The sequence below is a fragment of the Primulina eburnea genome, chromosome 1 (assembly GCF_022965805.1).
Source record: "Primulina eburnea isolate SZY01 chromosome 1, ASM2296580v1, whole genome shotgun sequence".
NCBI lineage: Eukaryota > Viridiplantae > Streptophyta > Magnoliopsida > Lamiales > Gesneriaceae > Primulina > Primulina eburnea.
This window is the reverse complement of record NC_133101.1, coordinates 8,736,189-8,808,277: the sequence shown is the minus strand read 5'-3', so window position 1 is coordinate 8,808,277 and position 72,089 is coordinate 8,736,189. Positions and strand designations below refer to the sequence as shown.

Sequence of the window (72,089 nt, the reverse complement as noted above, 5' to 3'; positions counted from 1 at the left end):
ATTATTAAATGAATAGATGAAAAACAAACAAAAAATAAACATATATTTATGATAATGATTTTCCTGAAAAAGTGAGTGAAAGAGTAATAAATAATAATTAGTCAATAGATTAATAATAATTAACTAATTACATAAATGGAAGAAAAAGTGTCGTTAGAGTACAATTTTAGTGAGGATAATAGAGGAAATTCATAATTCAATCTGTATATTTATATAGCTATAGATTAAATGAATAGATGAAAAACAAACAAAAAATAAACATGTATTTATGATAATGATTTTCTTGAAAAAGTGAGTGAAAGAGTAATAAATAATAATTAGTCAATGGATTAATAATAATTAACTAATTACATAAATGGAAGACAAAGTATCATTAGAGTACAATTTTAGTGAGGATAATAGCGGAAATTCACAATTCAATCTATATATTTATATAGATAATATAGATTATTTAAATTTATAACATTATGATAGTGATATTTTGTGAATTTGATGTCAATGTAAATATTAAAATAAATAATTTTAAATTTAAAATAAAAATATAATAATTATTATTATTAAATGAATAGATGAAAAACAAACAAAAAATAAACATATATTTATGATAATGATTTTCCTGAAAAAGTGAGTGAAAGAGTAATAAATAATAATTAGTCAATGAATTAATAATAATTAACTAATTACATAAATGGAAGACAAAGTGTCGTTAGAGTACAATTTTAGTGAGGATAATAGAGGAAATTCATAATTCAATCTGTATATTTATATAGCTATAGATTAAATGAATAGATGAAAAACAAACAAAAAATAAACATGTATTTATGATAATGATTTTCTTGAAAAAGTGATTGAAAGAGTAATAAATAATAATTAGTCAATGAATTAATAATAATTAACTAATTACATAAATGGAAGACAAAGTGTCTTTAGAGTACAATTTTAGTGAGGAAAATAGAGGAAATTCACAATTCAATATGTATATTTATATTGATATAGATTATATCTATTTACCTATAAAAGTGTGCATCACTAATTTGTTTTCCAATTGTGAATTATATACCTATAATTAAAAGTGTGGATGATAGAAAAGTTTTTCAATTGTGAACGGACATAATTCCCTTCACATATTCAATTATTAAAATTATTAGTTATATACTTATATCTATTTACATATAAAAGTGTGCATCACTCATTTGTTTTCCAATTGTGAAAAGATACAAATGTCTTCTTTATTAACATGAATTCAAAAAATCATATAAGGATATATATAAATATATATATAAATTGTAGGAAATGCTAATAAATTATCATTACAACATACATTGGTTGTAGTTGTGGGGACCCGAACGCTAATCATGTTCTTAATCGTTATTGGGACTAAATCAATTATAATAATCAGGGTCTAATTTTTTTTTAAAAATGCGGAAGGTAATGGAATCAAATTCCTATACATATCAGTATAAAAGTATAAATCTGATAAAATATACAATCATACATACTCAGGTTCAACAACTACTATCAAGTGTTTAAACCCTATCTCTAGTCCAAGTCCGGTATCACCACTCTAATCTCGATCTGTCTTCATCTCTGTGACCCTGTACCTGTCCCACCTGTTGTCATGCACACATACAAACAAGACAACAGCCGGATAACTCCGGTGAGATATAAATATCCTAGTATAAACAATGTAGTAAATGCAATCATATAAAACATATACCAAAGCATAAACAAACATCAAACATGTATCTAATCTGATTACATGAATCAATGACTCGTGATCTATTCTTATCTTATATCAAATCTAGGGATCCCAATCTAATTTAGACTTTGGTATGCTTATCGAGTGTCTGAGATAGACGTCGATCTACATCTAAGGCTCTTCGATACACCGTAAGTCTAGAGTCTTATCGGTTCTGAGAAAGACTCGGCGGTTCTGCCCTAGCTAGACTGATCTGCCCTAGACTCGGACTCTGACTCTGTTCTAAGTCAACACATTAACATATCAATCTGATAATCTGCAAATATCAATGCAATAAAATAAAGTATGTGATTTAGGGAAACTCAAGTCAAACCTAACTCGAGTTGTGCAATCCCGAATCAACATTTATTTATACCTTTCTTGCTGTCGATCTGATACAATCAAAGTCTTGATTCAAAGTCTGTCACTGTTCAATCTGGCAATGACAATACCAATATTCTGTATCAATATTCTAATCCAATCACAACATCTCTGTTTTATCAAATTCTGACAGTATAACAGTACAATCTTGCGATACTGATAATACTATATCAGTCTATATCAATTCCAAACGTTTACAATCAACCACCATACAGATCTGATATCACATCTCAGTCAATTTCATTCTGAAAATCATAACAATTCCATCTTCAGTCCGTTTCTTAATCTGACTTCGATTCTATACTGTCTAACATGCCAAGAACAACATATATGACGTGTATTCAATTCCAACAACATCATAATTTCAAAGCATGTCAAAACGTAGTAAAACTTACGTCCAGTTGTAGCCTGCGTTGATAGGAACACAGTATCGAAGTCAGATTTAAATTTGGACGGACGGATTGAAATATAAAGGCGTAAGGATTTCCGGAGGAAATTCTCGAGCTTCTTTCTTTTTGATTTCTAGATTTCCGGAGGAAATTCTCGAGCTTCTTTCTTTTTGATTTCTACTGAATTCTGATGAAATGCAACTTATATACATCCCATTGCATGTACGGCGACGTGGCATATTTTTTTTACATTTCGGTCGGCGCTCGAGCGGTGCTAAACTACCGCTCGAGCGCGGCAGTCTCTGTCCAAGAAATTTTAAGTCGCACCCTTGGCGCTCGGGCGGTCAAAAACTACCGCCCGAGCGCCAACTCTTCTGCCCGCAACGTAACTTTGATGAACACTAGCGCTCGGGCGGTCAAAAACTACCGCTCGGGCGCCAGACTCTCTTTTCCCAAGTTATGCCATTCGTATACTTGGCTCAATCTTGTCTCGTAATAGCCCTTTAATAATCACATCAATTCAATTTCAATAATCTTCGCTTAACGTGATATAAAATCTAGGGCATTACATTTCTCCCCCCCCCTAAGATACGATTTTGTCCTCGAAATCACAGGCATTTCATTCGTATCACTAAGAAGTATATACAAAACTGTATAAGAAATTTACATCATCGAAATAACTCTGGGAACTCTTGTCTCATATCTGATTCTGTTTCCCAGGTTGCTTCTTCTACACCATGACGAGTCCATTGCACTTTCACAAGTGGAATCATTTTCGTTCTGAGCTGTTTTTCTTTGCGATCAATAATCTGAATCGGTTTTTCAACATAGCTCAGAGATTCATCAAGCTCGGCCTCGTCTGGTTGTATAGCATGTGAAGCATCAGGAAGGTATTTCCTTAGTAACGATACATGAAAGACATCATGTATCCCAGATAATGAAGGTGGTAAAGCGAGTCGATAGGCACGATCTCCTATCTTCTCGAGAATCTCATAAGGCCCGATGTATCGTGGAGACAGTTTCCCTTTCTTGCCAAATCTGACAACTCCTCTGAAAGGTGAAATCTTTAAGAAAACTCGGTCTCCTGCCTCAAATACCAACGGTCTACGTCGAACATTGGCATATTTGTCATGTCTGTCTTGCGCTGCCTTCATCCTCTTTCGAATGAGCTTCACTTTTTCTGTCATATCTCTGATCATATCAGGTCCAATCTCAGGCACTTCAGAGATATCATCCCAATAGAGAGGGGATCTGCACTTCTTTCCGTACAACGCTTCAAATGGTGCCATCTCAATACTCGTCTGATAGCTGTTGTTGTACGAAAACTCACAAAGAGGCAATGTATCTTGCCAATTAGTGCCAAAATCTAGCACTACTGCTCTCAGCATATCTTCCAGTGTCTGGATAGTCCGCTCTAACTGTCCGTCGGTCTGTGGATGATATGCGGTACTCAGGTGTAACTTCGTACCGAGAGCCTGCTGTAAACTCTGCCAGAAATGCGAAGTAAATCGAGGATCACGATCTGATACAATCGACTTCGGCACTCCATGCAATCTGACCACTTCTCTGACATAGATCTCTGCCATCTGGTCAAATCTGTACGTCATCTTGTACGGAATAAAACATGCGGATTTGGTCAATCTCTCAATCACGACCCAAATCGCATCATAACCTTTGGAGGAACGCGGCAACTGCGTCACGAAATCCATAGAAATATGATCCCATTTCCATTCAGGAATGGACAAACTCTGTAATAACCCTCCTGGTTTCTTTCTTTCTGCTTTCACCTGCTGGCAATTCAGACATTTGGAAACAAATTCGGCGATGTCAGTCTTCATTTGTTTCCACCAGAACTGTCTTTTCAAATCGTTATACATCTTTCTGCCACCAGGATGAATACTGAATCGACTGTTGTGCGCTTCTGACAATATCTGTCGTCTCAAATCTGAAACATTCGGCACAACCAGACGATTATTCACATACAAGACGTTATCACGTACTTGATACTCCGATCGATGTCCTGCTCTAACCATCGATATTGATTTCTGTACATTCTGATCAACTTTCTGAGCTGCCTTAATTCTCATAATCAGCTCTGGTTCTATTTACACCGTATAAAGTCTCAACGGTTTATAATCTGTTTCAAATTTTAATCCAGACAAACAGCGGTCTTCTATCAAATTTGAAACACCAATCGTCGATAAGGATAAAGAACATACCTTTCGACTCATTGCATCAGCTGCTGCATTAGACTTTCCTGGATAGTATTTGATTTCACAATCAAAATCTTTAAGCAAATCAAGCCATCTTCGTTGCCTCATATTCAATTCAGATTGTGAAAATAGATATTTCAAACTCTTATGATCAGAATATATCTCAAACTTTTCACCATAAAGATAATGTCGTCATATCTTTAATGCAAAGACAATGGCTGCCAATTCTAGGTCATGAATTGGATAGCGAGTCTCATGTGGTTTAAGCTGTCTTGAGGCATAAGCGATAACATGCCCTCGTTGCATTAGCACACATCCCAACCCTCTGTGAGAAGCGTCGCAATAAACCACAAAATCACCAGTACCGGATGGAATAGTTAACACCGGTGCACTGGTCAACCTCTTCTTGAACTCCAGAAAACTGGTCTCACATTCTTCAGACCAAATAAATGGAGCATTCTTCTGAGTCAGCTGAGTAATTGGTTTAGCTATACTCGAGAAATATTTAATGAAACGACGGTAATATCCTGCTAAACCCATGAAACTGCGAATTTCAGGTACTGATGTCGGTCTTGGCCAAGAAATCACGGCTTCCACTTTACTGGGATCAACTGATATACCATCTCCAGATATAATATGACCCAGAAATACTACTTGTCTTAGCCAAAACTCACATTTCGACAGTTTAGCATATAATTTCTCAGCTCTTAGAATTCGCAACACAGTTCTTAAATGCTCAGCATGCTCACTCATATTCTTTGAATAAATCAAAATATAATCGATGAAAATAATCACAAAATCATCGAGATATTTCTGGAAGATACGGTTCATCAATCCCATGAATACAGTTGGAGCATTCGTCAGACCAAACGGCATGACAATAAATTCATAGTGTCCATACCTGGTTCTGAATGCCGTCTTTGAGATATCAGAATCTCTGACTCTCAACTGATGATATCCCGATCTCAAATCGATCTTGGAATATACTGAAAAACCCTGCAACTGATCGAATAAATCATCAATACGAGGCAAAGGATATTTATTCTTTATCGTTGCCTTGTTCAGTTGCCGATAGTCGATGCAGAGTCTCATCGAACCATCTTTCTTTCTTACAAACAATACTGGAGCACCCCAAGGAGAAACACTCGGTCTGATGTACCCCTTGGCCAGTAAATCTTCCAACTGATCCTTCAATTCTTTCAATTCAACTGGTGCCATTCTGTACGGAGCTCTAGAAATTGGTATTGTACCTGGCATCAGTTCAATGCTGAAGTCTATCTCTCTAACTGGAGGTAATCCCGGGATCTCATCTGGGAAGACGTCAGCAAACTCACGTACCACTGGCAGATCTGCCAATGCTGGACTCGACTTCAGTAAATCTACTGAATATACAAGGAATCCTTCTGCTCCTTTCTGTAACAATCGAGTCATAGATAGTACGGATACTAAAGGAATTCTCGATCTAGAACCCTTACCGTAAAATTTCCACTCTTCAGCCATATCTGGTCTGAATCTCACTATCTTGTGGAAACAATCAACTGTAGCTCTGTACTTGGTCAGCATATCAATACCGATAATACAATCAAAATCGGACAACCCAAGTACGATGCAATCTAACTCAATCTCATGCCCGTCATACTGTAGTACACAACGCTTAACAGAATTTACAGATATCAAACCTATCCCCAAAGGCGAAGATACCGACACTACAGTAGCTAAAGACTCTACAGGCAATGCATGACTCAATGCAAATCGTTCAGAAATAAATGTGTGTGAAGCACCGGTATCAATCAGTACATAAGCAGAGTAACCACATAAAGAACAGTTACCTGCAACAACGTCATCTGGTGCTTCCTGGGCCTGCTCCTCTGTCAAAGCGAAGACTCTGGCCTGCTGTCTAGGAGGCTGACCAACTGTCTGGCTTCCTCCTGGCCTCTGCTGTGACTGAGCTGGCGCTGGCTAGAATGTATGAACAGCAGCTGATCGTCTCTCAGTCTGTGCTGCTGATCCCGATGACTCGGCCCCCTGAGTTCTCTGCGAACCTCTCTGTGGACACACTTTAGCAAAGTGTCCCGGCTGTTTACAGAAATTTCAACTACCAGTCACTCCCTGGCATTGCTCAGTAGCATGTCTTCCTCTGCAAGTCTTGCAATAAACTCCAGTGTAACTCTGGCTTAGTCTGGAACCACCGGAGCTGGAAGAACTACTGCCAGATTTCTTGAATTGTTTTCCCCTGGCTTTCAAAAATTCTTTCTTTCCTCCACTACTGCTGCCACCCTCGAATCTGGGAGGTGGTTGCTGTGGTCTCGGTGCTGGGACACAAATGAAGCCCCTTTCTGCCTCATCAGGCCGGCTTCTGCTCCCTTAGCTCTGTTCAGGGCATCAGTAAAATTATTCGGTCGCCCTGTGTTCACCAATGTGAAAACGTCGGGGTTTAGGCCATTGATGAACTGGTCAGCAGTAGCTTCTTCGCTGTCAGCCACATGTGGAGCAAATTTCAGCAAGGAGGAGAACTTTGACACGTACTCCTCTATATTCATCTGTCCTTGCTTTAGATTGGCAAACTCTGCCCCCTTATCCTTCCGGTACGACACTGGAAAGAATCGTTGATAAAATTCAGTTCTAAATATATTCCAGGTAATATTCGTACCTCTATGCTCCATGGCTCTCTTCCTCGTAATCCACCAGTCCTTGGCAACGTCGCGTAACTGGTGTCCAACTAATTTCACCCTCTTCTCATCTGTATACTCCAAGGATTCGAACAGCATCTCAATATCATCAAGCCAACTCTCACACTCTACAGCGTTCTCTGTGCCTTTCAAAGTCGGCGGATGAAAAGACTGAAACATCTTCAGTAAGGTTTCCATTGGAGTCGGTGTTACATTCATTGTAGGATTAAATGTACTTCCCTGTTCTGGTACTCGTCTCGGAGGCATATCTAATAATCAAATAGATTAGTAACAAGTACAACAATTCTGTTGCAATCCTCCTCTGATCATCTTACTGCTGATCTAGAATCAGTACTGATCTAATCTCAATAAAACACATTACTATATCAAATCAGATAAACAAGTAACATGTAATAAAGCAGTAAGACATGCTAGCATTCAAAAGCAGGAAAGAAAACCACAATCTACCCCGCTCACTAGCCTCTTCTATCTCAATCTAAAGGATCTATCGCTCTGATACCACCTGTTGTGGGGACCCGAACGCTAATCATGTTCTTAATCGTTATTGGGACTAAATCAATTATAATAATCAGGGTCTAATTTTTTTTTGAAAAATGCGGAAGGTAATGGAATCAAACTCCTATACATATCAGTATAAAAGTATAAATCTGATAAAATATACAATCATACATACTCAGGTTCAACAACTACTATCAAGTGTTTAAACCCTATCTCTAGTCCAAGTCCGGTATCACCACTCTAATCTCGATCTGTCTTCATCTCTGTGACCCTGTACCTGTCCCACCTGTTGTCATGCACACATACAAACAAGACAACAGCCGGATAACTCCGGTGAGATATAAATATCCCAGTATAAACAATGTAGTAAATGCAATCATATAAAACATATACCAAAGCATAAACAAACATCAAACATGTATCTAATCTGATTACATGAATCAATGACTCGTGATCTATTCTTATCTTATCTCAAATCTAGGGATCCCAATCTAATTTAGGCTTTGGTATGCTGTATCGAGTGTCTGAGATAGACGTCGATCTACATCTAAGGCTCTTCGATACACCGTAAGTCTAGAGTCTTATCGGTTCTGAGAAAGACTCGGCGGTTCTGCCCTAGCTAGGCTGATCTGCCCTAGACTCGGACTCTGACTCTGTTCTAAGTCAACACATTAACATATCAATTTGATAATCTGCAAATATCAATGCAATAAAATAAGGTATGTGATTTAGGGAAACTCAAGTCAAACCTAACTCGAGTTGTGCAATCCCTAATCAACATTTATTTATACCTTTCTTGCTGTCGATCTGATACAATCAAAGTCTTGATTCAAAGTCTGTCACTGTTCAATCTGGCAATGACAATACCAATATTCTGTATCAATATTCTAATCCAATCACAACATCTCTGTTTTATCAAATTCTGACAGTATAACAGTACAATCTTGCGATACTGATAATACTATATCAGTCTATATCAATTCCAAACGTTTACAATCAACCACCATACAGATCTGATATCACATCTCAGTCAATTTCATTCTGAAAATCATAACAATTCCATCTTCAGTCTGTTTCTTAATCTGACTTCGATTCTATACTGTCTAACATGCCAAGAACAACATATATGACGTGTATTCAATTTCAACAACATCATAATTTCAAAGCATGTCAAAACGTAGTAAAACTTACGTCCAGTTGTAGCCTGCGTTGATAGGAACACAGTACCGAAGTCGAGCTTCTTTCTTTTTGATTTCTATTGAATTCTGATGAAATGCACCTTATATACATCCCATTGCATGTACGGCGACGTGGCATATTTTTCTTACATTTCGGTCGGCGCTCGAGCGGTGCTAAACTACCGCTCGAGCGCGGTAGTCTCTGTCCAAGAAATTTTAAGTCGCACCCTTGGCGCTCGGGCGGTCAAAAACTACCGCCCGGGCGCCAACTCTTCTGCCCGCAACGTAACTTTGATGAACACTGGCGCTCGGGCGGTCAAAAACTACCGCTCGGGCGCCAGACTCTCTGTCCCCAAGTTATGCCATTCGTATACTTGGCTCAATCTTGTCTCGTAATAGCCCTTTAATAATCACATCAATTCAATTTCAATAATCTTCGCTTAACGTGATATAAAATCTAGGGCATTACAGTAGTAATTTATACCATTTCAATAATAAAATGTAACTTTCCAATTGTCGAAAGATAAAAAAGACATCTTCATCAATACAAATCATAGATTCAATAAAGATATATATATGTAAATTTCTAATTGTTGTAGTGTAAAAATAAATTTTATTTATTTATCCCACATAATATATAATTAATTAGTAGCCTAATTATTCCGCATAATATATAATTAATAGTCTAACAAATGCTAATGAATTATCACTACAATATACATTGATTGTAATAATTTATATCACTTCAAAAATAAAATGTAACGCCTATATTAATTTTCTCAAATATTTCATATTTATACTAACTTTCAATATTTATCCTTTTAATTTTCTTTCTACATGTTATTTTATGATTTTAATGCAATTTTGTAATTATATTTTAGTGTAGTTTATGATTAAATAATAAATCATAGTATCACAAGAAGATATGAGAAAAAAATAATTATATATGCAATAATACAATAACATGATAAATATATAACAATATAATAATATGAAGTTTTAAATTAATATATTTTATGATTTTTTAACTGAGAATTGAAAGTAAAGAATTTAATAAATTATTTAGTATAATTTATATCAATAATCATGAATTGTAATATACTAATAATTTCATAAAATATGAATCTGATAGAACAATTAAGAAAGTCAGCTATAATAAGAAATTTAAATATTTTAGTAGCAAATTTTTTAAAAAAATTTATATATCAGACAAGTCTTTTAGTGGAATCCTTCATACAGAGGAAGAAAAGGGTATGAATGTTTTTCTCCGAACATCCATAAAATTCTCGTGTCTTTACTTTTCACAAGTTTTTACATTTCAAACTATATCTTGTTGTTTAGATTGCCAACCGGTTGAAAATATCATTAGAAATATTGAATCGTCTTTCATACTTTTCACGTGGTTCATATTCTAACCGTTTAAGAAAATCTTTCAACCGCATAAAAACGATTGAAGACAAATCTTAAAAGCAAATATTTTTAAAAAGTTTATTCACCACGTCTAAATTCTTTCCTGATCCCAACAATATACAATCAGTAAACGCATACAAATACATAATATATATATATATATATATATATATATATATATATATATATATATATATATATATATATATATATATATATATATATATATATATAATTTTAATTGATAGTTTAATGAAAAATATAAATTATATACTTTTTAAAATATTTTTCATTAACTAATGTATATGAAAATTAATTTATCTATGATATATGATTCTAAAGAAAAAGGTAAAAAAATTTTGTACCGCATAACATATATTTAATAGTCTAACAAATTCTAATGAATTATCACTACAATATATATTGATTGTAATAATTTATATCACTTCAAAAATAAAATGTAACGCCTATATTAATTTTCTCAAATATTCATATTTATACTAACTTTAAATATTTTATCCTTTTAATTTTCTTTCTACATGTTATTTTATGATTTTAATGAAAATTTGTAATTATATTTTAGTGTAGTTTCTGATTAAATAATAAATCATAGTATCACAAGAAGATATGAGAAAAAAATAATTATATATGCAATAATACAATAACATGATAAATATATAACAATATAATAATATGAAGTTTTAGATTAATATATTTTATGATTTTTTAACTGAGAATTGAAAGTAAAGAATTTAATAAATTATTTAGTATAATTTATATCAATAATCATGAATGTTAATATACTAATAATTTCATAAAATATGAATCTGATAGAACAATTAAGAAAGTCAGCTATAATAAGAAATTTAAATATTTTAGTAGCAAATTTTTTAAAAAAATTTATATATCAGACAAGTCTTTTAGTGGAATCCTTCATACAGAGGAAGAAAAGGGTATGAATGTTTTTCTCCGAACATCCATAAAATTCTCGTGTCTTTACTTTTCACAAGTTTTTACATTTCAAACTATATCTTGTTGTTTAGATTGCCAACCGGTTGAAAATATCATTAGAAATATTGAATCGTCTTTCATACTTTTCACGTGGTTCATATTCTAACCGTTTAAGAAAATCTTTCAACCGCATAAAAACGATTGAAGAAAAATCTTAAAAGCAAATATTTTTTAAAAAGTTTATTCACCACGTCTAAATTCTTTCCTGATCCCAACAATATACAATCAGTAAACACATACAAATACATAATATATATATATATATATATATTTTTAAAAAGTTTATTCACCACGTCTAAATTCTTTCCTGATCCCAACAATATACAATCAGTAAACACATACAAATACATAATATATATATATATATATATATATATATATATATATATATATATATAATTTTAATTGATAGTTTAATGAAAAATATAAATTATATACTTTTAAAATATTTTTCATTAACTAATGTATATGAAAATTAATTTATCTATGATATATGATTCTAAAGAAAAAGGTAAAAAAATTTTGTACCGCATAACATATAATTAATAGTCTAACAAATTCTAATGAATTATCACTACAATATATATTGATTGTAATAATTTATATCACTTCAAAAATAAAATGTAACGCCTATATTAATTTTCTCACATATTCATATTTATATTAACTTTAAATATTTTATCCTTTTAATTTTCTTTCTACATGTTATTTTATGATTTTAATGAAAATTTGTAATTATATTTTAGTGTAGTTTCTGATTAAATAATAAATCATAGTATCACAAGAAGATATAAGAAAAAAAATAATTATATATCCAATAATACAATATAATAACATGATAAATATATAATAATATAATAATATGAAGTTTAAAATTAATATATTTTATGATTTTTTAACTGAGAATTGAAAGTAAAAAATTTAATAAATTATTTAGTATAATTTATATCAATAATCATGAATGTTAATATACTAATAATTTCATAAAATATGAATCTGATAGAACAATTAAGAAAGTTAGCTATAATAAGAAATTTAAATATTTTAGTAGCAATTTTTTTAAAAAAAATTTATATATCAGACAAGTCTTTTAGTGGAATCCTTCGTACAGAGGAAGAAAGGGGTATAAATGTTTTTCTCCGAACATCCATAAAATTCTCGTGTCTTTACTTTTCACAAGTTTTTACATTTCAAACTATATCTTGTTGTTTAGATTGCCAACCGGTTGAAAATATCATTAGAAATATTGAATCGTCTTCCACACTTTTCACGTGGTTCATATTCTAACCGTTTAAGAAAATCTTTCAACCGGCTAAAAACGATTGAAGACAAATCTTAAAAGCAAATATTTTTTAAAGAGTTTGTTGAGGATCGAAGTTGAGTTTAGAGGAGGGTGAATAAACTCTACTCGTTTTTCGTTCTGATGAGGTACTAAAATCCTGTTAAGGATAGTAGTTGATCTTGTGTGAATACTTTCACCTGATTACAATAAAACGTGCGGAAACAATCTGATGAAGTAGTTGAAAAACAATAAAACAGTAGGCAGCAGTTGTTTATGGAAGTTCGAAGATAAACTCTTCTACGTCTCCCCTTCTTCTGTTTCCAGAAGGTATAACTAAAAGACTTTGGATATTACAGTACAACACTTGTACACACCCACTTCAGAAGGACTTACACCTCAGCCTACTGAAACTCTTAGTTTCTCAACTCACAAAAATGCGAAACACAAAGTTCTGAAAAGATTCTTTTCAGATTACAGACTCTTCTGATAAATTATAAGTGCAGTAAAGATCGTGAAATGTGTAAGAATTAGTAGCACAAGATGATCTACAAAAGATCAGATATAAGCTATGAAGCGTGTGCTACTTTTCTTTGTGTTGAACTTTTAAAATGCTCAAGGAATACTGATATTCGTCTGATAAGAGAGTAGCTTTGTTCCTTGAAAATGATATTATGCGAAGCGTCGTGTCGAACAAGGATTTAATCCAAGTATATATATAATCGACTGAGTTCAACGTTCACAATCAGAGAAGTCTTCAGATAACTGATACAATCAGCTTTATTACCGAAACAAGTTCCTGCAGAAGAGCTATAAAACAATCAGTCTTGTTTTATACTTAATTGGGTAATATGCATTAAATGACTCCGTATAGTATTTAATGCTGCAATGAATACTAGTACTAGGAACTCTTTAACGGTAACAATTAAGATAGCAACGTTAGAAAACGTTCTCTACTGGTTTTGTATTGTTATCCCTTTTTTACTGATTTAGTTTTACTAGAACAGCAGCTACTGATAAGTTAGTTCTGGTCTGCTGGTCTACTGGTTTTAGTTATCATCGCCACAATAAAATTCATGTCTAACAATTTCCCCCTTTGTGGTGATGTCAAAACCTAAACTGTAGAAAGTTGTTAAGTAAAACAGATAATCATTTAAACAAACGGATAATGTTAATAATGCATTAAAGTAAACAAATCAATCGGTTCCAATGTCCCTGTAAATGATTTCTTCATTTTGAGGTTTTTGATCTCTTCTGTTAGAAGGTTCAGCCTCATCTTTTGTTTGCCTAACTCCTGCTTGATCTCCTCTATCTCCTCTATCTTCCCCCTTTTTGGCATCAGCGGCCACCACATGGGTAAAGAGATCATTCAGTCTGCCGGAAATATTTTGAATGCCATCAGTTAGCATCTCCAGATACGGGGTCTGAGAAGAGATGCGATTATCTAAGGCAGTGATAGATTGATTTTGAGAGTCAATCTTGGCATCCAAAAGTTCCACAGAAGTAGACAGTGATCGAAAGATATCATCATGCTCAGTGATTCGAGTGAGTATATCATTTTGATCAAGCATGATGGCGTTGTGAGTTCTTGATATAGCTGATCTGAAAACGGAGGCTTCAGCATACATCTTGTCCGAGGTCTCCTTAGTGAGATAGATGTATTTCCCCATTCGCTCTCGGAAAGATTTAGCACCACTGAATTCCGCAAGGTTTTCACAAGACATACGTTTCACTAACTCAGAGATGTTGTTGAGGTCGGTTTGTAGACACTGAATCTGATGTTCGAGGTTGAATGCATATGATTTCGGGGAAGGGGTTCGTTCAAGAATGCGTTGTTTGATCTCAGAAAGACGAGAATTCGTCGCAGTCAAAACAGGGAGAGAGACAGTCAACGCAGTAGAAACAGGAGGAGCATCCATCAATGCAGTAGAAGGAGCAGGGTCTGCTGTGCTTTCTGCTGGAATTGCAGAAACAGTAGGCTCAACAGCAACCAGAGGAAGAGTAATATCTTCAGTAGGAATGGCCAAGTCAGAGGCCAAAGCTTCTTCCATTGGTACAGTAACAGCCTGTGAAACTGAAGATGCTGCAATAGAAGGTGCAGAAGGCTGTTCCAGAAGAACGTTCATTTCTGCTTGATGTGCAGCAGAAAACAACTCTAAATTCCGCAGTAAAGAAGTAGCATCTGGTTCTGCTAATTGTTGCCCTGGGGTAGGAGAACCAGAAGGGGGCAAGGAAATTGCCAGTGCTGCTTCCAAAGTGGTAGAGACAGTAGGGACAATCGATTCAATGACTTCGTCAACTGAAGCCAGTTCATGCACGAACAATAGTGATGAGGACTGAATGGGCCTAGTCGGAGATGCAGGAGTACTAAGAACAGCAGCCTTTGGGGAGGCTGTAGTCCTTTCCTCAACTGTCTGATTCTGCTGAAAGATCGGGACAAGGCCAACATGATAAACAGTAGGCTCTCCAAAGCCTTGTTCTTGAGCAAGAAGTTGCTCACTCATCTGCTTTAATCTGTCAGATAGAATCATAATAACATTTTGATCCTGAACAGCAGTAGGAACGGCAGGATCAAAATTCGATTGAAGAACTTTCAGAACTGATTCTAATTTCTGACATTTCAGCTGATCGAGGATGAAGTTCCTTCTGCGCAAGGCCTCGATGACATTCTCTGTTTCTGCCAGCTGAAAAATTCTCTTTTCCGCATTCATCATTTTGCCATAAGCCCCTTTTGTTTTGAAATAAGCAAAGGAATGAAACAAACGGACAATATGCCATTCATCAAAGAAACTCATGTCATCGTTTGCAGAGGTCTCAATCTCGGCTAGATGAAGATCAACGCCGGTGGTGACAGTGGTCTTGTGACAAAAAACAGGTGGTTTTTCCACCATTTTCCCTTTGTATTTGTCAGAAGATGGAATAGGCGCAATAGGTCGGAAAGCAGAAGACCCGCTTGCTGGTTCCCGAATAACGATTCCAGATGTTGGCTTAAAAGCAGCAGCAGTAGAGGGTGCTGAAACAGACGCAGTAGCGTGTGCAGTCGAAGAAGCAGTGGATCGAGCAGAAGGAACCGCTTCTGGAAAGACCTGACGAATAGGTACTTTCTCAATTTCAGACAGTGCTGCTGTCTTTTTAATCTTAAGAATGGTGCACGGTTTCTTCTTGGCTGGGGTTGGCACTTCTGGTTCAACAGCAGCAGCAGACTCTTCTAATGCAATAAGAGAGTGCTGGTGGATTGATGATGCTGAAATCCTCTCTGATGCCCTGTAAGGCATCTAAAAATTACATTAGTGCTGGCAAGACCTAAGCTTGCTAGATTCTTTCTATGCCTTTCTCTTCGAAGAAGACCATCTTTTTCCTGTTGAAGTACTTTGCAAGCAAATATCAGAGAGCTCCTAGAAGACAAACGCTACATGTAACGCTACTGGTTAAATAGCAAAGAAGATCTACTGTTTTTACTTTTGCATCGTGTAATGTACTGAAATGATTTCTAATAAAATTCCAGTTTTGCTTATCTGACTTTTCTCTTCTGCTTTTCTGCAAATATCTTACTGTTAGTTCAATGCGATAACAAGCAAGTAATAATAGAAGTTTAACTAAGATATCAGAAAATAGTCAAGTTAAATCTATTAAATCAAGAGAATTACGAAAGTAAGAAAACTTATTTTCTGGTAAGGGTTTCGTGAAGATATCTGCTGTTTGTTGATCAGTAGAAACATATTCCAGACGAATGTTCTTCTTCTGCACATGATCTCTAATAAAGTGATGTCTGATGTCTATGTGCTTCGTTCTGGAATGAAGTACTGGATTTTGTGTGATTGCAATTGCACTGGTATTGTCACAGAATATAGGTGATTCGGAGGCTTGAATCCCATAGTCTCTTAACTGTTGTTGAATCCACAGTATCTGAGAGCAGCAGCTTCCAGCAGCCAGATATTCTGCTTCTGCAGTAGATGTGGCTATGGAAGTCTGTTTCTTGCTAAACCAGGATATCAACCTATCACCAAGAAATTGACAAAAACCACTTGTGCTTTTTCGGTCTAGTTTTCAACCTGCATAATCAGCATCTGAATATCCAATAAGATTTAACGATGAATCATTGGGATACCATAAGCCGACGTTTTGAGTTCCTTTCAAGTACTTCAAAATACGTTTAGCAGCAATATAATGAGATTGTTTGGGGTTAGATTGAAATCTAGCACAAATGCAAACAGCAAACATGATATCTGGTCTACTGGCAGTTAAATATAATAAAGAACCAATAAGACCTCGATACTGAGTTATCTCTACTGGAATACCACTTTCATCTTTATCAAGCTTAATATATGAGCTCATTGGAGTAGAAGCAGCAGAGCATGCTTCCATTCCAAACTTTTTCAGAAGCTCCTTGGTGTACTTGGCTTGATTGATAAAGATTCCAGTCTCTGATTGCTTAATCTGTAATCCTAGGAAAAATGTTAATTCTCCCATCATACTCATTTCAAATTTATCCTGCATCAATTTTTCAAACTTTGCACATAATTTGGGGTTAGTTGACCCAAAAATAATATCATCAACATAGATCTGTACTAAAAGAATGTGCTTATCTTTGACTAAAGTAAATAAAGTTTTATCTACTGCTCCGATGGTAAAATCACGATCAATGAGAAATTGTGATAGAGTGTCATACCAAGCTCTAGGTGCCTGTTTTAGACCATATAAAGCTTTGTGTAATTTAAATACATGATGCGGAGAGAAATGATCGATAAAACCTGGAGGTTGTTCGACGTATACTTCTTCTTGTAAAAGACCATTTAGAAAAGCACTTTTCACATCCATTTGATATACTTTGAAATTCTTGAAAGCAGCAAAGGCTAAGAATATTCTGATTGCTTCGAGCCTTGCTACTGGTGCATAAGTCTCATCAAAGTCTATGCCTTCTTCTTGTCTGAAGCCTTGAGCTACCAATCTAGCTTTATTTCTCACCACTGTGCCTTCTTCATTGAGTTTGTTTCTGAATACCCACCGAGTTCGAATGACAGCTTGATGAGATGGTCTAGGTACTAGAAACCAAACTTCATTATGTTTGAATTGATTCAGCTCTTCTTGCATGGCTTCAATCCAACTAGGATCCAGAAGAGCTTCTTCAATCTTCTTTGGTTCGTCCTGAGATATAAAAGCAGCATACATGTATTCATTAAGCATTTGCCTTCTGGTTCTCAACAGCACTGCTGGATTACCAATAACCAATTATGGAGGATGAGATTTTCTCCAGATAAACGGATTTGAATGGGCATCTTCCTGATTTGTTATGTTAAGATTGTCTTCTACAGAACCAGTAGTAGGTTCTTGAACATCTTCTGCTGGTATTAGTAGATCCAAAGTCTGTACTTCTGGTTCCACTATTGGAATGTCTGGTTCTGGATTTTGAAGATCCTTGGTATTTGCTTCTACATCATCTTCACTTTCAATTTCCAAGTGAATCCTGTCTAACTTGTTACTTAAATCAGATATGTTAGAAATTTCAGCACTGCTGTCTTCATCGAAGACAACATGAATCGATTCTTCACATTAAGAGTTCTATTGTTGAAGATTCTAAAAGCTCTGCTTACAGCAGAGTAACCAAGAAATATTCCAGCATCTGATTTTGATTCAAATGCCGTCAAATGATTTTTGCCATTATTTAGTACAAAACATTTGCAACCAAACACATGAAAATAAGATACATTGGGCTTCTTCCCTTTCCATATTTCATACGGAGTCTGGTTGTGTCTTTTGTTGACCATAGATCTGTTTTGCGTGTAACAAGCAGTATTGATAGCTTCAGCCCAGAAGCGCTGAGAAATGTCTGCATCTGCTAGCATTGTTCTAGCTGCTTCTTTAAGAGTTCTATTTCTCTCTCAGCTACTCCGTTTTGTTGAGGAGTTCTGGCAGCTCAATATTCATAATGAATCCCCTGCTCATTCAAATATAACTCAAGATACTTGTTAGTGAATTCAGTGCCCCGATCACTTCTGATTTTAATGATGGTAGTAGATTTTTCATTTTGAATCCTTTTCAGAAGCTTGATCAAGAGACTACTGGTTTGATCTTTTCCTGCGAGAAAGATTACCCAAGTGAATCTAGAAAAATCATCAATAACATCAAGAATATATTTCATTCCCCCTAAGCTCATGATGGGGATATGACCAAATAGATCCATATGCAGTAGTTCCAGACATCTTGAAGTTGATTTGCTATCTTTGGTCTTGAAACTGGATCTTATCTGTTTCTCAAGCTGACAAGCAGAACAAACATGATTTTTAACGAAATTAATGTCAGGTAATCCATCAACTATATTCTGCTTCTTGAGATAATTGATTGACTTGAAATTCAGATGATTCAGTTTCTTGTGTCATAGCCAGTGTTTATTGCTAAGAGAAGCAACTAAGCATGTAGGAGTATTGACATGATTTGAGTTCCAAGAGACTCTGTAAGTATTGCCTTCTCTCTTTTCTGTTAACACAGTAGTTTCAGCAGAATCTCTAACTATACATGAATGCTTTTGAAAAGCCACAGAATACCCATTATCACATAGTTGACTAATACTGATAAGATTGTAACAAAGATTGTCAACTAATAACACATCATTGATAGTTATATTACCATGGATAATCTTACCCTTACCCATGGTTTTACCTTTTGAGTTGTCTCCAAAAGTTATCTTTGGTCCAGTACAGCTCACTATCTCAGAAAGTAGGTTTCTTTGTCCAATCATGTATTTGGAACATCCACTGTCCAGATACCATGTAGAGTTACTGATTTCTGCTTCCTTCTGTTGTTCCTGCAAACACAAATTTTAGTAACTGGTACCCAAATCTATTTGGGTCCAAGCCTTATCAGTCCTTTGGGAACCCACATTTGTACAATTCTTGGTGACTTTGTACTTCGGGTATCCAAAGATGTGTGTGCAACAGAAGGTCTGTTATTTCTAACAGTATGCATACCAAAATGTTGTTCTTCCCTTCTGTTTCTGTTTTCCAGTCTGTATCTCTTCTGAACAGGTTTAGAGTTGTAGTACTGGTAGTTTTTAACCTTGATAGGATGTTGTCTTCCAGAGTTGAATTCTTTTCTGAATCTAGAACTCTGGTCAACATTTTCCTTAGGTTTAATGTAACCCAGACCATAGTACATTCTTCTGTTCGTCAGATTTACATTCCTTTCAACTGAAGCAGTAGGTACTTCTGGTTCCTGTACCACACTGGATTTCACAAAGTGGATGTATTTCCCTTTGCACATATCCAGTGTTGCCTTAGTATTTGTTTCAGAAGTGCCTTCATTATTACAAAAACCGAGACCACTCCTATCTCCTGACTGTTTTTGTAATTCTTGCATCTTTTCCAATGAAACAGAAGACTTGTTCCAAGCATTTACCAGTAGCGACAACTTCTGGTTTTCAGAAAGCACCTTCTGGTAATCTGCTTTGGCTCTTTCATTCTCAGTTATTAATTTACTCATCTTAACTTGTAAATCATTGCAGATGTCTACTTGCAAGCAAGTTAACTTACTGTTCTGATTCTTTAAGTTCTGATTTTCAATCTTAACTTCTTCAAACGATTGAGAAAGTCTGGAATACTCTTTTACCATTTCATGCAGTGCATCAATCAAGTCATTTCGTGTAAATTCATTAGAGTCAAAATCAAATACCTCTCCAGATGTCGAGGTTGAGTCATTGTCTGCCATTAGACATTTGACTTCTTCTGCATCACTGTCACTGGAATGACTTTCTGAGTCAGATGACTCAGAACTAGAGTCCGCCCACTTAGATTTGCTTTCTTCGGCAATCATCGCTTTTGTAGTAGCCCGAATTCCAAATTGGGTAATTAACGGAGTAATGGTGATTAAGAAGGTTTAAGGTGTAATTTTGACCGAGTCATGATCGGACGGACCGAAGATGGTTCGGAAGCACCGAAGAGTTCGTAAGGTCCGAAGTGAGTTCGGTGGATCCGATAATTAGGTGTCAAGAGTTGATCGACACGTGGGAGTTCGGACGTTCCGAAGTGTAGGTTCGGTGGATCCGATCATGAGGTGTCAAGAGCAGCTGGACACGTACATGTTCGGACGGTCCGAAGTGTATGATCGGAGGATCCGATCATGAGCTGTCAAGAGCCAATGGACACGTAGCGTTCGGACGTTCCGAAGTGTTGTTCGGAGGATCCGAACATGGCCTATAAATAGTGCTCGGATTTCTCATTTTTGACTTGCCAATTTCTTGAGTTTTCTCTCATTTTGGAGAGTTTGGAAGGTTTCTAGGGTTAGTTGTTGGTCGAGCGATAGCCAAGAGCTGCCAGGAGTAGTAGCGTAGCGGCGCCTGAGTTTCAAGGCAATCGACATCAAAGGGCTGTCGACGGACGAAGGTAAACCCTAAACCTTTGGTAGTACTAGGGAGTACTGGTTTTGCTAGTTGAGCATGGTAGTATTGATTGGGTGCTTTTGATGCGTAGGCTTGTGCTAGACCTGATTAGCGGTGTTGCGTAAGGCTAGGCTTGCTGTGATAGAGGTACGAAAGTACTATCCGAGATATCCTGGTTGAGTATACATTCATATATGTGTTGCATGATTATTTGCTGCATTGATATATGTCATATGATGCATGCTATTATGTCACGTTTATTACTGCACGTTGCATTTCATGTTGAGCCGTATCTTCTTCGAGATAGCCTTTACTGTTGAGCTGTATCTCTTTCGAGATAAGCTATATCTTGGGGCCGCTCAGCCCTGTCTTGTGGACGCATGGACACCGAGAGTACACAGTGGCCGACGGGTCGGGAGGGCTTCGGTGGTCCGGGACATTTTAGGTCCACGTCTGTCTTGTAGTGGATGCAGTGACCCAGAGGTGTACCGCGCGGCACTATCCACTTGGCGCCTCTAGACTGAGCATTGTTGAGATCCTTTTGTGACTCCTGTTTCTTGACTACCCCGGTATCATGATCATAGCATGTGCATTTCATATAGGTCTGTATACTCATACTTTTGTACTGGGCGTTCTTATCGCTCACGTCCTCGGTTTTGTTTATTCTTGGACACCCCATTCCCACGGGGCAGGCCTCAGGTTGGACAGCTCAGGAGGAGCAGGAGGAGGACGTTGAGTAGCTGGTTGGTTTAGTTATCGGTATTGTTTTGATTTCGATATGGTGTATTGGATATTTTATTTTTGAGTTATTCTAGACTTCGATTGGGTTGTATAATCGGTATTGTTGTTGACTTTTCCGCTGTTATCTCTGATTATTGTTAATTAGGTTAATTGCATGCTTAGTTCTTGACTAGTAGGTGATTCTGGAACGGGTCACTACAGCTTTTCGATCTCTTCTGGACTTTTTGTCATTCCTCTTGTGATCCTTTCTCTTTTGGTCATCCTTCTTTGGTTTAGGACAATCAGCAATGAAGTGACCTATCTTTCCACAGTTGAAGCATCCCATATCACCAGATGGTGAATCTTTCTTGAAATTGCGATTGGGACCCTGATAGGTTCGATGGTTCTTCTTCATGAACCTGGAGAATTTCTTTACAAATAATGACATAGCATCACTACTGATTTGTTCAGCAGTCTTCTCCATTGTATTGTCAATGATCACAGCAGGTAATGCCTGAGGTACAACTGCAGCAGCAGTAGAAGAGGTAGAGGCAGTAGCAGTAAAAGCAGTAGCAGTAGCAGCAAGAGCCTTGGTGGGTAGGCTTGAAGGCTCTTCTCCACTTCTCACTTCCAATTCGAACTCGTAGGCCTTCAGATCTGCAAATAAGTCGTGCAGTTCCAACTTGTTCAAGTCTTTTGATACTTTCATAGCCATTGTTTTAACATCCCATTCTCTGGGTAAGGCTCTCATCACCTTGAGGGCTATTTCTCTGTTGCTATGCTCTTTACCCAGAGCAGCTAGCTCATTGACCAAGCTACTGAATCTTTCATCAAACTCATTTAGAGTTTCACCTGCTCTCATTTTCAGATTTTCAAACTTCTGCATTGCTACAGACAGTTTATTTTCTTTCGTTTGCTCATTTCCTTCACATATCTGGATGAGCTTTTCCCAAATATCCTTTGCAGTAGAACACATTTTAATCTTGCTGAAGGTGTTCTTGTCGAGAGTTTTATATAATATATCCTTCGCCACATTATCAAGATTGGCCTTTTTCTTATCTTCACTGGTCCATTCACTTCTTGATTTTTCGACCATATGTGGTGCACCGTCAGCAACAGCTGTATTAGGCTTTAAGATTTTCAGTGGACCATCTGTGATGACATACCACATGTCATCATCTTGTGCTGCAAGATGAGCTTGCATTCTTATCTTCCAGTCGTCAAAATCTTCCTTAGAGAACATAGGGATCTTGCTGAAGTGTGCCATTTGTTGTAGTTTTTCACAAACAAGAATAACCTGCTCTGATACCAATTGTTGAGGATCGAAGTTGAGTTTAGAGGGGGGGTGAATAAACTCTACTCGTTTTTCGTTCTGATGAGGTACTAAAATCCTGTTAAGGATAGTAGTTGATCTTGTGTGAATACTTTCACCTGATTACAATAAAACGTGCGGAAACAATCTGATGAAGTAGTTGAAAAACAATACAACAGTAGACAGCAGTTGTTTATGGAAGTTCGAAGATAAACTCTTCTACGTCTCCCCTTCTTCTGTTTCCAGAAGGTATAACTAAAAGACTTTGGATATTACAGTACAACACTTGTACACACCCACTTCAGAAGGACTTACACCTCAGCCTACTGAAACTCTTAGTTTCTCAACTCACAAAAATGCGAAACACAAAGTTCTGAAAAGACTCTTTTCAGATTACAGACTCTTCTGATAAATTATAAGTGCAGTAAAGATCGTGAAAAGTGTAAGAATTAGTAGCACAAGATGATCTACAAAAGATCAGATATAAGCTATGAAGCGTGTGCTACTTTTCTTTTTGTTGAACTTTTAAAATGCTCAAGGAATACTGATATTCGTCTGATAAGAGAGTAGCTTTGTTCCTTGAAAATGATATTATGCGAAGTGTCGTGTCGAACAAGGATTTAATCCAAGTATATATAATCGACTGAGTTCAACGTTCACAATCAGAGAAGTCTTCAGATAACTGATACAATCAGCTTTATTACCGAAACAAGTTCCTGCAGAAAAGATATAAAACAATCAGTCTTGTTTTATACTTAATTGGGTAATATGCATTAAATGACTCCGTATAGTATTTAATGCTGCAATCAATACTAGTACTAGGAACTCTTTAATAGTAACAATTAAGATAGCAACGTTAGAAAACGTTCTCTACTGGTTTTGTATTGTTATCCCTTTTCTACTGGTTTAGTTTTACTAGAACAGCAGCTACTGATAAGTTAGTTCTGGTCTGCTGGTCTACTGGTTTTAGTTATCATCGCCACAATAAAATTCATGTCTAACAGAGTTTATTCACCACGTCTAAATTCTTTCCTGATCCCAACAATATACAATCAGTAAACACATACAAATACATAATATATATATATATATATATATATATATATATATATATATATATATATAATTGTAATTGATGGTTTAATGAAAAATATAAATTATATACTTTTTAAAATATTATTTATTAACTAATGTACATGAAAATTAATTTATCTATGATATATAATTCTAAAGAAAAAGATAAAAAAGTTCTGTAAAAGGTTAAATAATATTTACATTGAATATTATAGATTATATTTTATCATCAATAATATTATTTCATTAGTTTTGATAATATTTTGATGAGTTAGTCACAAATATTTTAAATTGATAATTATTTGTCCTTAATGTGCTCCACTTATATAAATTATTATTTATGCATTTATAAAATCCATAATTTGATTGATTTTTATGTTATTATACCTTATACGTGGGGCATATTTATATATATATATATATATATATATATATATATATATATATATATATATATATATATATATATAAATATCAAAATTTGTTTCAGTTCAATCTGTTCTATATATTATGTTCATTATAATTTATTATATAACATAAAATCAATTGATTGAATTTTAATTTGAGAAACAATTTTGAAAGTAAGGTATATAAATTCTTAATTAATTTATTTATCTAATATGACAAAAAAAATAAATCAATATAAATAAAAAAATGATTCAATTTTTTTAAAAAAATCAAATTTTAATTTTAATTAATAATTAATATTCACGTGCGATGCACGTGCTTCTTGCTAGTACCTAAAAGTGTGGATGACGGAAAATTTTTTCAATGTGAACGGACATAATTACTCTTCACATGTTCACTTATTTAAATTATTAAGTAACATATGTGGTAATTTCACATTTAGTCTATTAATTAATACTAATTAGTCACATTTTATGGTTATGATTTGTGTTTTTGACTTTCTTCCCTTATCTTTCGTTCATTATAATATTTAATTAAGTCATATATTATTTTTTAAAAAATATTTATTTCGTGTCATCTCCAGATTCTTAAATGTTTGCGCTAATTTTGAAAAACATACTATTAAATTTACTTAATATTAATATCAATTATTTTTTCCATTTTAATAATTTTCTTGGACTTTCATTTGAATTTTAAATAAATTAATTACGTTATTTATTATGTTATTTCACTATCATTTGAATACATTCAATTAATTATTAAAAATAAATTTTAATGTAATTAGAATTTAAAAAAAAAACTTCAAAAAATATATATACGAAAGATCCGTGATAAAGTATCTGAGTGCTTTGATTGAATAGTCATCAAATAAATTCTAAATTAATATATTTACAAATGAAAAAACAACAAAATTAAATAATTATTATTACTTGTAAAATTAAATAATAAAATTGAACTAAAAATAAAATTATATTTAATTAAAATTTTAAATTTATTTTGTCAGACTATTAATTTCAAAATGTATGAACAAATATAATATTTTATAAACCAAAATTTAATGATGAATTTAAATATTATTATTAATAATCAAAAAATTAATAAATTTGAATCAGAAGTGTCTATTAAAATGTGGACAAATGAATCGTTCATCTACATATATTGGAGCATACATTGGATGATATGGTACTAGAAAAATATTGTTATACAGTTGCTAAGATGAGAAAGAAATATGTAAAAAATCAATGAATTTTTTCATTAGTTTTTCTCACTAATTTTGATAATAAATAAAATAAATTGAATGATTAATTGTTTTAATTACTCTCATAGATTCTATTTTATTTAAGTCTTCCTATATTTATATATTATCAAATAGTACATAATTATCACAATAATGTCATGACAATTTATTTGCATACGCAGAGTTATTTACACACACATATATAATAATAATTATATTGACAAAAAGATAACCAACCATTAAATTAAAAAAAAAATCAATAAACACTTAATTTGAACAAAAAATATAAAATATTTTGAGCTTATTCACATATGTTATCATAATTGATATTTTTTCGGCTTATTTTTCTAAAAAAAATCAATGACGGCATCTATTATATGAAAAAAAAAAAAAAAAAAAGTTCATAACAAACTTTATTCTGGCCATTTAGTGTTTTTATTATTTAAAATATAAAGTTAACTTAAAACGTTATCTAAAAATTGTATTTTTTCCATTTTTACATGCATAATATTATCAACCAAATGATTGACCCTTTTTTCATGTTTTTTAAAACACGGGTTATACCAAAGTACTCTCTATTTTCAGCTTTAGCACATTTGAAATCATGATTGAACTATAGAAATTATTTTAAAATTGTGGTGCTCACGCCATTTTCTTTACCGCCAATATGGTATACGGAATGCAAATAATGCGAGAATATAATTTGGTTCAGTTAAATTATATTTGTCTTGCAATTATATATATATATATCAAATAATGCGAGAATATAATTTGGTTCAGTTAAATTATATTTGTCTTGCAATTATATATATATATATATATATATATATATATATATATATATATATATATATATATATATATATATATATATTTTATGAAATTTGAAGATACAAAAACATTACTAAAAATTGAAATAGTCAATCATTTTTTTTGCATCACAAACAGAAAAAATAAAAGCAAACAAATAATACAGAGTTCAATGCATCTGTTCAAAATAAAACTTCATAAAACACATCAAACAAAATCAAACCAACCTTAAAATATGTTACAATTGTATATGGAATAAGAAAATTAATCAACTTCATCAATCTTAGGACCACTGCCACCCGAATACATATTGGCAATTATGGGGTTGCAGATGTTCTCTAGCTCTTTCATTTTATTCTTAAACTGATCTTCTCCGCCGTCTTGGTTGTTTTCCAACCACTCGTTAGCACGCTCAGTCGCATTTTCAAACTTTCTCTTGTCTGAATATGTCAAGTTGAAAGCAAAATTGTTGTCATTTTTAATTTTATTTCTCATGCTGTAGACATAATTTTCCAGAGCATTCTTGGCCTCAACTCTCCTTTTATGCTTCTCATCTTCTGCCTTAAATAACTCGGCTTCTCGCAGCATTCTCTCGATCTCTTCTGTAGATAACCTGCCTTTGTCATTGATGATTGTGATGTTTTTTTTATTTCCAGTTGTTTGATCTTCAGCAGAGACATTCAGAATCCCATTGGCGTCGACATCAAAGCAGATGGTTATTTTAGGGATGCCTCTTGGAGCTGGTGGGATGCCTGTGAGCTCGAATTTGCCCAACAAATTGTTATCCATGGTTCTCGCCCTTTCTCCCTCAAACACTTGGATGAGCGCGACGCTTTGGTTGTCAGCACATGTCATGAATTGTTCCTCCTTCTTGGTAGGAATAGCAGAGTTTCTTGGTATGATTACACTCATTTCACCCCCTTCGACATGCACGCCAAGTGACAGTGGCGTGACTTCGCATAATAGTATACCCTGAACCTCTGCATTGCCCTGGCCAGCTAATAATGCTGCTTGAATTGCTGCACCAGAAGCGACGGCCTCATCAGGATGAATGCTCCTACACAACTCCTTACCATTAAAATATTCTTGCAGCATTTGCTGGACCTTTGGAATTCTAGTGGATCCACCAACGAGCACCACGTCATGGATACTATTCTTGTCCATCTTAGCCTCATTCAAACACTCCTCAATATGTTTAATGCATTTCTTGAACAAATCCATGTTAAGTTCCTCGAATTTTGCACGAGTTATTTTGTAGTCAAAATCGATCCCATCATACAAACAATCGATTGCGATGTTTGTTTCTGTTGCAGATGATAGATTCCTCTTTGCCCTCTCACAAGATGTCCTCAACCTTCTCAATGCTCTGGGATTGTCACCTATATCCTTTCTGTGTTTTCTCTTGAATTCTTGAACACAATGGTTAACCATTCTATCATCGAAATCCTCTCCTCCAAGGTGGGTGTCACCATCAATGGCCTTAACGGTAAACATGCTATTCTCCATAGTGAGAAGAGATACATCAAAGGTGCCACCCCCGAGGTCGAAAATAAGCACATTACTCTTTCTACCAGAGCTGTTAAACTTTTTGTCAAGACCATAAGCAATGGCTGCAGCAGTTGGTTCAACAACAATACGCAAGACATTAAGCCCAGCAATGGTTCCAGCATCCTTGGTTGCTTGCCTCTGGGAATCGTTGAAGTAGGCAGGTACTGTGATAACTGCCTTTTTCACTGCTGACCCAAGAAAAGCTTCCGCAGTTTCTTTCATCTTGATGAGGATCATTGATGAAATCTCTTCGGCCACAAATTTTTTCTCTTCACCTTTGAAGGTAACCGTAATCAAGGGTTTATCATCAGGGCCAGAAATGACCTGGAAAGGCCAGAGTTTCACATCCTTCTGGACCAAAGAGTCGCTGAATCTTCGACCGATCAACCTCTTAGCATCTGCAGAATTAATTGAGCAACCCAAAACAGCAAATGGTTCATCAACCCCAAGTAGAGCAAAACTCGATGGTTACGTTCTTGGTGGAGAGATTATAATCAGGTAATTTTGACTTTTGATCAACCAAAACAAGCACACGACTCAGTTTGATGCATCACATTAGAAACTCAATTTCATACCGAAACTAATCAGTTATGGATGAAAAGAAATACATAAACATAATTATAAGCATGAGCAAGTCAACGGCCGGAACCCAAAAAAAAAACACTAAAAAAGCAGATTTATCAAGAAATTAAACTGTGAATGCTAATAGCAACATCTAACCGAAAATGGTGTTGGCTGGGTTCATGGCGGCAAGATTCTTGGCGGCACCGCCTATGAGACGTTCTACCGGGCTGAAAGCTACATAAGAAGGTGTCGTGCGGTCGCCCTGGTCATTGGGTATGATCTCAGCACGATCATGCCGCCAGACGGCTGCGCATGAATAAGTCGTGCCCAAATCGATTCCAATCGCCGGAGCTTCAATGTTTTTTCTAGCCATTGTAGTCTTCGTTGATGAAAATGTTGGGAACACTCGGTTTTTGTGTAAAACTGGAGGAAATGGAAACACCAAGTCAATGTCAACGCGAGTATGGTAATCAGAGTGAGCTGTAGAAATGGCAATCTATTTACAAGTTGCGACGGTGAAAGAGACCACAAAATACCAAAGTCGAAGTCTGTCTGTAATTTTATGATGATAATATCGATTTCCAAGTTGACATTAAAATAATCGATGCATAAATTATAAATAATGACTTTGATTAATATATCTAATTGGTTTCATAAATTATAAATAATGACTTTGACTAATATATCTAATTGGTTTCATAAATTATAAATAATGACTTTGATTAATATATATAATTGGTGTCAAGTTGGGACGACTTTTTGGATTTTGTGTTAGGTTACTACTTAATGTAATGTAAGCAAGAACTAGATGTTTTTCAAGTTCTATTAATGTATTTTAATTACAGTTTAAACATTTTGTATGATCATGTATGATTTGTTAGGTTGTATTATCTCCTGAGAATGAGAATGTCTGGCGTAATTGTATAATTACTCTTTTTATCTTTTTAATAGAAGTAATTTCATTAATTAAAAAAAAAAGAACTCGATAACCTACCTATTTATTCAATTATCTTATGACCAAATACCCATGTTAAGGATAGAAACATGGTGCTTTAATTGATTGTGCGTGACTTATAGGCGTGGAATTGTCAGTCAAGAGTCAGAACAACCATATCGGCATTCATGTGAGATTGATGTACAATTATTTGCTTGGCGGTGCCGATTAAGTCAACTGAGTCAAGTCATGCAAGAGGTGAGGAATCATAAATTCTATGTAAAATTTGACATTTAAGTTCTTCTACACATTACTGTAAAAAGACACTTCTCAAGATAGTTGAGCTTTTGACTGCACCCATATAATTGAGCTCAGCAACCGGCCGAAACTTAGCCCTTGACTATATCGGGACCGTCAAGCAAAAAGCATTGCAGCAGCAAAGTTCACCCTTGAGATCACAGATCATGTTAAAACCATGTCAACAATTGCTATACCATGTCACGCACATGCATCACACACACTGGTACGCCTTTTATTATAGAATGTGCTTGACTCTACATTAGACCGATTCATGTCAGGAAAATATCCATTCTTTAATATTCTGACGATTTCAAATGACTCAATGGCAACAGAGGTAGAAACTCAGCCTTGAACTTGCTGCAACAGCATCGCTGCTGACTTTCAAATGTATATGTTCACTGCCAAAATTTGAAAAACATGATCTGCAACCACTTTAATTTTAAAGATAGGAACTAATGTACCGCGCATCTACGAGATTCAAGAAACTATATTGGATTTATATCCATGGAAAGAGGATTAAGATAGGCAAGTCTCAAGCTGAGATCCCATAATTGCAGATCTTCGTAACTTCTTTGGACAGAGTGTTCCTTTCTCGTTTTGCCTCTTTAACAAGGTTCATAACCTAAAAGCAGAAAAGTGGTCACCATTTGTATTTCTTACAGTGAAAAATGCTATGTTTTCTTACATGCACGCACATTGATTCGTCAAGTTTCACCACATTTAACTAGTGTTCTTATTTGTCTTGCTTAAGTAGGTGAATGATGATGAAGTCTAACTCCTAAAAGTAAAAGTAAAAAATTAATATAATTTTTTTTTACATTTCAACAAACAGTATGGTTTCAACACATGCCAAGGGCATGAATTTCTACCAAGAGTAAATAGATGATGACATATTACATGATATCTTAAAAGAGTATATGCTTGTTGTGTAGGCACATTTTTCAGTATGAACTTCGACGAGGACACATTGCCTAAATTATGATCATGATTCGGAAGCTTAGCCAGGCCATATTTGTTGAGAAACTTAATCTGTTTATAAGATTTTGAGAACAAATAGACAACAAGCTGAGTATCAATGGCTCAAGTTTTATTGATAATGGTCTTGGCTTATATAGCCATACAATTCAACGTAAATAACAACTCAACAAGAATAAAGGAAATAGGTAACCGAAACATAGACCAAGTCAAAAACAAATCTAAATATCCCTACATAACAGGACTTTATTTAACAAAGATCAGCAAACTCCTTCATTTCCTCCCTTAAACTAAATGCTATTTAGCACTTAGTTTATGCTTGAGATCTCGCAAACTCCCAGCATCTTTCGAAGCTTCTGAAAGGCTTCAAGCTTCAATGGTTTAGTCATTATATCTGCCACTTGGTCTTGACTGCCGCAATAAATTAATTCAATCTTGCCATCTTTGGTAAGATTCCTCAAGAAATGAAATCTCACATCTATATGTTTACTGCGACCATGCATAACGGGATTTTTTGACAGCTTGATAGTAGAACTGTTGTCGCACATCACAGTAATGCAACCTTCATCCGAGCATCCCAGCTCCTTTAAAATTCTTTTCATCCAAACTCCTTGACAAGCACACACGGCAGCCGCTACAAATTCAGCTTCTGTAGTAGATAAGGTCACGATTGGCTGCTTCTTTGAACACCACGAAACAGCACCAGAATTCATTAAGAAAACATATCCCGATGTACTCTTCCTATCCTCCATATCTCCAGCATAGTCACTGTCAGTAAATGCCAACAACTCACCATCTCCTTTTTTTGTATAATGAATTCCATAGTCCATAGTCCCTTTTAGATATCGGAGCACTCTTTTAGCTGCTTGTAGATGAATCTCTTTTGGTTTTGCCATGTATCTACTAATGAGACAAGTGACAAACATTATGTCAGGTCTCGTGGTAGTGAGATACATCAAACTCCCAACTAGTTGTTTGTAGTAAGTTTCATCAACCGAGATTCCATCTTCATCTTTGCTTACTTTGAAGCCTGGAACAATTGGACTCCCTACTGAATTACTTTCATTCATGCCAAATCTTTTCAGAATTTCCATTGCATATTTTCTTTGGCATATAGAAATACCACCAGATTTTTGCAACACCTCAATTCCAAGAAAGAATCTCATCTTTCCCAAATCAGTCATATCAAACTCTCTCAACATAGAGCTTTTAAATTCGGACATCATAATTTCATCATCACCGGTGAAAATTAAATCATCAACATAAACACTTACAATGATGCATTTTCCTTCCTTGTTCTTCTTTGTGAATAATGTCTGCTCGCTATCGCACCTTTGGAAACCTTCTTTGATAAAGTGTGCTTCAATCCGACTGAACCAAGCTCGTGGAGCTTGTTTTAATCCATACAAGACTTTGTGTAGCTTGTAGACAAGATGTTCACTGCCTCCTTTTTCGTATCCTCTTGGTTGTTCCACATAAACATCTTCACTAAGCTCACCATGGAGGAATGCGGACTTAACATCTAGTTGAAAAATTTTCCAATCCTTGTGTGCTGCTAGAGCAATGATCATCCTTACCGTATCCATTCTTGCTACTGGTGCGAAAACTTCCGTGTAATCTACACCATATTGTTGAGAGTACCCTTTCGCAACCAGACGTGCCTTGTGTTTCTCAATCTTGCCATGTTCGTTGTACTTTGTTTTATAAACCCACTTCACACCAATCTTTTTTGCCCCAGCTGGTAGCTCAATAAGAGTCCATGTTTTGTTCCTCTCGATGGAACTGATTTCACTATCCATGGCCTTCCTCCAATCTGCACTTTTCATGGCTTCCTCAAAGTACAACGGATCAGTTGATACTACTTGCACCATATGAGCCTCATCCTCAGATAAACCTTCGCCACTGACATAATCGCTCATCCAGCTAGGAGGTCTCCTCACTCTCTCGTCACCTTCATTAGAGCTATCTGTCTCACTTCTAACTTCTTCATCTGTCCCAACATTGATACCACTATCCTCAGTTTCGCTTACTCCTTCATTTTCACCCCACTCTAAGGCTACTTCAGTGTGTTTTCTATGACTCTCGTCCCAATCCCATTGTTTCACTTCTTCGAAAATTACATCTCTACTCACAATGATTCTCTTAGCAACTGGATCAAATAACATGTAGCCTTTTGATTCCTCACTAACCCCCAGCAATACACAAGCAATGCTTCTATCATCAAGTTTTGTCCTCCCTGCCTTTGGAACATGGACATGTGCTATACAACCGAAGACTCGAAAGTGTGCTACTGATGGCTTCAGTCCACTCCAAGCCTCCTCTGGAGTAACATCTTTAACTGCCAAAGTTGGACACCTGTTTAAGACATAGATGGTCCAGTTTACTGCTTCTGGCCAAAAGGATTTGGGAAGATTTTTGTCAGATAGCATCGATCGGACCATGTTCATGATGGTTCTATTCTTCCGTTCAGCAACACCATTCTGCTGTGGTGTATAGGCAGTGGTCAATTGCTTCTTTATTCCACTTTGTTTGCAGAAATCATTGAACTCGTTTGAATTAAATTCGCCTCATCTATCAGTGCGTAAACATTTGATGAACATCCCTGTTTCTTTCTCAACCATAGTCTTAAAACATTGAAAAAGACTAAAAGCCTCTGATTTTTCTATCAAGAAATACACCCAAGCCTTTCTACTGTAATCATCAATGAATAGAAGAATGTACCTCTTATTGCTATTAGATGTGGGTGTGATCGGGCCGCAAATATCTGCATGAATGAGTTCTAGTTTCTGAGCTGCTCTCCAATGACTCTTCTTTGAAATGGGATCACGATGTTGTTTCCCATTGATGCAATCAATACATATCTCAGTACTTGAAGTAGAGAGTTGAGGAATTCCATTTACCATGTCTTTATTCAGCAAGGTACGCAAACCTTTGTAGCTTAAATGTCCATACCTTTTGTGCCAGAGATGAGTTAAGTTGTCAGCTTTTGTGTGAAAGCATTGATCAACTTCCTTTGGACAGAAAGTTTGTGATTGAGATTGTACAATAAACATTCTATTGGTACTCATGTTAGTCTGAATAATCAAGCCTCTTTCTGGATGGAAAATCTTGCACATACCATCTTTGATCAAAATAGCCAAGCCTCTTTCCTGCAATTGCCCTATGCTCAAAAGATTATTTTTCAATTCAGGGATATAGTATACCTCAGAAACAACATGATTAACTCCATTTAGTAGCAATTTCACACTTCCTTTGCCCATTACATTCATCTTTGTGTTATTTCCGAGCTTCACCGAGTGCCGAAATTCTTCATTGATCTCACTGAATATACCTCGGTTGCCACACATATGATTAGAACAACCTGAATCAAGGAACCATACATCTTCATTTCTGGTCTCAATCAATTCCTCATAAGCCATGAGAAGCATTTCATCTTCCTCGCCAACTTCTGCATAATGCACTTCTTTATTCTCAGGACATTCATATTGAAAATGTCCAAGTTTATGGCATTTATAACATTCCACGGTGGCCTTGTTGAAACTGGCTCTGCCTCCCCCTCTGCCTCTTCCTCGTCCTCTATAGGTATTACGACCACGACCTCTTCCTCCATCATATGTCACTTTCAAAGCATGCTCCTCTCCATGATGCCTCTGAAATTTCTGTTCATGTACTATCAATGAGCTTTGTAACTCATCAATAGTGAGAGCATCAGTGTCTTTTGATTCTTCAATGGAACAAACAACATAGTTAAATTTCTCAGTTAAGGAGCGTAGAATTTTTTCTACTACTTTAACATCTTCCATATCTTCTCCATATGTTCGCATCTTGTTTGCTACTGTCATGACCCTTGAGAAATACTCTGTCACTCCTTCACCAGTTCTCATCTCAAGAGTTTCAAACTCTCTGCGGAGAGCTTGAAGATGAGATCTCTTGACCCTCGCATTTCCTTCATATTTTTTTTTCATGGCATCCCATATGTCTTTGGAAGTATCCTTTTTGAGAATGGTGTCAAGAACTGTGCGATCGATGGCCTGGAAGAGATAATTCTTCACTTTCAAATCTTTGAGCTTCATTTCCTCATTCCTTTTGCGATGTGCTTCTGACTGTGATGCATCATCGGCTGGTTCAACATAGCCAGAGTCCACCAACTCCCAATATTCCTTGGAACGGAGAAAATTTTCCATTAACATGCTCCAATGATCATAGTGACCATCAAAGCGAGGAATAGCTGGCTGAATGAAGTTGTCGGTAGTCATCTTCGTAGTCATCTTCTATGCTGCTGCTAGAATTTATTTGGACCACTACAAGCTCTGATACCAGATTGTTGAGAAACTTAATCTGTTTATAAGATTTTGAGAACAAATAGACAACAAGCTGAGTATCAATGGCTCAAGTTTTATTGATAATGGTCTTGGCTTATATAGCCATACAATTCAACGTAAATAACAACTCAACAAGAATAAAGGAAATAGGTAACCGAAACATAGACCAAGTCAAAAACAAATCTAAATATCCCTACATAAGAGGACTTTATTTAACAAAGATCAGCAAACTCCTTCAATATTTAGGCTATTTGAGTATACCTCCTGGTCAAACTCCTAGAGTTTAAGAGGGAAGAATGGTACATAAAGACCACAAAACACATATATAGAACACATATGCTCTATTCCAAGAGCTAAAATTTTGTCGGCCACTTGCATGATTAATCCAGCAGTTTTTAAGAATTAGGATGGGCCATCCAACAAATGTTAGCATCCATCTTGATGAAGGTGCCGGAGATAAATCCTTCACTTGTTATAAATTGCAAATTTTTGCCGCAATTTTTACCGCAATTTTCGACCATAATAAAGAAAAATGCAGCTAAAGCCACTCGGCAATAGATTACAAGCTGATATTTCTATGACAATTTTAAAAGATTGGTCTTGTATAGATCTATAATTTCTATATTATGACCAATGAAACATTAGTACTATGCCAAGGACCAAGGTTTGGAAACATAAAATTGTAAAAAAACCAACTATTTTTTTTAACATAAGAAACCTGAACCATGCTCCATAAAATCAGCTACAAGATGTACTCTGCAGAAATTTATGAAACGAGATCTTTTGATCTTCAATCACAAACAGGGATATTACTAGACTAGATGTATATTATATTACCCCTTCAGATAAATAGTGAAAGGGACTTACTTGTGTTCTAAACCGAGATGCTTCTCTGCTAGGAAGCTCCCTAAGAACATCCTTCAAGCCTGATAAAACATAAAGCATATCAGACAATCTGATCGAGAAAGAAAACAGAAATGTTATCGCTTGACATATCGATATCTCTCCGACCCTTTCCCATGGAACAGGCCAATATAGACAGATAAATATTTAACAAAAGAAAGAGACGATAAGTTTACAAACCCCCTGCTTTTCTTTCTATCTTATGAGCGGAGTTGATGGCAGTATGTATTTGCTTTCCCGCCTGCCTGAATAGAATTTTGAGCAGAAAGCATTATTAACAGATGAATGAGATATCTTATAAATGAAGCTTGAATACAGGCAATGGACTGAAAGCATAGAAAAACCTGAGTTTTGTTCCCCCTCGTAACAAGTCATCTTCTGCTTGCATTGCCTTTTTCTAATGTATTAAGCACATGTGTCATTTCTAAGTCCAGATGAGTCAACATCACAATTATTACTTTCACAATCAAAGCCATTAAAAAGTTTCCAACTATCTGTTTGAAATCTCAAGCCTCCCTCATATGAACTTTTATTTAATGTCTTTGAGTGGAAGCAAAAGGAGAGGGGTGATATCAAGATGATGTAAAACTTTCTTGAAAAGCAGTAAGTACGACTGAAGAATGCTTCAGGTGTTGGTGTCGAGCACAAAAAGTTATCCAAAAAAAAATGCCCCCAACTTTTCAGCTTCAGCCTTCAAAACATCCATGGATTGCCGCAATTCCTTAACCTTTACATCTGCTCTTGAAAGCAAGACCTGAATCAGAAGCATCATTCCAAGAGTCAAAGATCCTTAAAATGATTAATAAATTTTCTTCGCGATATAAATGTAACCAGCTAACTTAACCAAAACTTTAAAAAAAATTAATCTATTTCACAATGTTACATTGTCAGGATAAACTACTTTCATCTGCTCTTGTGTCTATTATAGAAACTTTGTATAAGAGCTAAATCAAAATATCATCTTGCTGTTGTGTATGCCACTCATGTTTTAGTTTACACAGTTAGTTTGATATATCATAAATACAAGAGAATCAATAGTAGTTGAGTACCTCTTCGCTGACAAAGAAGCGCATTGAATTGTAGTACAGGAATTGTCTCGTCCCTATTGACAATGATGACAAAACATTTTAAAATGAAAAAAACAATTTTAACAAATTAATAATAAAAAAAGGCAGTCGAAGTCTTTGTTCCAACGAGATAAGCAAAATTCTTTTGTAAACCCATACACCGCTTAGACTTACTTTTCAGACCCAGTAATCCTAAACAAAGAACAGCTCCTGTGGACATCAACGGGTGCGAAGAAGCAATAAGAAAGCCCTCTGCAAAACAATAACGTCATAAAAATTTAAAAGCCAAAGGAACAAAAGATAAATGTCAAATGATCACATACGCCAAATATGTCATGAATTATTCAGCACAAGTAAACCTTTAATTTTCCCAAAGACAATTTTCCTCATAGGCGCTACAGTCAGACTTGACACTTTGCAAAGAATCCTGCATCAAGATTCTTTCAAATCAAAAGAGTATATAAACCTTATCTGATAAATCGAGCATTTGCCAGAAAATAGTCAGAATCTATCAAAAATCAATTGCTCGGGAACCGCTAAAGCTCTAGCTCAAATTTTAAAAGAATTTGTGCTTTGAGTATTAGCATGAGTATCCACAGGATACGTATTCATTTTTTTCCTAAAATACTGGTACTGAGAATATTTTGAGAACCTAGCCACAATAATTAAATCTATACACAATGATATCTCTTATTTTGTTAGTTGTCACACATCGGTTGGATAAAATACCTGAAAATTGAATATATGGTCTTGGACAATCCTCCCCCCTTGAGCTAGCTTTTGGGGCTGAGTTAGGTCCAAGTTACAATCTTAACATGGTATCAGAACTCAAGTTCCACCGTTATGTGTTGGACTGCCCATAGTTAGGTCACTCGTTATGCCCATAATTGAGTCATTTGTAAACTTCACGCTCCAGATGTTCATTCTTAGGCGTGAGAGGTATGTTAGTTGTCCCACATTGGTTGAATAAAATACCTAGGAGTTGTATATATGTTTTTGGACAACCTTCCCCTATGAGCTAGTTTTTGGGCTTGAGTTAGATCTAAATTTCAATCTTAACATTTTTGAGCTCAAATTTCTAATAATAAATGTCCCAACCCCTAGTCATGCTAGCACAACAAAAATGAAAGGCACGCCCACATATAGTCCATGCACAGAATGGTGTAAAATCCAGACAAAATTTGCCAGCATAAAATGGAATAATTTTGTCTAGACATCAGTAAATAGATTATTCATGCTGGAATGATATAAATCTGAAGCATAGAACACAACCACGTTCATAAATGCCCACTGCTCAAAGAAATTTTTTGTGTTTAATCGCAATTTGTAAATGCAGAGAAACTATTGAAATAAATGAAAACAGGAAACATAGCATTGCATTTATATTCGCTAATAGCAAACAAAAAGAGACTTCCTCATGATTTGTACATCAAATATAGCAAACTGGCATTCATCGCAGGAAATTAGAACAAAAGTATTTAGAGCCTCTGAGCAGAGTGTATGCTTATGATGATATATACGGGATAAGTGTTTAATTTCCGTATTCATTTACTTTACCAGAAAGCGAAAAAAAATTTACAACAAAACAACTGAAACACCTACAACCTAACATATAGCCAACGATAGAACGAGTGAAAATTTACAATAGTTTGGTTGAAATGAGCACAGGAGGTGGTGATAATGCCATCGAATCTCGATTTGGCGACTGCAATGGCATTCTCTACGGAACCTTCGACCGTCTTCTGTGCAATTTGTGCCTGCTGCACAGCGTAATCCATCCAAGGTATATTCTCCTCGATAAATTCTGAGATCTTGTGACTAGCGACCTCCGGAGGAATTCCGTCCCGCTTCCCTTCCGTTGATTCGCCGGCGATTGCTGCCATTCTATACAAGCTTCGAGTTTCGCGGGCGCTGTGTCAGATTTCGTTTGTTTCAGAATGGAAGCCAGATGCTGGGCTGGGCTTCGGGTGTAGTGTTTTCCGATTTGGGTATGAACCGGAGTAGAGATCGGACATAGTGATTAATTGCATTTTCACCTCTATAGTTCTATGAATTTGAAAGTGCCTCCACGGTGCAATGCATATATTATTTTTTAATAGTGCAAATCAAAATGTCTGTGTCATGTACTAAAATGTCTTTGATGTTAAGGATCGTGTCAAATGTATAAAGATTATATTAAAATAAAAAATAAAAAATAAAAAATAAAAAAATATTTTTTCATAATATTTTTTTATATTAGAAATGATAGATCATTTTATTTAAAAATTCAAAAATATCGATAAAAGAAAAAAATGTTGTGAAAAAGTAAAAATTTATGGTAAAAAGTAAAAATCTCAAACTCTCAAAATTTACCAAACTGCACACTTTATAATATTTTTCTCTCTACTCAATTGTGATTTTCTTCACAAATGATTTATAGAGTTTCATTACACATAATCCAAAAAATAAAATACATCATTACATACATCATCACACACAAATTTCTAACTTTACAACTCTTATTTTCAACATTCAAATATTCAACTATTACTTTTTCAATATTCAAATATATTATTTTCAACACTCCCCCTTGTGATGATGATCATGATACGATGATGTCTTCATTACGTGTTTTGTACTGCCTCGTTAAAAACCTTACTTATCAAAAACCCATTGGGATAAAAACCATAGTAAGGGAAAAAGAGTGCAGTCACGTATCTCAATATTATATATGTGCTTTCTGAATATTGACGTAGGAAGTGCCTTTGTGAAGAGATCTGATGAGTTTTCACTTGATTGAATGTGACGAACATCAATACATTTATTCTTTCAAGCTCCTTGGTGAATGCGAAGAACTTAGGAGGAATATGTTTAGTTCTGTCGCTTTTTATGTATCCTTCTTTCATTTGAGCAACACATGCAGCATTATCTTCATATAGTATCACAGGCTTCTCATCGAATGATAATCCGCATGAAATTTGGATATGTTGGGTCATTGATTTTAACCACACACATTCACGACTTGCTTCATGTAGTGCAATAATCTCGACATGATTTGATGAAGTTGTTACGAGCGTTTGTTTTTGTGAACGCCAAGATATTGCAGTGCCTCCACGAGTAAATACATATCCAGTTTGGGAACGTGCCTTGTGTGGATCAGATAAGTATCCAGCATCAGCATAACCAATTATACTTGGATTAGCATCTTTTGAATACAAAAGTCCCAAGTCTGTCGTTCCTCGTAGATAACGGAATATATGTTTAATTCCGTTCCAGTGTCTCTTTGTTGGATATGAGCTAAATCTTGCCAACAGATTCACGGCAAAAGATATATCAGGCCTTGTACAATTTGTAAGGTACATAAGGGCACCGATGGCACTTAGATATGGTACTTCTGGACCAAGAATATCTTCATCATCTTCACATGGACGGAATGGATCCTTTTCTATGTTTAATGATCTAACAACCATTGAAGTACTTAAAGGATTTGCTTTATCCATATTAAAACGTTTAAGGATCTTTTCTGTATAATTTGTCTGGTGAACAAACATTCCGCATTCTTTTTGTTCAATTTGTAAACCCTGACAATACTTGGTTTTTCCAGGATCCTTCATTTCAAATTCTTCTTTCAAGTATGACACAACTTCTTGAATTTCCTTATTCGTTCCAATGATGTTTAAATCATCAACATATACAGCAATAATTACGCATCCGGATGTTGTTTTCTTAACGAAAACACAAGGGCATATTGAATTATTTACATATCCCTTTTTCATCAAGTGATCACTTAGTCGATTATACCACATTCGACTTGATTGCTTTAACTCATATAATGATCTTTGTAATTTCACAGAATAACATTCCCTGGGTTTTTGTGCTTCAGGCATCTTAAATCCTTCAGAGATTTTTATATATATATTACTATCAAGTGATCCATATAAGTAAGCTTTAACAACATTTATAAGACGCATTTCTAAATTTTCAGATACCGCCAAGCTAATCAAATACCGAAACGTAATTGCATCCATCACAGGAGAATACGTTTCTTCATAATCAATTCCAGGTCTTTGAGAAAAACTTTGTGCAACAAGTCGAGCTTTATATCTCACTATTTCATTTTTCTCATTTCGCTTTCGAATAAAAACCCATTTGTATCCAACAGGTTTTAAACCTTCAGGTGTAAGGACTATAGGTCCAAAAACATTACGTTTATTTAGCGAATCTAATTCAACCTGGATGGCTTCTTTCCATTTTATCCAATCCTGCCGATTTTTACATTCACCAAAAGATTTTGGTTCATGATCTTCGTTATCATTTATGATGTCGATTGCCACATTATAAGAAAATATATCATCAATTTCATCTATATCTTTTCGGTTCCATATTTTTCCAGTATTAATGTAATTGATAGAGATTTCATGATTCTCGTCAGTTTGTGGTTCTGACAGAACACTTTCATCATCATGCGTTTTCTTCAGGAACACCATTCTCTATTTTGTGATCATCATGTGTTTCTTCAGAAACATCATTCTTTATTTTGTGATCATCGTGTTTCTCTATGGATTTTCTTTTTCGAGGATTTTTATCCTTGGAACCGACCGGCCTTCCACGCTTCAGGCGTTTAATGACATCATGAGTATCTTCCATTTGTTTCTTTGGAATTTCAATTCGAGCAGGGGCATTTGCAGCATGTATATATGATTTAGTTACCCTTTTTGTGTCTGCAAATGCATCTGGTATTTGATTTGCTATTCTTTGCAAGTGCACAATTTGCTGTACATCCTTTTCACATTGTTGTGTTCTTGGATCCAGATGTAACAATGATGATACATACCATGTAATTTCCTTTTCGGTATGTTTATGTTCTCTCCCTAACATTGGGAAGATTTCCTCATTAAAATGACAATCAGCAAAACGTGCTGTGAACACGTCGTCTGTCTGAGGTTCAAGATAACGAATGATTGATGGACTATCATAACCGATATAAATTCCAACCTTTCTTTGAGGTCTCATTTTCTTTCGTTGTGGTGGTGCAATAGGCACATATACCATACATCCAAAAATTCTAAGATGAGAAATGTCTGGTTTTTTACCAAATGCAAGCTGTAATGGGGAGTATTTATGATATACACTTGGTCTGATGCGAATTAATGAAGCAGCATGTAAAATTGCATGTCCCCATATAGAAATAGGGAGCTTTGTTTTCATAATCATTGGTCTAGCAATCATTTGCAGACGTTTAAACAATGATTCAGCCAATCCATTCTGTGTATGTACATGAGCAACAGGATGCTCAACAATGATTCCCATAGACATACAATAATCATAGCCCAACTGGTTACCAACACTTAGGAATCTAGGTACTTATCCTGGAGGTCCTGGGTTCAAGTGTTGGGGAAGGCGAAAGAAACCACTTTTCAGGGAGTGGGATATTCTATGAGTGGCGGTGCATGGGCATGGGCCGAGGCCCATGCTGGACCATCCTAACGACCCATGACCACTAGTGGTACGTGGGTATGGGCCGAGGCCTTTGTTGGTTCAGCCTAATGGCCCATGATCGTTACAAGTCAAAATCCAAACCGAATCACCAATGTTTCTTGAACGTATTTAGAGTGATATTTTTGGACCAATCCATCCACCATGTGGACCATTCAGATACTTTATGGTATTGATTGATGCCTCCAGCAGATGGTCACATGTATGTTTATTGTCAACTCGAAATGTTGCATTTGCAAGATTACTTGCTCAAATAATAAAATTGAGGAATCAGTTTCCCGATTATACAATCAAGAAAATTACACTTGATAATGCTGGTGAATTTACTTCCCAGACTTCAATGATTATTGTATGTCTATGGGAATCATTGTTGAGCATCATGTTGCTCATGTACATACACAGAATGGATTGGCTGAATCATTGATTAAACGTCTGCAAATGATTGCTAGACCAATTATTATGAAAACAAAGCTCCCTATTTCTATATGGGGACATTCAATTTTACATGCTGCTTCATTAATTCGCATCAGACCAAGTTCATACCATAAATACTCCCCATTACAGCTGGCATTTGGTAAAGAACCAGACATTTCTCATCTGAGAATTTTTGGATGTATGGTGTATGTGCATATTGCACCACCGCAACGAAAGAAAATGGGATCTCAAAGAAAGGTTGGAATTTATATCGGTTATGATAGTCCATCAATCATTCGATATCTTGAACCTCAGACAGGCGACGTGTTCACAGCACGTTTTGCTGATTGTCATTTTAATGAGGAAATCTTCCCAATGTTAGGGGGAGAACAGAAACATACCGAAAAGGAAATTACATGGTATGTATCATCATTGTTACATCTGGATCCAAGAACACAACAATGTGAAAAGGATGTACAGCAAATTGTGCACTTGCAAAGAATAGCAAATCAAATACCAGATGCATTTGCAGACACAAAAAGGGTAACTAAATCATATATACATGCTGCAAATGCCCCTGCTCGAATTGAAATTCCAAAGAAACAAATGGAAGATACTCATGATGTCATTAAATGCCTGAAGCGTGGAAGGCCGGTCGGTTTCAAGGATAAAAATCTTCGAAAAAGAAAATTCATAGAGAAACACGATGATCACAAAATAAAGAATGATGTTTCTGAAGAAACACATGATGATCACAAAATAGAGAATGGTGTTCCTGAAGAAAACGCATGATGATGAAAGTGTTCTGTCAGAACCACAAACTGACGAGAATCATGAAATCTCTATCAATTACATTAATACTGGAAAAATATGGAACCGAAAAGATATAGATGAAATTGATGATATATTTTCTTATAATGTGGCAATCGACATCATAAATGATAACGAAGATCATGAACCAAAATCTTTTGGTGAATGTAAAAATCGGCAGGATTGGATAAAATGGAAAGATGTCATCCAAGTTGAATTAGATTCCCTAAATAAACGTAATGTTTTTGGACCTATAGTCCTTACACCTGAAGGTGTAAAACCTGTTGGATACAAATGGGTTTTTATTCGAAAGAGAAATGAGAAAAATGAAATAGTAAGATATAAAGCTCGACTTGTTGCACAAGGTTTTTCTCAAAGGCCTGGAATTGATTATGAAGAAACGTATTCTCTTGTGATGGATGCAATTACGTTTCGGTATTTGATTAGCTTGGCGGTATCTGAAAATTTAGAAATGCGTCTTATGGATGTTGTTATAGCTTACTTATATGGATCACTTGATAGTAATATATATATATATATATATATATATATGTATATATATATATATATATATATATATATATGAAAATCTCTGAAGGATTTAAGATGCCTGAAGCACAAAGTTCAAAACCCAGATAATGTTATTCTGTGAAATTACAAAGATCATTATATGGGTTGAAGCAATCCGGTCGAATGTGGTATAATCGACTAAGTGATCACTTGATGAAAAAGGGATATGAATATAATTCAATATGTCCTTGTGTTTTCATTAAGAAAACAACATCCGGATATGTAATTATTGATGTATAAGTAGATGATTTAAACATCATTGGAACGAATAATGAAATTCAAGAAGTTGTGTCATACTTGAAGGAAGAATTTGAAATGAAGGATCTTGGAAAAACCAAGTATTGTCTGGGTTTACAAATTGAACAACAAGAATGCGGAATGTTTGTTCACCAGACAAATTATACAGAAAAGATCCTTAAACGTTTTAATATGGATAAATCATATCCTTTAAGTACTCCAATGGTTGTTAGATCATTAAACATAGAAAAGGATCCATTCCATCCATGTGAAGATGATGAAGATATTCTTGGTCCAGAAGTACCATATCTAAGTGCTATCGGTGCCCTTATGTATCTTACAAATTGTACAAGGCCTGATATATATTTTGCCATAAATTTGTTGGCAAGATTTAGCACATATCCAACAAAGAGACACTGGAACGGAATTAAACATATATTCCGTTATCTACGAGGAACGATAGACTTGGGACTTTTATATTCAAAAGATGCTAATCCAAGTATAATTGGTTATGCCGATGCTGGATACTTATCTGATCCACACAAGGCACGTTCCCAAACTGGATATGTATTTACTCGTGGAGACACTGCAATTTCTTGGCGTTCACAGAAACAAACGCTCGTAACAACTTCATCAAATCATGCCGAGATTATTGCACTACATGAAGCAAGTCGTGAATGTGTGTGGTTAAAATCAATGACCCAACATATCCAAATCTCATGCGGATTATCATTCGACGAGAAGCCTGTGATATTATATGAAGATAATGCTGCATGTGTTGCTCAAATGAAAGAAGGATACATAAAAAGCGACAGAACTAAACATATTTCTCCTAAGTTCTTCGCATTCACCAAGGAGCTAGAGAAGAATAAATGTATTGATGTTCGTCACATTCAATCAAGTGAAAACTCTTCAGATCTCTTCACAAAGGCACTTCCTACGTCAATATTCAGAAAGCACATATATAATATTGGGATGAGCAATCTACGAAATTTGTGAAGAATTGTGTCGTGTCAACATGAGGGGGAGTTTACGTGACTGCACTATTTTTCCCTTGCTATGGTTTTTATCCCAATGGGTTTTTCCTAGTAATGTTTTTAACGAGGCAGTATAAAAACACGTAATGAAGACAATCATTATGATCATCATCACAAGGGGAGTGTTGAAAATTAATATTTAAAATGCGTGTATTGAATATTTGAATGTTGAAAATAAGAGTTGTAAATATTGAAAATTAGTGTGTGATGATGTAGGTAATGATGTATTTTATTTTTGGATTATTTGTAAAGATTTCCTATAAATAGATCTCTCATTTGTGAAGAAAATCACAATTGAGTAGAGAGTAAAGTATTATAAAGTGTGTAGTTTGGTAAATTTTGAGAGTTTGAGATTTTTACTTTTTACCATAAATTTTTACTTTTTCACAATAGAATATACTTTCTTTCTGAATATATGCTTTTGAAATAAAAAGCATGTTTTTGACACTGTTATGATTCGAAAACTTATGTGGATAAGAATTCCGAAAGTTTTGATATGATATGGCCCCTAGGATTATAATTGTTTCACAGTTCCGCCCCTTAGAATATTGAAAATCGGCTTTATACGATTATGATATGATTGAAAAGTTCATGTATGTGATTTTTGTATATCATATGTTCAATCGGCCTACACTTGATAATTGTATCAGAAAATACTTATCTCTTACTCTCTCCTAAGATACGGATCTAAAATAGTTAGACGATGAGGAACAATTATGCTTTGAGGATGATGAAAAAGATGTTTTCAAGTTTAAGAACTTATTTTAGTTATGTTCTTTCCATTTTAATTAAGTTATAAAACACTTCTGTAATTATATTTCGTTCGTGGGAATTTTTGTTGTAATGATAAGTTATTTATGAATAATTTATAAAACGGACTTGTTTGGTTTTACTGCGTGACTTGTTGTTTTTTGAATTTTATTTGTCAAACAACGTCAGTGTCAATGCGCTCCAGGCTCGGTATGTGACATTAATCGCCATTGAAACGGAGAAGGCTAGAACCATCTCAGATAACCAACCAAGTCATTCATGTGCAACTTTTGAAAACGGTAAAGTCTACTATTAGACCAAATGAAGTGCAAGTAATTCCATGGAAAATTTGCATTAGCTGTTGCTATGATCTAAATTAAGAACTGTTTACATTTGTTTCTTGAAATTCAAAACGTACTAATCTTACACATGTGAAATAAAAATTGTGCACCGATATTAAAAGCTGACGGCTTCTACAAGATCAGAGTTGTCTATTATACATGCTTAAAGTGAAACCCCCCCAATGCGTTTTGGTCAAATTTGGTGTTCATTGATATAAAGGCTAATTGAAGAAGACAGTTGACGATCCTATTCAAGTGGAGGAAATTAGCATTTCTTGCACTTGAGTTAGAAGAGAACTTGCAACATTTACACTAAAAAAGTGTCTATCTTCGTGATCGGTAAGACCAGGGGCGGAGCTATGTAAGGGGCTGGGTTGGGCTCCAGCCCCACTTAGTTTTTTTTAAAAGAATAAATATGTTTTATTTTTTAAAAAAATTGATTGGTCCCAAGGCTCAATCTTTTTTTCTCTCTCTTTCACTTATCTGCTACGTCATATCTATTTTTCTATATCAAACTATCACAATTTTCATTACTTCAAATGGTCGTAACTTCATCATCGGTCGTCAGTTTTCAAAATCGATTGTAGATATGGAAAGCCAACGACATAAGCTATTTTTTTAATACCAAATTTTCGAAATTTCTTTGTCGTCTTGAAATCAGTCGTCGCCCATCGGTCATTGTTTTCACCGAAAATCATGAGGAAATCTTAGTGTTAGACTTTCTATAGCTTGTTCTTGTTGTTCTTAGTTAGATTTCAAATTTAAAGGTAGTTTCATATTTTAATGTTACGAAATTTGGACATTTTGGTTTTTTTTTTGAATTTTGATAATAGATATATATTAAAATGTTGATTGTAGGTACTACATTTGAGCCGATTGATGGTACTGATAATTTTTTGGAATTTATTTGAGCATCATTTCAAATTTCCAGATTTTATATTGGGGATTATCGATTTTTAGTGTTGATTATTTATTATTTAGATGTTTAGATACTATAGAAAATATAAATGTGAATTTATGGAATTTTGTAGAAATTTTTGAGCAATGAAACTTTTTAAAACAGCTTTTCGTAACAAAATGAAAGTAGAGTTTTTCGGAGATTCTATGATAATCTACGAGTGAGTCTCATATGAGACCGTCTCACGGATTTTAATCTGTGAGACGGGTCAACCCTACCCATATTCACAATTAAAAGTAATACTCTTAGCATAAAAAGTAATACTTTTTCATGGATAACCCAAATAAGATATCCGTCTCACAAATACGACCCGTGAGACCGTCTCACACAAGTTTTTGCCGGTAATCTACGTCTAACGAAATTTGGTTGAAAAAATTGATAATGATTAATAATTTACAAGCTTAATTCTAAGAAGAATCGCAGAGCACAACTTCAGTAGTGTGTTATTTTTTATTTTAACTTTTTTAGTTAATTATTTATTTTATTAAATACAGCATGGGACGGAGCCAGCCTCAGGTAATTTTGAATCCCGCCCCTGGCTAAAACCTTGAAGGTTTGAAGCTCCTCCACAATCCAGATACCTCGTCACCACCAAAATAATCATGCAAGCTTGTCTCCTAATTCTTTCAATTTTAATCCTAATGAAATCTTCATATGCAAATCAGAATTCTTCATGCAACCCTTCCTCCTGTGGCGATATTCGTAATATAAGCTACCCTTTTCGGCTCAAAGATGATCCACTAGACTGTGGTATTTCTATGTATGAAATATCATGTGAAAACAATACTGCTTCTTCAGTATACGTAGATTCTTACAAATACCATGTGCGAGCCATCAATTATCAAAACTACACCATCCGCCTTGCTGATCCTAACATAAAGAATAATGACACTTGCTCTTTCCCTTCCCATTTTTCAAATTGGGCCAATCTCAGTCGTTATAATAATCTCCCATACAGCCTCTTTAGCTACAACTTCGGGAACGGGGTGCTGATTCAGATAGCTAAACCTATTACCTTTTTTAGCTGCCCGTTTCCCCTAAACGATTCTGCCTCTATTCCAACATATACATGTAGACCTTCTTCCTCTCATACATCAATTACACATCACACGTATATAAAATTTGGCTTCTTTTATGCACCAGATGTGAGGGATTTGTGCAGAATAGTGTTGGATCTCGGTTTTCTACGCGCCCAAACGCAGCGGAAGTTTAAAATTTTATTTTTATTTTGACAATCAAAATATATTTGGGCGCTCGTATGATTTAAATCAAAACATTCATAGGGCGTCAGAAATTATACCTTTGTGAATTAATCACTAGACACCAACCGATCCGGTATAACAGATCTGGCTCTTGATGAATCCCTACGAACTTTCTTCAAGGACTCCTTTCTTCTAATCAGGTCCACGACTAGATGATTTGTTCCTCTTCTAATTTGCACTAGAAAAGTAGAAGAACTTTTGCGTAGAGATAGAAACATAAAGAAGAAATCGACTCAACACTATAAGCCGAATTTTCCTTATTTTTGAGAAGAGATTTTCGAGAGAATCCTTTTGGAGTTGGGAGAGCCGAAAATCTTCCTGCCCAAGGAATTGAATTGAAGAGTAGTCCCTCTTTTTCCTTTTAAAACTCTCGGGTGCTCCCTTATCAATTAAGAATCAAAATCATTATCTTTATTTCTAATCCTTAATTTACTTAATTAATCTTATTAATTAAGTTAATTAAAGATTCTAAATTAATGACATATTCTTTTTATTTTTCCAAAACTTTCGGATGCAATATAATATATAAATATAAGAATCAAAATTCTTATTATTATTTCTAATCTTTCATTTCCTTAATTAATCTAATTAATTAAGTTCATTAAAGATTCTAAAATTGCATGCCAACATTTGGCAATCTCGATTTTCTTCACCGAAATTTCATGCATTATATCCATTATAAATTCAACATTTGAATTTAATATTTAAATTATAAATTCAACTCCTTGAATTTCTCACATCCAAAATTTAATATTTAATAAACTCAACTTTTGAGTTTAATAAATTAAATTATCAAATTTCATAAATTCAACCCTTTGAATTTATTCTCTCCATATTTCATAAATTCAACTTCTTGAATTTACTATTTCATAAATTCAACTCCTTGAATTTATTTTCTCAAAATTTAATTATCATAAATTCAACTCCTTGAATTTACTATAATAATATATAAATTCAACTATTTGAATTTATTCTCTCAACGGGAACAAACGATCCAGTGCTTGTGTGACCCTCAATGGTTCAGGGATACAGCTAGTCGTGGGTTCACAACTCTTTGTGATTCAGAACATAATCCTTTATTCGGGCTTACCCTAGTTAGCCCCATTCTTTTCATCAACACCTTGATCAAGAATGTCAGAACTCATTTCTGATTGCACCCATCGGATCATGGTAAGAGCGTCTAGTAGCATCGCCCCATGATCCCCTAGGTATCACTGATAGTGCCTGCAAGAACCAGTCGATTATGATTAACGTACAGTACGGTCCCTTCATCTCATATATCCCGATCGAATCTGCAACCATTGGTTCATCGAGGGTTGCATATTAATTCGATAACTATGTGATAACTATAATAGTGGCATCGCGTGTACTATTGGAGAACTCTTTCTCCAACGTACATCTCATACTCTGGCCAGAGATTCCATGCACTATTATTACATTAGATCACATAGGATATCCACACCCGTAGGTGAGCGGTGAATCCCCGACTACAATGCACTGGCTCCTATATGTGTCGCAACTGTACCCAACCTCGCCACCTGATGACTCTCCTGGAGCCGGTAAACGAGTCAAAGCACAGCCCTAGCATATAGAGCCTCAGTGTTGTCCCGGGTCATAAGGACTAATGGTGTACAATCATAACCACGGACTTATCCTCTCGATGAATGATAACCACTTGGAAAGTCCGAGGGAGGGTTGTTCGGTATAATCATCATATGACTACCCATCTGCATGTTTGGACATCTCCATGCCCTTACCAAGAAACGCAGTACACAACATCACAGATGCTAGTCTCGAGCTCAAGCGACCTTTATCCATGTTTTAGGCGGCTGAATCGACTAGGAACGAATTTAGAATATGCAGTGTTTACAAATGAGTTTCAACATCGAATTACGATTCATTTGTATTAAAGCATAATCAAGGACTTTATCTATGCTGATTGCATGGGTATACAGATAAAGTATAACGAAACCATTAAAAGTTAAATTATATTAAAATAAAGATTGTTTACTTCACTTGAGTCAATAAATTCCCTAGCCAACCGTTGGCTTGCAGGGCATCTACTCTAACAAATAGACCTTGTTACTATGACATCGTCGCCATTGATTTATAGTGACAAAGAAAATGATCTCTCTCTGTCTGAAATACACGACTCGTTGCTATATGGATTTGAAGTTTCTTGGTTTGGTGTTCACTGTGCTACTAAGAACTGCAACATAAACGAATATTGTGTGGTTGATGAAAACAAAGCTGTATGTCTAAGTAGTCACTGTTATAGAAGTTTTCAGATGTTGACTTTCGAGATAGGTAAGAATCTTGAATAGGGGCATGGGCTAATTAGCCACAGTATTAATGTACTTGTAACTTCAAACTTTAATGTTTCTAAGTACTTGAACCCGTTGCAGAACTGGTTGTTAGGAATGTCTCAAGGTACACGTTTGACAGAGGAAGCCTCAGGGGACAGGACACCGAAGTTTCATGTATGAATTCTTGCTCCTTAATAGATTTGTTTGATGCTTACATGTTATATCTTTGCAATTTACTTGGTGGAATTGAAGTCTGTCATTAGATCATTCAAAGAATAATTTGCATCTATTTATGTTTTTTTGTGAAACTAAAAGACTTCCTACTAAAGATTTTAACCAAGCCCTTTCATTTCTTTATCTCAAGTTTATGAGATATAAATATGGATTGATGTCGTGCCCTGATTGTTGGAATGAAGTACAAAGACAAAAAGATCACTTAAAATATATGATTCAACATCTGAAAATGGTTTGCAAAAAAGTTCAACCATTTCAGCTTTTGATAAAACCAGCAACTAGAGAAAACAAGACAAATATCAAAGGTTTTTTGTAGTTTCAGTTCAGAATCCAAACCTACATTTCTTATTTGTTGAGGTTCTTGATTTTAATGGTTCTTAATTTATACCGATGAATGCAGGCCCCACACCATGGTACTATGTTGCTATTACCCGTAAGAATTTCTTTCATCGTCGCATTTTCCTATTGAATCAATTCACAGACTCCAAATTTCATATATATTACATATACGAGATTCTGATAAATGTAGTTTGATTTCTCTTGTTTATCATGTTTATGTGGTGTACTTACAGGTATGCTCCTGCTTTCTGAAATTTGTGCTGGTAAGCTTTTAATTTGGCTTTAGCATTAAACTGTTCATTCGTTTCTTCGATTATCTATAGCTTTGGAATGCTTCTAATGGAAATGGTCGGCCTAAGACAGGACTTGACAGCGAACGATCAGAATTCCAGCAAATATTTTCCAGATTGGGTTTATGATCACGTCAACAAAGGAAAAGATGTTGACATCGGAGAAGCTGATCAAACTGATGATGAATGTAGGGGGAAAATCAAGAGGATGACAATAGTTGCGTTGTGGTGCATACAAATGAGTCCAGATGATCGACCCTCGATGAGTAAAGTATTGGAAATGCTTGAAAGTGAAACTGAACTATTGCAAATCCCACCTCATCCCTCGGAATTATCCCAACAAGTAGCGGAAAATGAGGACGACGAATGGGAGACATACTCTGATTCCGTAACCTTGTTGTTTGATGATACTCTAAAGTCTAGGCTCTGTGTAAACATAGGTCTGCTTGTTCTTTGCTCCCTTGTTTCTTGCCATGCGTGTTTTTAAACTATAAGGCATAGTTTGGTACATGGGATAAGAGAGGGATTGATAAATAATCCTCCTTATCCCATGTTTGGTGCCTTTTTAAAAAGCTCATGATAATATCATGGGCCCTTGATAAATGATTTTTTAGAAGGATAAAATATCCCTAATAGAAGGTGTGATAATTTTAATCAAATGATAAAATACACTACAAATGACTTAATTACCCTCAATTTATAAATGATTTTTCTATAAATCTATGCTAGTAGGTAAAAATTAAAATCAAATAAATATTTTATATATTATATAATATGATAATTATATAAATGATTTCGAGATAATTATATAAATAATTTTTATAAATCTCAATAAAATTATTATTATCACTCGATTAACCTTAAAAATTGATATTTGACTTGACTCAAAAAATCAAGGGCTCAATTATCATATTATATAATATATAAAATTAGGTAAAAATAAATAAATCATGCAAGTACTATCGGCACATGTATAAATAAAAAATATGAACTCAAGCAACAACTTTGAAATTATAAAATTTATTATGATAAGGTTAATTTTGTCATTACAATCTAATATATAAATTTAATCACTCTTATTAAAATCATACCAAACATTAAATATAATATCATACATCTTATTTATCCTTAACTTATCCTTATATTATATATCACATGTTTATCCTATCATGTGTACCAAACTATGCCTAAGTTTATTTCCTTCTCTCTGTCTCTTTTTTTTTGCTGGAGACAGAGGTAATTTTTTCAAAATTTTAAATCTCTTCAATTTTATTTTAAAAACATGAGCTCCAATTATATTTGTGTGATTGATGCAAGCTTCTCTTTAATGACATAAATACTAACATTACACAATAATCACAAAATATCAGTATATCAAACTGCTAAAATTGCAACAACTATTTATGAAAAAGTGGAAACTAATAAATTAGTATGTCATGGATATATTAATTAGATTTATTTAACTAATTTGATGTTCATTATAACTATAGAGCGTGAATTTTTAGCTCTTTAAATTTTAATTAAATACAAGTGTATAAAATAAAATAGAAATTTATGTTTCGGTAGTTATTCTTTAATGTACATTGATACAGATTTTGTTCATACCTTCAGCACTAATTATGTTCTAAGCAATTTATTATGAAATAACAAGTTTAAATTTTTTTAATTTTCATTTTAAGAAATTGAGTTTTTTTTATCAGAATCAACTTTTTCTTTATGATATATATTTTTTAGTTTTTTTTTAAAAAATAATTACTCCATAGAGATTCAATATATGATGAAAAACTTGTTGATTTCCATAGAAGGATGAAGAAAGTTGACAAAACAATCACACCGAAAGTGAAAATTAAGCAGTAGAAGAATTGATAATAATTTTTAATATTCATAATTTTCAATGGATAATAGATCTTTATGTTTCCCATATAAATCAATATGAAAGAATTAATAAGTATTAAGTAATTAATGATGGAAAACTGAATGTATATTAATTGTCAAATATTAATTAGAGATTTTTAGTAATGAGAGACTTTTATATCACTGAAAGAAATATTGCATATCATCTATTAATAGAAGATGGTGAGTCATCAAGTTTCTATAAGACTACTCAAAGCTCGGATGTATCCTATGTGCATGACAACAATGCAAGACGAACTTGAGACATTAGACATAAATAAAACTTGGGATCTTGTTACACTACCAAGAGGGAGGAAACCCACTTGTAATAGATAAATCTATAAGATCAAGTGTGATGACAATAACTAAGTAGAGTAGTATCATGCAAGATTTGTGGTAAAAAAAAATATGCTTAGAAAGAAATAAATGACTTCGATGAGATATTTTCTAACGTGGTTCGGTTTACAATAGTCGGAATAGTATTCGTAGTGTGCGCAGTATTTGACCTATATCGAGAACAGCTAGAACAACATTTCTTCGTGGAGATCTTGAAAAAGAAATCTATATACTCCATCCAGAAGGTTTTCGGAAAAAGGCAAAGAAAACGTGGTTTGCATATTGAAACAAATATTTGTACGGTCTCAAACAGATGTGTTGGTATAAGATATTTGATTCATATATCATGAGTCGTGGATAAAACACACTTAGTATAAACCCTTGTACATATTTCAATATGTCTGGTTTTGTTATTATACGTGAACAACATGTTGTTAACTGGCCCCAACAAAGTTCAGATACAACTATTGAAGGAACAATTTACTAGAGAATTTTATATGAAAGACTTTGGACTAGAAAACAAGATTATAGGGATGTAAGTTCACCGAGATAAAAGTAACAAAAAGATTTAGTTTTCTAGAAACAATTATTTGTAGAAAGTCTTGCAACGCTGAACCGTTGTCTATTAGCGCGTTTTTTGGGAGAATCGACAACGGTTTTAAGAAACCGTTGTCGATTAGCGTGGTTTTTAGACACACGACAATGGTTTTGGAAAACGTTGCCAAATTTAGCGACGGATTATCAAAAAATCGTTGCTAAATATAGCGACGGTTTCATATAACCGTCGCTACGTTAACATTTGCGACGGTTTTGTATCATTAGTCGCTAATTATAGCGACGGTTTAAAGTCAAACAGTCGCCTGCTAAAATTTAGCGACAGTTTAGTGACATTCGTCGCTACATTTAGCGGCTGTTTTGAACAAACCGTCTCTATATTTAGCGACGGTTTAAAGCCAACTGTCGCCAATTAAAACATGCGACAATATTTCAAAACCTGTCGCTAACTTTAGCAGCGGTTTAACTTAATCCGTCGCAAAATACGGCGACAATCTCATCAAAACCGTCGCTAATTTAAAATTCCACGACGGTTTAAACTAACACCGTCGCCAACTCACTATAAATACCCCTATTCCAATTCATTTTCCTTCACAACACTTAAAATTTTTCTCTCTTACACAATTTTATCCCTTCACACAACACTTAAAATTTTTCTCTCATACACAATTTTATCACTTCACACAACACTTAAAATTTTTCTCTTTTACACATTTTCATCCCTTCACACAACACTTAAAATTTTTCTCTTTTACACAATTTCATCCCTTCACACCACACTTAAATTTTTTCTCACTACTTCACAACAATAAAATTTTTATCTCATACACAATTTTATCACTTCACACAACAATTAAATTTTTATCTTATACACAATTTATCACTTCACACAATACTTAAAATTTTCTCTCTTACACTTAAAATTTTTCTCTTTTACACGATTTTAGTTTCAATTGTTAGTTTCTTTTAGATTTATTAAATTATTAAAAAAAAATTTATTTTTCGACAACGCGTCAATATGCAAAGCCATATTGACCTTTATCTCCTGTTAAATTTTAGTTATCCTGTGAGATGTGTCCTAGCAATGAAACAGAGATGATGTATATATCTCGAGTATCATATGCATCAGCAGTGAGAAGTTTGATGTTTGTCATGATCTGTACAAGACCATACATTGCACAAACAGTGGGAGCAGTTAGTCGTTACATGGCGAATCCTGTACGAGAGCATTGTAATATTCTTAAGAGGATCCTTAAATACATTAAGGCTGCCCCAAATAATGCATTGTGTTTTACATGATCGAATTTTATACATAGATTCTATGTCGATTCAGATTATGCAGGAGATCCTAATAAGATAAAATCTACAACTGATTGTGTGTTTATACTAGTAAGTGAAGCAACAAGCTGAGTTTCAAAACTACAAACAATTGTGGTATTATTTATAATAGAAACAGAATATTGGGCAGCTACTCAAGTTTGTAATGAGACAATATAAATTGAAAGGTTACTGGAAGAGAACAAGCACGAGCAAGAAAATGTTCATTTGTTTTGTTACAGTCAAAGTGTTTTGCACATCTCAAGGGATCCAATCTTTCATTTCAGAACTAAACACATTGGAGTCTAGTTTCACTTTGTTCGAAAATTAGTTGAATAATGGAGTGTGGCTATACAGAAGATACATATAAATGATAACATAAGCAATGTTCTGATCAAGCAAGTGAACACTGATATGTTTAAGTGATGTAAAGAAGGGATTTAAAAAATATACTGAGATGTATTTGATTCTCAATCAAATTTCCAAGTGAAAAAATGATATTTAAATTATGTAAGTGGTATGAATGAACGGAAAAATCAAATTTGGATGCAAAGTAGAAGGAATTGTGTAGAATTACATGTATTCAGATGTGGAGAACTCCAATAAACATGACTCTCCTCTTATTAGTTTCAGCATCCCAAAATCGAATTCACCTCACTTTTCTTGACTATTTATTCTTACTTGATATAGATTAGTTTTATAATATTTGTAAGTTGTTTATTCTCATTTATTAAAATAGTGGATATTCTCTTTAGAAACATAGTTAGATGTTGTAACTCTCAAAATATTATAGTGTAATTCTTTTTATTTGACTATGATCTTTACCTTAAAATTTTTTAATGATTTTTCAAATAAATCTTTATATCTAATTTTATACCTTATTTTCATGTTTCTATCTAAAAATATCAAACCAGAAACCATCTTAATAATGAAAAATAGGTGAAGCGAAAGGCCCGTGCTTACTGATTTGGCATGGAATCTTAGCAAGAGAGTCTGAATACACTCCATTCATTTCATAATTATTAACGATCAATTATGTCTCGATCATTTTGCAAAATTATTTAATTAAACCATTTACTTTGGAAATAGAAATGCACATCATGTGTCTCACCGCTTAGTATATTATCGTAATAGATATGACATGATCCAGCAATTGTTTTAGAATATTTGCCCCTATAATATTGTATATGTATATTTGATCTCATTTATATATTAGTAATTTTAAATATATCTCATCCATTTTTTTTTTCATTTTTTTCTCATCTAATTATTATAGATATGGTAAATATTTATTTATTTGAGAAAAATATTTTTTTAATAAAAAAGTCTAAACTAATTATTTGAAAATAAAAAATATTATATTTTATATATAATATTAAAACATAGTTTTTCACTTTTAAATATGTGAGCCTCCATTATTGACTCTCGAATTACACACCTGACAGCTATTCATATTTAAAATTGAATTCCGTTGAAATTATCAAAATTCCAGCCATTAAATCAAATTAGAAAAAGAATAGACATTGGGTCTGTCAGTGCCTGTGTCATCCAGCTGCATCAAACGATTCACTTGTTATAAATCAGGTCATATTTTACATTGAATACCCCTACCGACACATACACGATACAATACCCAAACTTACCAAACAACATTTTTATTTCATTGTAAAAGAATGTGTAAAAAGACCCCCAAATTACTATATACCATTAATCAAGAAAAGAGCATCCATTTTCTTTATAATACATAAATAGCACAATTTGTAGCAGTTGGATCAAGTCGAAAGTCCAGCCAAGAACGTCACCCCCGTGGACGGTAACCACGCCGACCCGTATATGAACCGGGCCACGGTGAACTTGCTAGCCTCCTCAGAGGAATTGATCACGTGATACCCGGGCCATGTAACACGTTGCCCCAGCGCACCACCAGGACCATAGTTCAGGTACTCGCCGTAGTACAGTGTGTCTAGTGCGAAAGTTGCATTCCACTCGAGCCACCCTCTAGGGTGAATGTGATCGCCTAGGTACGAAAGCATGTACACCGTTCGAGAGAACAGCTTCCATGGTCGCCCTAAATACGTGGGATATGACCCTTTGGCTATCTCGAGATCAGGTTCAGCTACTATTCTACAGGCATGGATTGAAATACCGGTGTTCTGGTTAGGGTCCTTTCGATTCTGTGCAGTTATGGTGATCTTTTGGAACGGCAAGGGCTTCCGAGCGTGCATGGTGCAATTTTGGAACACAACCGCCGCATTACCGAATATGAAGTCCACCGTGCCATAAATAGCACACTCGCGGTAAAACTGTCGTTGAGAATGTGTGTAGAGTGTGTCCTGATACCCGATAATGTTGCATCGGTAGATGACCGCGTGATCCGCACCGATCCGAAGAGCGACTGCTTGATGCTTTTCTGGTCCAGCCCAGTTTTCAAATGTCATGTCCCTTGCAATAAAACCAGCACCCGTTGCAGCTGTATGTGTGCAAACGCAAGCATGGCGTTATCATGACAGAAATATGAAACACACGAAAAAAAATGAAAATAATGAAATAAAATAAGGAATACCACTCGTATAATAAATGTTGCCTAAGTTCAAAGTGGGACATTAATGTTAAAAATAAAAACAGAATAATATATATAAAAAAAACCCATTTTAATAGTCAAAAAGTTGCGAGCCACTAATTCATTGGGGTCGTCTCCGGGGAACAAGACAATTGAATGCACCCATTCATTCGATGCAGACGTTTCCATTCTTGGTGATGCTTCAGCTTGAAAATATTATTCATCACAACCAAAGAAAATCTCATTTCTTTTCTTGAAAATATACGTCGACTTTACTCCAAAATTTAAAAAACTTAATTAATTGATTGGAATATTCTATTTTTTCAGCAACCAACGTAACATGTTTGATTTCGAACAAAATGTAATAAATAACAAAATAAAAATTGACGGAACAGGAGACAATGTTATCATCTGTCACGTCATGTTTTTCTACTAGAAAACGACAACACACACACACACACACTAATTTATGCTTTCATAGCAGAAATGTCAAGGCTAGAGATTTGTTCATGCTATCACATGGGTAGTATCTTAAATACTAATCCAATGGCTACAAGAGGTTCACTCGTATTTTTTCATGTGATGCAATATACGCGATACGTAGTCCTATCTCTTCTAATCATTGGATCAAGAGGAGCGTACTACGTATACGGTAACTTCGAACTAACCGGGGTCGAGATGATTCTGTTTCACTAGAAAACCCATTATCCAGTTATTAGGTTACAGCCATGCGCATAAGCTACTATAGAAAGGGACATGCACTTGGATATTGGTCGAATTAACTAATAAATCATCTTTTAAAAATATCGAATTGACGAGCAATCTCATTAAAGGAGAGCCACATGCAAGAAATACATGCACAAGCGTATGATCCCATCCCAATCATTTCATTTGATATTATATATATACATGTGGTGTTTACTCGTTAAATTATAATCATTCAATCATATTTAAAATATTATGATATCTATCTGTAAATTTCCTCAACAGTAGCTTAAATAATTCTCATATATGGTACATGGCTAATGGGACAGTTTCCATTTTGACGGTGGGATAAATGTGAAGAAAAAATTTTTGTTTTAAATTTTAAAAAAAAGTAAAAGTAAAAGCCGAAAATTCATAACTTTCAACTTCTAAAAAAGCACTTTAACAGCTAAAAAAAATGATTTTGACTCGTAAACTTCTTTGACATTACGGGCTTTAATGTATTATTTGGACTTATTGGTTCTATCCAATTCCTCCACCTCGACACAACTATGCTGTACTTGGTGAAGACAGCCCATAGGATGTGCTACACCGAGTATATCCCTTCCCAGTGACCAGCTGGGAACCACTTCTATAATAGAAACACTGCGACTGTTGTCCATTAGTAATGTGACAACACATGGATGCCTCGGAGGAGCTGTTTTATAATAAAAAAAATTATTTAATTTTTTATGTGGAATAAACTTAGAAGATTTTTCATATGATCAAAAATGCATATTTAAGTCTATATTAGGAAAAATATAAGATCAGGGCTCCATTTTTTTTTTATTTTATTTAATAAAGATGGAACATCATTCATCAGCATTGGGGTAAACTATCATGCTATCACAATATTATAGTTGTGCAACAGACTTATCCGAGAAAATGTTAACGAAAATCAGACTCATATTTATGGATCGAAAAAGTTCACCGACTCGGATATCTCATTATGAACTAATAATAATATTGTTGTTGATGTTATTATTATGAGTGGATGAATCAATCATGGCATAGTGGACATGGGAGACGCGTTTGCATGTTGAAACTGAAGGCAACTCCAAACTTATTGTTTCCGTGTAAAAGAGGAATAAAGGTGAAAGAAAGGGAGAAAAAGGAAATTTACCGAAAGTCGCTGTGTGGAAAGTTGTCATATTCAGCTGGACGCTTTTGCCACCAGAAATGACTGTTATGCCCCTCCCATCCCCAACAAACATTAGGTTCATCTTCCTTCTCCCCACTTTTAAGATATCCTCCACATATCTACACACACGACAAAAAAGAATCATAAAATGCCCATGTTAGTATCGGACAAGTGAAAATCGTATTTTTAGTTTCTTGAAAAATGTGTAAAGTTTTATATTTAAGACAATATCTCAAGAGCAGGTCTCATGTGAAACCATCTCACGGATCGTAATCTGTGAGACGGATCATCCCTACTCATATTCACAATAAAAAGTAATACACTTCGCATAAAAAATAATATATTTTCATGGATGACCCAAATAAGATATCAGTCTCACACGAGTTTTTACCATATCTCAAATTCAAAACTCAATTACAACAAAAGTCAACTAAAATCATGGCCACCAAAAAATGTTGTCTAAATTAACTTTGGATTCCACCACAAATACCTAGTCAAGAACAATGGATACAAGTAACATATGATCAACAAAATTGGTCCGGACAAACATAAAAAAAAAGTGACATTTGGTTAGTCCCCAATAATACCAATAGACGCGTAAGTAAAGTTGCACTTTCCATCAAATTCATTTGGTAGATAGATACATATGATTTTATACATTATAAAACAACCCATTTCACGTGAGAATAATAATTTAATAATTAATCTTTCACATCATGATTGAACTTTAAATCATCATCCTAATCACTAGCAAACTTGATTAATAGACACGTAGCTAAGAAACATGGTCAAAGAGGGCATTTAAGTCAATTTAACAAGTCATATGCAGGCAAAAGAAAAGTATAGCCACCGAGAATGAAAGAGCGATGAGTATTACTTTCTCCAACTTTTTACGAACGAACACGTGAACTTACCTTCCTGCCCTCACGTAGATAATGAACCTCCGGGTGCTGTTCTCCGGCGCCTTCTTGATCGCCTCCGTGATCGTCTTGCACGTGCCGTTGCCGTCCTTCGATACGATAATATCGGCTTTTATCGCCGGCGCCGGAAAATCCAGGAGCATTCTGTCTCTCCGGGACAGCCAATTCGGGAAATGCTCGTGCTTCTTTCCCGGGCTCAGTAACTTCCGGCGGCGGTTTTGTATCGGGATTCCTGAGAAATCATCGTTCCGCTTGGCGGCGGAGTAAATCGCGAGACAGTTGCTCACGAGCCCGGCTAAGTCCTTCAACCTGCCGAGCATTTGGTTCTTCACGTAGCCTTTTAACTCGTCGAAGCCTTCCATGCAGGTGTCGTGGTTCGTCAAGGCGGCGCTGAGCCAGGTTAGTACGTCCTGAGTTGAGCCGCCGACTCCGCCGCCTGGTGCGACGGAGGTGAGCGAGCGTGAGAGGAGGTACACTGAGTCGTCCAGGAGTTCTAGACAGTCCTGGTATGCGGATCTGAAGCAATGCCAAAATCAGTACCAAATTAGGCTCCATTATTTTTTTAAAAAAATAAATGGAGAAGTACAAATGATAGTAAAATAATGTAGTTAATTTCAACATATGCAACGGCTCATTTTGACAAAGATTTGGTTGGAAAATTAGGGAAAATGAAAGGTTTAAAAAGAATTCAGCAGACCTGACATGGGCATCCATCTGAATGTTGCTAATGTCGGAGGCGGAATATAGAGCGTGGCCAAATTTCTGAAGAGTCATGTTGAACGAAATGTGCACAAGGTCCCTGTCGGAGGCAGCGACGGCGCCGGGGAAATCGACGAGGGAGCTGACACAGAGACTCTGGAACCGCGTCAAGCTGCATGTTCGAGACAAGGCAACAGACGGCCTACGAATTCCGAGCGTCTCATCGCCATCACCAGAGCTTGCATTATTCCAGAACACCACCACGAACGCGGCGGAGACGGCCGAAGCCGCCACAAGAGTTGCGGCGAGGATGAGCAGAAGAAGCTTGAGCTTGGACCGTTTTGGAGCCCGTTCGGAGTCCGGGGTCAGGCTTCGAGTTGAGGAATCCCCACCGGAGTGGGTTTTTTCTAGCCGGCCGTATTCCATCGCCGGAAGAAAACGTGGAACAGGTAATTTTATGGAGATTTTGTGGGAAGATTGAAGAAGCAGAGGTGTAACGGAGAAGGGATACAGAGTGGGCTTGGTAGTGTTGGGGTGTATATATATATATATATATATATGGGCGACAGTTTTACACGGGGCTGGATGAAAATTTAATATGTTCGGATTTGCCAATCGGTGGGTGAAAGTTGAAGTTAGATCGGGGTTTCAATTAAATTTAATAGTTTTTTATTTTTATTATTATTTAAGTTTTTACCTCGCTGTTAATATTTAATCATTATATATATATGTATAAATCAATATATGAATAATATAATGATATATGATTTTTATTTATTTATAAAATTTGAGTCAAAAATTAGATCAAATAAAGATTTTGAAATAATTTAATGTCTTTTTTTATTATTATAATTTAATATCTGGTATTTCACACAAAACATTGCTTTGACTATGATATATTCTATATTTGGATAATATAAAACATCACATAAGTTCTACCTAAACTTGCAAGTCAAGGTCAAGTTTGAGCTACTTTAAAATCATGTCATGTTGTTAATTAGTTACAACGATTGAATTGTTGTAGATGAATATTTAATAATACTTTACTGACCTTAGATCCACATTTAAGTTGAAATTAATCATATTTTTTGTTTTTTTATGGTGTGAGAACTTGTAGATGTTACTTCCGGTGTATACTGTGTAAACATCTTGGTTACGTTAATAGTTTGCAAACCATGTTAATCTGATAAACTATATCAGACCAATATTTTGTGATAGATTTGTCAGAAAAGATGTTTGCATGAGATATCGAACTTCTGTCAAATATTAATTACTCCGTCAATTCGGATGGAGGAAATTTTTATTATTATTATTTATTAGATTTGTTTCTTGTATGTATATGTTGATATATTGTTTATTGCCTATATAATAAAATAATATGTGAATGCAAAAGTATAAAAATATCTCCGATTCGATCATACAGGAAATAGTTAATTCCATCACTCTGAAAAACAAAACAAAAATTATCGATCCAACCATGTAAAATATTTAAAATTACCTACTCCAAGGGTAAAAGTACTGCATTAAATCTTTATTTATTAATATAATTAATCGATATTTATCACACAATGACTTTCAGGAAAGAAAAAAAAAGTTGTAATTGTTTGATTTCCATAGGATAGTTTGGTAATCTTAAATATGATGGTAAGAATTGATGTACAATTCCTTGATGTATATGCAATATCTCTTATTCAAATTTTCACCTCCACAATTGTATCAAAAACAGGGAAAATGAAATAATGGTAACTGCATATATGATTGAAGATAATAATATAATTTTATATTTAAATCAATTTTAAGGTATGATAAGTGATGCCCCCAAGAGACCCCGGCCCCGGGTATGGACCCTGACCCGGAAGGTTCTCGAACTCGGGCAAGATCAGAACGGGGAAAAGATATTGAAGTACAATTACCTTCAGTGACCTGGTGGGAAGGACGCCCGGGGAGTAATCAGCTAATATCCGGGGTAAAAACTTCCCGGCTCAAGAACACCTCAGAGGCACTCGGGTGGAAAACACCCGAGAAAAAGACGCATTCTCTCCTTGATCACCACGTCTTCCTGACATCGCGGAGCCTATTTTACCCCATTCCATGACCAGGTCAACTCTTAGTACGTGTCCCACTACTTGACAACGTGGCCCATGACCCCGAATCATGGACCACTATCCGAATTCGGCGGGTAAGTCATCTACCTGCCTCATCTATAAAGACCCCCCGTAAGTACTACAGAGGAGGTAACTCTTTTTGGAATACTCACAAGCACTCACAAATATTCTTACTCCCTCTAAGTTTTCCTTTGCGTACATTACTGACTTGAGCGTCGGAGTGGATACGCCGGAACAACTTCCGGCGCTTCCCTAACGTTCTGTGTTTTCAGGGTTATTACTCAAATCATCCCGGGCACTGTCCTCCAGGTGACAGGGAACTCAACCACCCCGGACCATCAGTAACTTGCAAGAACATCCGCACATATATCCAAACACTTGACTTGGCAAATCGCCCACCCGGCTATTACTCGATTTGCCCGGTTGACATCAATAAGAAAAAAAAAAATCATGCATACGATATAAAAAAATTTATATAAAAGAGCAAGTCTCTTGTAAAATCGTCTCACATATTTTTTCTGTGAGATGACTCATATGAATTCATACTGAAAGAAAAATAATAATATTTTTATTAAAAAAGTAATACTTTTTAATGAACGATTGGAGATTTGTATCGCAAAATTGACTCGTGATTTGTGAAATTGTCTTACAAAATTTTATTTTTAAAATTTTTTATTTATAAAAAAGGTCCATTCCAAATTCATTAGCTTCTGTTACGTGACCAAATACAATTTTACAATAATAAATTTCTAAAAACCGATTTCAAATATTTTTTTCTTAAATTGTGTGTGGGAATGGAGAGGTCGGAGGTTCTGGCTTGTTGTGTGGTCGATATGGGAATTAGCTGTCATCTACTATGTCTATGTTCCCACGACTTAGCAGCATTTCCTACTTCGATCAAATATATATACATGTTGACCCCCATAGAAACTGTTTCTATAATGTCATCCATCAGGTCATTCCATTCTATGGTGATAGCACGAATATTTTAATATCAAATCGATAGAAAGTCATGGATGCATACCAATCACTAACAAAATATCGAGAAATTTGAGAGAATAACTTTGCTCAATAATTTTTTTATGGAAAAAACTTGTGTGAGACGGTCTCATGGATCGTATTTTGTGAGAGAGATCTCTTATTTGGATCATCCATGAAAACTTATTAACTTTTTTATGTTAAGAGTATTACTTTTATTGATAATATCGGTAGAATTGACACATCTCACAGATAAAGATCGTAACCATCGCACAAGAGACCTAATCTTTTTTTAAAAAAATATTATCATGATTTATATCAGAGATGATTAGTTATTCAACAATTAATGTGTATTGTATATAACTTAGAGTGAGTCTCATGTGAGACCGTCTCACGGATCATAATCCGTGAAACTGGTCAACCCTACCCATATTCACAATAAAAAGTAATACTCTTAGCATGAAAAGTAATATTTTTTCATGGGTAACCCAAATAAGAGATCTGTCTCACGAATACGACCCGTGAGACCGTCTAACACAAGTTTTTGCCTATAACCTTATAATTTAACTTGCACTAAAATCTTAAATTTGAGACGACTTTAAGAGTTTTCAATATCATGCACGGGCTTATATTCTTATTGGCGGACAGGTTTCACAAATTCATCGATATTATTTACATATTCTTTTTATTGAAATTAGTTTTTTTAACAAGAAAATGCAAAAATAATTAAGTGTTTCTCTTAATGAATTCGATTATGATGCTAAAATTTGTTGATATTTAATTTTATATTTACAATTATTAATTTTACAACATTACCTTCAAAGATTGTTTGTGGAGTGTTTATTTTTTTTATATACATATCAAAATTTAAGAGCTTCCAGTCAAGAATTGTCTTTTTTTACATTAATGAATTAATTGCTTCTTATATATTATTCTACCAGAAACTAAAAGATCTTTTAATTGTAATATATTTAATTTAATATGCTAAATTAAAGACCATTTGAAAAATATTAGATAGTTAATTTTCAATTTACACGCGTAATTAATTTTATGATATTAATTTAACATAAATAATTCTGGTGGATCATGGCATGTGTACCCTAGAAAAATTAAAGAATGAAGTAAATAATTTTTTTTAAATTAAATTTATTAATTTTATAGAAATTTAACTGGTATGAGAGATAAAATGTAAAGAAAAACGTGAAATTTATAATTGAATGGTTAAATGATGTTTTAAGAATTATAAAAAAATTGACCACCATATCATAGTTAATTAGTAAAGAGAGTTTAATTTAATTTTAATAAATAATATAGATAGTTATAATTTTTAATTTAATTTATTTAATTAAATTAAAATTATTAAAAGTGTGGTGGAATCATAGATGCGAGTGATTAATTGAGTCAATTATTATATGTTTTATTTTTGAGTTCAGACTAAATTAAAATTTTTGAGTGTGGACAGACTTAGCGCGGATCTAGAAATCAAATCATTTAATCTGAAGTACACAAAATACAAATCATATTAACTGAAAAACAATTTGAGATAATTTATTTATTGTTCAAATTTAATTGTGGAATTATAGTTTTTTGGGAATTAATAATTGGTCTGGTTAGAAGAAAAATTATAATGTGATGTTGTTTGGATTGTAAAATATTCGAGTTATATCATTTTTACAAACTATAATTTTTTATAAAACAACATACACTTGATCTTGTAAATAGTATCAACGTCAAGTCCATATATTTGATTTCTCATGGATTGAAATGATCGCGGACTGTTGTGAAGATGTAATTGTTCACGTTGAGATAACTATCAAAACGTAGTATTTGAGCTGTTATAACATTGCTTGTGTTAGATAAGAAATTTTCTTGAAGAAAACATGGATTCGTGAGAATGAGAGATGAATGTCGAAGTATTTATCTCATTTAATTTTAATATATCTTTGTATTATTTAAAAATTTATAATATTAATAGAAAAAATTATCATAGTCTTGGCTCATAATTTATGAAACAAAATATTTCGACTCCGATCAAATTCGAAATATTTAAAATTCTTATGGGGCAGACCTCATTTTTTTTATTATTTTACTCACATAATATAGATACACATAGATACGTTGATCCGATTTATTGAAACTGTAAAAACTATATATATAATTATCAAAAAATATATATTTTATCATTACATTATATATGTATGTGTATGTATGTATAACACTATATATTTTATATATAAATAAAAATATATTAAAATACCATGACGATTTACATTTTCCCAACGGCATTACTGAATCTTTGACTTCGTAAATTATATTTTTTTGGTTATTTAATATTTCAACCTTTTAAAAAATTAAATTTAAATTTAAATTCACGCGAATTCATGCAGAGTCTGAAAACATTTAACGTCCATTGTTTTTCTATAATATATTATTTTTTAATTAATTGACATGCAGTATGTTGTGTGTAATAAAATCCATTAAATGCACCATTGGTAACAGGGAGAAAATAATATCTTCTCTATATTAGCAACCAGCGTAAAACTATTGTAATGCCCGGAAATTTAATCCTAGTAATCTATAATTATTGATATATAATTTAATATGATTATGAAAGGATTAATTGGGACACGAAAATAAGACTACATGTGAAATTCGAGGAAGTTGGGCAGAGAGTGTGGCGCCCGCGCGGTGGTTTTTGACCGCCCGAGCGCCAACTGGACGTAAGTTTTATTACGTTTAGACGTGTTCTGAAATTATGATATTGTCAGAATTGAATAGGATTCATATATGATGTTCTTGTCAAGTTAGACATCATAGAATCGAAGTCAGATTAAAGAACGGACTGTTTATGTAATTGTTATGAATTTTGGAGTCGATTTGCCTGAGAATTCACATCAGATATGTGTTGTTATTGAGATTATGACTGGTATCGACATTGCTTATGAGTCCTGGTATTATATCTGTGATGTTTGGACTGACGGGGTTATCAAGACTGTATTGTTATGCCGTCGAAACATCAGTTGATTGATATTGAACAGATTTGATAGTGATTTTGATTATATCGTCGATATGGATTAGATCGTATCTCAATTGACATTGATCAGATTTTATTGTGATCTGAATATTGATCAGAACAGGTATTGAATTGAGTTGAATATTGATATTATATCTGTTCGGTATTGTTATTACCAGATTGGGAATGGACCGAGATAGAGTCGGGACTTCTTCTTCTTCTTCTGAGCGAGAAGATAAAGGTATAAATTAATGTTGAGTTGGGATTGCACAACTCGAGTGAGGTTTGACTCGAGTTTCCCTAAATCACATACTTTATTTTATTGCATTGATATTTGCATTGAGTTGATTGATATACTTGTTCTCTTGAATTATAGATGACAGATGTTAGACGAGTAATCTTGTGACAGAAGTGCCTGATAGTGGTGGGATCACCACGGGCACATTGCACGATGTCATGAGATATTGTATTAGCGGAAATGCCATAGTCTGTCACTGGATAATTGGCTATCGATGTGGATAGAATTATAGCTCCTTCTATTACTGGTGATCCGTATTGTATCGATGTGGATAGAATTATAACTTCTTCTATTACTGTTGATCGATGTTATATCGATGTGGATAGAATCGGAGTTCTTCTATTACTGGTGGTCGATACTATACTGATGTGGATAGAAACAAAGCTTCTCTATTACTGGTGATCGATACTATATCGACGTGGATAGAACTCGAGTCTTTTCTATTACTGTTGGTCGATATGGAATGCCAATGTCTGGAAACCGGGATCCCTAGGCTAGGATTGAATCTAGTCTAAAACGTAGAGTCACGAGTTTGAGTGACAGTTATATCGATTGATATTGATGGATGTTGAATTATGTTCCTGATATTGGTACATACTTAGAATATGATTTATTCTTGATATTGAATCATGTTCCGGTTCAGGATACATGTTTAGAATATGACTTATTCTTATTATTGATTCATATCATGATTGGATATAGGATATGATTTGCTGTCGTATACTTTTATATTGTTTATATAATGGCATGTATACATGATTTATACTGGGATATTTATATCTCACCGGAGTTATCCCGCTGTTGTCTTGTTTGTATGTGTGCATGGCAACAGGTGGGCTAGGATCAGGGTCAAGAAGAGAACGAGGCTGGACTAGATAGCGTGGAGATCCGGGCTTTGAAGCAACTTAGGATTCAGCAATGATTTGTAGTTGAACCTAGTTGGATTATTGTAGATCATTCAATAATTGTATGTTATGTTTAATATGTAATTTGAATTTAATTACATTACGTTTCCGCTTTGCATCTAAAAAAAAAAAAATTAGACCCTGTTTATATAATTGTTTGAAGTAGTCATAATTATGATTTAGAACGTGATTAACGTCCGGGTCCCCACAACTATTGTCATAAGTGTGAGTGATTCTGTACATCTATATTTATATATCAATTTGTACAACATAATAAATTCAATTTGTCAAAATGTCACTATATATTGAATACAAAATCTCACGATATAACAATAAAATCTCGTGATATAATAATTGTAACGATATATTGGTTGTACTTTTAGCATTATTCATTGTCTTAATTGGTTACTTTTTTTTTACAGCAAAACTTGAAATTTTATCGAGATAGATAAATTATTATAAGATTTACTAATCACGAAAGAAACTCGTCATTCATCCATACAAAATATGATTGGTAGTAAGAAGAAAATTGAGCACTATTATTAGCTACATTATTAGCCAATCTATTCTTATAATAAAATCTGCAACTAACTACATGTTCTTTTATAAGGTCTATGCTTTCTGAAACACGTAGACGATAGACCCACATAACCAATGTCTTCCTTAAAGTTATTGACTGCTTGTACTGCTAATAAGAAATCTGTCATTACTTGAACAGCATAGAACCGTTTGTCATATAGTATCGTGATACCTTCCTTGATGGCCTCTAGTTCTCCCATAAGCACTAAAATATGTTTTGGTATTTGTTTACCAAAGGTCAAAAGTAGTCGGCCTTGATTTTCTCGGAGTACTCCACTCACACTGTATCGATTCAGGTTCTCATTGACACATGCATCAACATTCATCTTTAGATCAGTCAGTTCTGGTTTCTTCCAGATCTTTAGGGGTGAGTATTCGGTTAATTCGGTTACAAACCGAACCGAATTAACCGAAAACCGATTTAACCGAAAATTTTTTGACTAACCGAACCGAACCGAATTTTCACAAAAACCGAATTAACCGAACCGAATTAAAATCGGTTATTTCGGTCGGTAACCGAATTAACCGATTTTTTTTAAAAAAAATTAAAATTTTAAAAATTATATATATAATTAATAATTAATATTCTAAAAAAATTAAAATTTTAAAAATTATATATAAAATTAATAATTAATATTCTATTTTAATCATAAAAAAACACTTTATTCATAAAAAATTAATTATAATATACAATATTAAATATAAAAATATTATAAATTATATTTAAAACATAATAAAATAAAATTAAAATTATTTATTTAATAATTCGGTTAATTCGGTTAAACCGATATTTTTTTACAAAAACCGAAACCGAACCGAATTAACCGAATTAACCGATATTTGAAAATTTCGAAACCGAATTAACCGAACCGAATTTCCGAATTAATTCGGTTCGGTCGGTTAAATCGGTTTAACCGAATTTTTGCTCACCCCTACAGATCTTAACCGAAGATTGCTTCTTAGTAGTCGTTCTATCAGCAAGTCTAACATCTTGGAACTCAGAGAGAAAGGCTCGACTCCAGGTAGTATTCAATTCGTTCAAGAGCCTATCATTACCATGAAGGATATCTAGCTTTTCTTTCCAAACGACCCAAGTTTGCATAGCAAATTTTTCGAATTCATCCCGTGATAGTTGCTCACTCATCCACCAACAGAAGTCCATCGTACAAGCCTCTTTTGCTACTTTCATCACTTGGTAGTATTATGTATCCTTCCAGAGCCATTTGGCAAACTCACAGAAAAATAATGAATGACATGTAGAATCAGACTTTAAATGACAAAATGAGCAATTCCCACTAACCGGCACATGACGGTAAAATAGATTCTGGTTTGCATGATTTCATGTGATACTCGCCAGCAAAAAATACGTACCTTCGGCGGTAGAGAGAGCCTCCAAATAAAAGACCGTCATTTTTGCATTGAATGCTCAGACTGGTTGTCCGATGGTAAGAAAAGTCTTCTTTGTAATCGAGAACTATCTCGCACTGAGTAGTTACCTTTGGGATCAAACCGCCAAAATCTTGTATCACTCGAGTCTTGAGCCGGAAGGGAGATCTTTATTATTTCTTCTGCAATAAAAGTTGTTCCTGATTAATGTGGTATCCCAAACTCCATTCTCAATCAAGGAGTCCACTGTGGCCTCTCTTTGCCATGTCCTATTTGGAATATCTATTTTCGATGTCAAACTTGAT

At 34.5% G+C, this 72,089-nt stretch overlaps 3 protein-coding genes and 1 pseudogene across 3 annotated transcripts; 1 reads left to right on the top strand and 3 right to left on the bottom strand.

Annotated features, from left to right (window-relative positions):
* Window positions 1-26,816: 26,816 nt before the first annotated feature.
* Window positions 26,817-29,330, bottom strand: LOC140826371 (heat shock cognate 70 kDa protein-like). The gene is made up of 2 exons (XM_073188617.1): window positions 28,988-29,330; window positions 26,817-28,665 (listed from the first exon to the last, which is right to left on the bottom strand). Exons 1-2 carry the CDS (start codon window positions 29,202-29,204, stop codon window positions 26,984-26,986), a joined length of 1,899 nt encoding a protein of 632 aa, XP_073044718.1. The 5' UTR covers window positions 29,205-29,330; the 3' UTR covers window positions 26,817-26,983.
* A 477-nt stretch (window positions 29,331-29,807) lies between these two features.
* On the bottom strand, window positions 29,808-39,400 carry LOC140826380 (RGS1-HXK1-interacting protein 1-like; annotated as a pseudogene).
* A 9,070-nt stretch (window positions 39,401-48,470) lies between these two features.
* Window positions 48,471-52,842, top strand: LOC140803448 (uncharacterized). Its single transcript, XM_073159331.1, has 2 exons — window positions 48,471-49,092; window positions 52,389-52,842. Exons 1-2 carry the CDS (start codon window positions 48,527-48,529, stop codon window positions 52,840-52,842), a joined length of 1,020 nt encoding a protein of 339 aa, XP_073015432.1. The 5' UTR covers window positions 48,471-48,526.
* A 5,167-nt stretch (window positions 52,843-58,009) lies between these two features.
* Window positions 58,010-63,048, bottom strand: LOC140826361 (probable pectinesterase/pectinesterase inhibitor 34). The gene is made up of 4 exons (XM_073188605.1): window positions 62,519-63,048; window positions 61,816-62,337; window positions 60,884-61,020; window positions 58,010-58,926 (listed from the first exon to the last, which is right to left on the bottom strand). Exons 1-4 carry the CDS (start codon window positions 62,944-62,946, stop codon window positions 58,229-58,231), a joined length of 1,785 nt encoding a protein of 594 aa, XP_073044706.1. The 5' UTR covers window positions 62,947-63,048; the 3' UTR covers window positions 58,010-58,228.
* Window positions 63,049-72,089: the final 9,041 nt, after the last annotated feature.

What these genes read in the sequence shown, in the direction of transcription:
- LOC140826371 (XM_073188617.1), bottom strand. Translation starts at nt 29,204, where the DNA reads ATGGCTAGAAAAAACATTGAAGCTCCGGCGATTGGAATCGATTTGGGC. An exon ending in CCCAGCCAACACCATTTTCG is followed by an intron (nt 28,666 to 28,987) that starts GTTAGATGTTGC and finishes TTAATTCTGCAG; the next exon opens with ATGCTAAGAGGTTGATCGGT.
- LOC140803448 (XM_073159331.1), top strand. Translation starts at nt 48,527, where the DNA reads ATGCAAGCTTGTCTCCTAATTCTTTCAATTTTAATCCTAATGAAATCT. An exon ending in AGGGATTTGTGCAGAATAGT is followed by an intron (nt 49,093 to 52,388) that starts GTTGGATCTCGG and finishes GATTATCTATAG; the next exon opens with CTTTGGAATGCTTCTAATGG.
- LOC140826361 (XM_073188605.1), bottom strand. Translation starts at nt 62,946, where the DNA reads ATGGAATACGGCCGGCTAGAAAAAACCCACTCCGGTGGGGATTCCTCA. An exon ending in ATCTACGTGAGGGCAGGAAG is followed by an intron (nt 61,021 to 61,815) that starts GTAAGTTCACGT and finishes TCGTGTGTGTAG; the next exon opens with ATATGTGGAGGATATCTTAA. An exon ending in TTTCCACACAGCGACTTTCG is followed by an intron (nt 58,927 to 60,883) that starts GTAAATTTCCTT and finishes GCACACATACAG; the next exon opens with CTGCAACGGGTGCTGGTTTT.